The sequence below is a fragment of the Ascaphus truei genome, chromosome 21 (assembly GCF_040206685.1).
Source record: "Ascaphus truei isolate aAscTru1 chromosome 21, aAscTru1.hap1, whole genome shotgun sequence".
Lineage (NCBI taxonomy): Eukaryota > Metazoa > Chordata > Amphibia > Anura > Ascaphidae > Ascaphus > Ascaphus truei.
This window is the reverse complement of record NC_134503.1, coordinates 1491057-1562464: the sequence shown is the minus strand read 5'-3', so window position 1 is coordinate 1562464 and position 71408 is coordinate 1491057. Positions and strand designations below refer to the sequence as shown.

The 71408-nt window shown below is 50.1% G+C and overlaps 2 protein-coding genes and 1 long non-coding RNA gene across 8 annotated transcripts in view; all 3 read right to left on the bottom strand.

The window, feature by feature from the left end:
- Positions 1-1568: 1568 nt before the first annotated feature.
- On the bottom strand, positions 1569-9441 carry LOC142472386 (uncharacterized). 2 transcript variants are annotated; one of them, XR_012789668.1, is made up of 4 exons: positions 9164-9441; positions 3962-4006; positions 1800-1897; positions 1569-1702 (listed from the first exon to the last, which is right to left on the bottom strand). It is a non-coding gene; the product is annotated as an uncharacterized LOC142472386 (long non-coding RNA). The 2 variants fall into 2 exon arrangements; XR_012789667.1 differs by lacking the exon at positions 3962-4006.
- A 1570-nt stretch (positions 9442-11011) lies between these two features.
- Positions 11012-40494, bottom strand: NT5DC2 (5'-nucleotidase domain containing 2). Of its 2 annotated transcripts, none has more exons than XM_075578358.1 (14): positions 40187-40494; positions 32993-33177; positions 32400-32474; positions 31726-31781; positions 30900-30993; positions 29684-29812; positions 20501-20561; positions 19050-19152; positions 18529-18630; positions 16335-16416; positions 14356-14442; positions 14114-14254; positions 13723-13787; positions 11012-12969 (listed from the first exon to the last, which is right to left on the bottom strand). In XM_075578358.1, exons 1-14 carry the CDS (start codon positions 40452-40454, stop codon positions 12708-12710), a joined length of 1710 nt encoding a protein of 569 aa, XP_075434473.1. In that variant the 5' UTR covers positions 40455-40494; the 3' UTR covers positions 11012-12707. The 2 variants fall into 2 exon arrangements, with proteins under 2 accessions (XP_075434473.1, XP_075434475.1); XM_075578360.1 differs by lacking the exon at positions 40187-40494 and adding an exon at positions 39624-39807.
- A 17515-nt stretch (positions 40495-58009) lies between these two features.
- Positions 58010-71408, bottom strand: part of LOC142471906 (protein bicaudal D homolog 2-like) — a 28872-nt gene continuing 15473 nt past the window's right edge. For all 4 annotated transcript variants that reach the window (XM_075578353.1, XM_075578356.1, XM_075578354.1 and 1 more), the window contains exons 6-9: positions 65939-66889; positions 64135-64286; positions 62091-62317; positions 58010-60487 (exon numbers count right to left, since the gene is read on the bottom strand). In XM_075578353.1, the coding sequence (XP_075434468.1) occupies positions 60483-60487; positions 62091-62317; positions 64135-64286; positions 65939-66889 (1335 nt within the window). In that variant the 3' untranslated portion in view covers positions 58010-60482. The remainder of the gene's footprint in view (positions 60488-62090; positions 62318-64134; positions 64287-65938; positions 66890-71408) is intronic.

Sequence of the window (71408 nt, the reverse complement as noted above, 5' to 3'; positions counted from 1 at the left end):
AGATGGAGAAGGAGAGAGGGGAAGATGGGGAAGGAGAGAGGGGAAGATGGGGAAGGAGAGAGGGGGAGATGGGGAAGGAGAGGGGGAGATGGGGAAGGAGAAAGGGGGAGAAGTGGAAGGGGATAGAGTGAGAGCGGGGAAGGAGAGAGTGAGAGGGGGAGATGGGGAAGGAGAGAGAGTGAGAGGGGGGATGGGGAAGGAGAGAGAGTGAGAGGGGGAGATGGGGAAGGAGAGAGAGTGAGAGCGGGGAGATGGGGAAGGAGAGTGAGAGGGGGGAGATGGGGAAGGAGAGTGAGAGGGGGGAGATGGGGAAAGAGAGGGAGGGCTTGAGGTTGAATGAGAGAAACAGAGGGAAAGGTGAAGAAGAGAGAGGGCAGAAAGATAGGGGGAAGGGAGACAGAATGAGAGAAAGATAGTGAGTGAGGAGGAGAGAGAGCACAGTCAGGAAAGGGAGATACAGAATGGGTGAGAGGGGAGATAATGTGCAAGAGGGGGGCAGACAGAGAGGAGGGGAAGAGAGTGTGTAAGACAAGAGAGAAAGGGGGGAGAGCAGGGGTAGAAAGAGAGAGTGTATGAGAGGGAGGGGAGGGAGAAAGGATGAAATATTTTGAGTGGAAAGAGCGTATTGTAGTAAACCAAAACATCCCTTACTGCTGGTTAGAGCAGTACATTGTTAACGCTTGGAATGGATTGGTATTTAAGGGGTTAAATCCCTTTCTTCGGGTAGTTCCTATGGGAATATGTGCGTCAGTGTAACACGGGTTGTCTCGGCGCCCTGGAGACCCCAGAAATGGGTCCCGGAGCCTCCAGGGAGGGTTAGAAATAAGAGAGCCCAGTTTGGGCCAAGTCCGTTCTAAGTTCTGTTCAGAGTTATTACAAGTCCAGTTTCTAGTGACCCATATAGGGCTAAAATAGCTAGGGGGACCCCATGTCCTGTTTTTTTTAGAGCTCTGTCCCGACTTTTTGGGGTGCTGTCCCGACTTTTTGGGTGCTGTCCCAACTTTTTTTTTTTTTTTTTACCCCGTTGGCCGCGCATGATCGACCGCTCACTGTTCCTATAAGGCAGAGATTATACTACCTGCGCACCCACGCGAGACGGACCGCATCGCCTCGCGCACTCCTGCAGCCCCAGCAATCTGTGGACTTGGCTGCAGGCGATGGGGAGGCGTGGCGGGGGCATCACAAAATTGCTTTGCCTTCATTGGCTGAACCGGTCACATGACACGGACGTCACACGGCCGCGCTTGAAAAGACAAAAACTGTTGTTTCTTCAAAACGCGGCCGCGCCATCGCGCTCCGTTATGCGGCAATTTGTGCTTGCTGTGCGCGTGCTAGCATCATCATGCCGTCTATAAGCGCAGCCTAACAAGCCCACCCCACACGGCGTCCTGTGCCCGCTGAGGGGAGTGCCCCTGGTACTGGGGGCTGATTAGTTGCTGTAATGAATTTCTGGATAGAAGATCCGCGTTGTACGAGGAAGGTGTCCGTGTCCCCGGGAGAAGAGCAGCAGAGAGCGAAGCTCGGTTACAGTGTACATGTAACTGTACATACATGCACACGCGTACGTACTTCCTGTGTGTGAGCAGCAGCTCGCGGTGCAGCTCCTGGTGGGTGCGGGAAGATTTCACGGGGTTGTCGGGTTTACACGGGGGGATCAGTCTGGGGGGCGAGGAAGCTGAGACCACGTCACAAGACCACGAGGCTGGGGGAGAGGAGGTCTGGAGTCAGCTGTGCGTGTGCGTGTGCGTGTGCGTGACTTCATGCCTTACTCTCCCATGTCCCAGCACCCTCTCTGTCACCTTTCTTTAGTGTGGGCAGCATGGCACCCACTCCAAAGGGCAGCCGCAGAGAGGTCAGGACCTGACATTTTGCCCACATCCACAGCTCCTGTGATATCCTGAAAGGAAAGGGGGGGGGCAGAGAGGTAGGAGAGGGGGAGGATAGAGGTGGGGGGGGGGAGAGAGGTAGGAGAGAGAGAAAGTGAGGAGAGAAGGGAAGGGGGGGGGGACGGGAATGAGGAAAGAGGGGAAGGGGGAGACAGAGAGAGGGGAAGGGGGAGAAAGATAGTGAGGAGAGAGGGGAAGGGGGAGAAAGAGAGTGAGGAAAGGGGATGGGGAGAAAGAGAGAGTGAGGAGAGGGGAAGGGGAGGAGAGAGAGAGAGTAAGGGGGAGAAAGAGAGAGGGGAAGCGGGAGAAAGGGAGAGTTAGGAGAGAGGGGAAGGGGGAGAAAGAAAGTGAGGAAAGAGGGGAAGGGGGAGAAAGAGAGAGTGAGGAGAGAGGGGAAGAGGGAGAAAGAGTGAGGAACAGGGATGGGGGAGAAAGAGAGAGTGAGGAGAGAGGGGAAGAGGGAGAAAGCGTGAGGAACAGGGATGGGGAGAAAGAGAGAGTGAGGAGAGAGGGGAAGCGGAGAAAGAGAGAGGAAGGAGGAGAAAGAGAGAGAGGAAGCGGGAGAAAGAGAGAGGGGGCGGGAGAAAGAGAGTGAGGAGAGCGGGGAAGGGGGAGAGAGTGAGGAACAGGGATGGGGGTGAAAGAGAGAGTGAGGAGAGAGGGGGGGGGAGAAAGAGAGAGGGGAAGCGGGAGAGAGAGTGCGAAAATGGGATGGGGGAGAAAGAGTGTGGAGAGATAGGAAGGGGGAGAAAGAGAGAGTGAGGAAAGAGGGGAAAGGGGAGAAAGAGAGAGAGGGGGGACGGGGAGAAAGAGAGTTAGGAGAGAGGGGAAGGGGGAGAAAGAGAGAGTGAGGAGAGGGGAAGGGGGAGAGAGTGAGGAAAGAGGGGATGGGGGAGAAAGAGAGGGTGCGAGAGGGGAAGGGGAGAAATAGAGAGAGAGAGGAAGGGGAGAAAGAGAGAAGGGGAGAAAGAGAGAGGGGAAGCGGGAGAGAGAGTGAGGAAAGGGGGTGGGGGAGAAAGAGAGTGAGGAGAAATAGGAAGGGGGAGAGAGTGAGGATAGAGGGGAAGGGGGTGAAAGAGAGAGCGAGGAAGGGGGAGAAAGAGAGAGGGGAAGTGGGAGAGAGTGAGGAAAGGAGGTGGGAGAGAAAGAGAGTGAGGAGAGATAGGAAGGGGGAGAAAGAGAGAGTGAGAGAGGAAGGGGGAGAAAGTGAGGGGAGAGGGTAATGTGGAGAGAGGGGAAGGGGGAGAAAGAGAGAGTGAGGAGAGAGGGGAAGGGGGAGAAAGAGAGAGTGAGGAGAGAGGGGAAGGGGAGGGAGAGAGATTGAGATAAACCCACAATTAGCTTCAGCACTTTCCTGAATTCAAAACATTTTACATTTCTTAAACTTTGGGGGGGAAACTTTCAAATGTATTTAGAAATAAATAAATACATACAGTACAGTAGTTACTCATGTTACATAGTTACTCATATTACATAGTTACTCATGTTACATAGTTACTCATGTTACATAGTTACATAGTAGATGAGGTTGAAAAAAGACGTACGTCCATCAAGTTCAACCTATGCTAAATTTAGACAACAGATACTTTATCCTATATCTATACTTACTTATTGATCCAGAGGAAGCAAACAAAAAACCTCAGTGTTATATCATCCAATAAGGGGAAAAATAAATTCCTTCCTGACTCCAAGAATTGGCAATCGGATTAATCCCTGGATCAACATCCTTCCCATGTATACTTATTTGGTATATCCCTGTATACCTTTCCCATCTAAAAAGATGTCCACCCTCTTCCTGAAGAAATCTACTGTACAGTATCTGCCATCACAGTCTCCATGGGGAATATAATACTTATGTGAAGAACGAGGAGGGGGAGATTCCTTGTAAAATACAGCAATATTTCTTTAAACAGAAGCAGGGAGAAACCCTCATCCGATATGCAGGACACTTCTTCCCGGTGCTGGGGAAGATACTAGCTCCTTTTAAAATGAATGAAACTAAAATATTCCCCAGCGCTGGGAAGCTGCATCACAGCGTATTAAATAAGCACCGTACAGAGGGAGCTCAATGTTACCTGCACTGCACGGGCACAGGGGGGGTCATCCTCCAGTGCAGATCACTGCGCAAGAGACAAGCCGGAGAGAGAGGGGTTAACAAACAGGCTGAGATACGCCTGCGGTGAGGAGAGGGAACATGGGGGTGGGGGGAGGGGTACGGGGGGTCAAACAAAGATGGTTTCACAAAGGGGTGACCAATTCCAGTCCTCAAGGGCCACCAACAGGCCAGGTTTTCAGGACATCCCTGCTTCAGCACAAGTGGCTCAATCAGTGGCTCGGTCTTCGACAGCACCACCTGTGCTGAAGCAGGGATATCCTGAGAACCTGGCCTGTTGGTGGCCCTTGAGCACTGGAGTTGGCCGCCCCTGGTTTCAAAGCACCTGGCTGGGAAAAGGGGTAACCCTTTCAGGGCTCAGCGCGCAAAGCGCTGGCACACCCCTGTGGCCCTGAAGGGGTTAACGTGAGCACATGAGCTGCGGATCTGTGGGTGGAAAGCTCTTAATAATGGATTGTGAGTCTCTGCTCTCTGGTTTCACTGCTCCAGCAGAGCCCAACATTAACCCTTACCCTACAGGGGGCGGGGGGGGGGGTGCCGACACTTCCCATTGATGGGGTCACATGATTGTCATCATTGTGTCACAGGGGACAAGGTTTAAATATCCCCCAGGAATATCTGAAGGAAAAAGAGGCAGAGGGGGACGGGGCTTGGGGGGAAGAGGGAGGGGGGGGGGGGACACACACAATCCCAAAATAACTGTGTAACATTATCCTGACATATACCCACATCCTTCAGTGTCAGAGATGTTACAGGCTGCAGCACTGAAAGGGTTACAGTGAAATGTGTACATTGTAACACTGCTTGTCCTGACAGTCACTTTCTCACATCACCATGTGTCTTCCCTGCCTGTCCCTGTCTCTCCCTGCCTGTGCCTGTCTCTCCCTGCCTGTCCCTGTCTCTCCCTGCCTGTCCCAGTCTCTCCCTGCCTGTCCCTGTCTCTCCCTGCCTGTCCCAGTCTCTCCCTGCCTGTCCAGTCTCTCCCTGCCTGTCCCTGTCTCTCCCTGCCTGTCCCTGTCTCTCCCTGCCTGTCCCAGTCTCTCCCTGCCTGTCCAGTCTCTCCCTGCCTGTCCCAGTCTCTCCCTGCCTCTCCCAGTCTCTCCCTGCCTGTCCCAGTCTCTCCCTGCCTGTCCCAGTCTCTCCCTGCCTGTCCCTGTCTCTCCCTGCCTGTCCCAGTCTCTCCCTGCCTGTCCCAGTCTCTCCCTGCCTGTCCCAGTCTCTCCCTGCCTGTCCCTGTCTCTCCCTGCCTGTCCGTCTCTCCCTGCCTGTCCCAGTCTCTCCCTGCCTGTCCCCGTCTCTCCCTGCCTATCCCAGTCTCTTCCTGCCTGTCCCAGCATATCCATGTATCTCCCTGTCTGTCCGTGTCTCTCCCTGCCTGTCCCTGTCTCTCCCTGCCTGTCCCAGTCTCTCTCTGCCTGTCCCAGCATGTCACTGCCTGTCCCTGTCTCTCCCTACCTGTCCCTGTCTTTCCCTGCCTGTCCCAGTCTCTCCATGCCTGTCCCTGTCTCTCCCTACCTGTCCCTGTCTCTCCCTGCCTGTCCCTGTCTCTCCCAGCCTGTCCCTGTCTCTCCCAGCCTGTCCCTGTCTCTCCCTGCCTGTCCCTGTCTCTCCCTGCCTGTCCCTGTCTCTCCCTGCCTGTCCCTGTCTCTCCCTGCCTGTCCCTGTCTCTCCCTGCCTGTCCCAGTCTCTCCCTGCCTGTCCCAGTCTCTCCCAACCTGTCATTGTCCCTGTCCCGTATGCATCTACTGTATCACACAATAACTGTTTCCCGTCCCAACATCAGAGCAAACATTTAGTAACATTCTTACTAGTTAAACGTGGGGTATATTGTGGAATATTCATTGTTGTGACCTTCGTGATTCATAAGAATACAGAGTGTGAGCTCTTCGGGGCAGGGACTCCTTTTCCTAATGTTTACCTGTATGTTTGCGGCGCTTATTCCCACGGTGTGGAATATCTCCTTATTACTGCTGTGAGGAGCTCTGTACACAGTCAGTGCGATATACTGTACATACACGCAGGTAGAAAGGAAAGTACAATACATGATGTAACAGAAAAGGGTTTAAGAGAAACCAGGACACAGAATGTGACGGCAGATAAGAAGCCCCCCCCCAGCGCCCCTCTCCCCCCGTGTGTGCCCCCCTGCGCCCCTCTCCCCCTCCCCCACCTGCGCCCGCAGGATATGTCCCATCACTCTGCTAACCCCCTGAATGCCATTAAGTTGTGCAAGTTTCTCCGGCAGTGAAGGGGCCACACACAGGACACGCGTGGTCTGGGGTCTTACATGGTCTTGGCTTGGCTGCTCTGCTGTCCCGGGTTCTGTGACATCCCCAGGCGTGCTGGGACCCTCCAGGCAGGACACGGAGTTACCGTGGGAGCCGGAGAAGTGGCTGCGCGTGACAGCGGATTCTGACCGGCTCCGGTTTCCGACTTTCCCAGCGCACGTTAATTTTTAAACGGCTCCGATTGTCTGTAAGCAGCGGGACCCAGGACCAGCAGTCCCCTCGCTCTGCGCATTACACGCAGAAACTCTCTCCCCGGCAACAGTTCCCCCCAACCCAAAGCGTGTCACGTGGGAGATAAGGGGATCTGTATCATATCTCCCCCAGTGACAGGAGTTGTCATGACAATTTGGTTTATAAACCTCAACCCCTCACTGACCGCCCCACTGAACATGGGGGGGTCAAAAGCCACGATCACCCCCCCCCCCCCCAGGATATTCACAATGCACATTTTGAAGGCATTAACCCCTTTCCATGCCAGAAGGGTCTGCAACACCCACTCTACACACTAACCATGGGAACGTCAACTCAAGCTACCAACAGGTCAGGTTTTCAGGATGTCCCTGCTTCAGCACAGGTAGCTCAATCAGATCCACCTGTGCTGAAGCAGGGATATCATGAAAAGCTGACCTGTTGGTTGCTCTTGAAGGCTGTAGTTGGCATCCCCTGTACTAACCGTTTGCAGGCAGTAGAGATGTTGCAATAAGCGTAATTATGAGGAGGGGGGTGGGAACACAAACACTGAGGGCGGCTGCGGGTTTTGTGCACGCGTGTTCCTGCCGCACAAACACGGATCAATAGACTTCTTTATCTGCCTGCAGTTTTGACTTCTCACCACGAGGTGGCAGCAAAATATCATACTGCGCATCTGCAGAATTGTTACTGTTATTATTATTATTAATATAATATATTATTAATAATAATAGCATGTTCTTGTATAGCGCTGCTAGTTTTACGTAGCGCTTTACAGAGACATTTTGCAGGCACAGGTACCTGCCCCGTGGAGCTTACACTTTATGTTTTTGGTGCCTGAGGCACAGGGAGATAAAGTGACTTGCCCAAGGAGTTGACACCGGGAATTGAGCCAGGTTCCCCTGCTTCACACTCAGTGCCACAATGATAAAGAACTCTTATTAACACGTTCACGTCTGAGACAGGACCTGTGCCTCACCCCATAACCGCATCCACTGCAGCAAAGGATTCTGGGCAATGGAATGCAAATGAGCACACAGTGTGTCCCTTTCCCTGCCATAGGAAAATCAGTGCCGCCACCAGTGGGCAGAACAGTATGAAGCCCCCCACATGATGCTGTCCTGTGCAGAGCTGCCTCCTTACCTTGGCTTTGCCCGCAATACTGTATGCGTTGTTCCGGTGTATGTCTGTGCACATGCATTTCTTATTACTAATAAAAATCCCACATACAAGCACATTTATATCTGACAGGTATGCAACCCGTCCCTGCCTCTCCCCATTATCTTTTAGCACAGAGGAGCGCAAACTTTTTCTGCTGTGCCCCCCTGTCTTGCCTGCCTCGGTGCTTGCGCTCTCCCTTACTTTGCAGCTGCGGCAAATGACGCTGCGGGTCACGTGACCCGCTGAGTTGCCATGGCGATGCGTCACACGGCCATCTGAATCACGGTAAGTGGTGTTGCAGAGGCCTCACGCGATCCCCCGGCATTTAATTTAAATGCCTTGGGGAAGAGCCCTGGGCCTCTGCAACCACCGCACCCTCCAGAAAAATCTCCCGCCCCCCAGTTTGCACATCCGTTTTAGCATACAATGTTACTACCCAGAATCCCTGGCTGCGACATGCACAATGAACAGTGTCACCTTTTGCTTCATATCCATTTTAACATGGACCCCTATAAGCTTATGCCTGCCCTATTAATTTCCAGTATGCCCCAGTCAGTCAGACAAGCTTCGCATGACCTGCTGCTCGTTGGTGAGATACAGAGCAGGGTTTCTGCATTCTATAAAGCTACAATGCTAAAGTTATTTTAACCTTATTTATCCAATAACAATGCCCCATTCCTGCTGCTCTAGCAAGTTGCACTTGGTCTCAACAGGTAGTTCCTCTGCCGCTCTCAGACAAAGCTAACGGGAGCCACTCATTAAGGGACATATTTACTAAACAGCACTTATGGCAACAATATCTCCAGCCCGCAGCAGATTCCTGATCGTAAGGGGATGTGAGGCGTCTGTGCAAAACAAATGTCTCATACACACTAAAATAAGGGGGGGGAGGGTAACTTCAGCCCTCGAGGGCCCCTACTCACCATCACTGTGCTATCTTTATATTGGGGTCCAACAGCTGGGAAACACATGTATGGTATCCGAGGTGGCCATTCCCTACACTAATGCAGCCACCAGTTTTTGTAGAGCTGCTTATATCTAGGCTTGTTACTTCCATTTGGCTCAATCATCCATGTCACTCCTCCCCGAGGTTTACCCTCTTGGCGACTTCATCTGATCACCATTTTGGTTGCTATGTGACCCAGGTCTCCATCTATATGTTCCGGGCCGCAGTTGCTTTACCTGTTTGAGACGGTGTCTCCCCACCACCGTCCATTCGTTCCCTTGCTGTGGTATTATTTCAGCCAGTATTAGCAAGCGGCTTCGGTGGTAGTCACGCCTATACGCCGTGTATGCATTTTTAATCACTGTCTTTATTTTGTATAGTGATATGTTTCATGTAACCCCTCGATTAGTAAAGTTATTTAATTTTCCCACCTGCTGGGGGTGTGCAGCAAAGCGGATTTCTCTCTGCAGAGTACCTTAGTATTCTCCTTATTTTGTTTTTGTCTGTACCTCAGTCCACGTCTGCACCTTATTATTCACCCTGGTCTGTGAGCTGGCAGGTCAAGCTGATTGTCTTCTCCTACCTTTCTCTGATCCTCCTGATCCAGAGGAACTTTCCAGAAAACGTGGTATCGGAACTGTGATGGTAGGGGGAAATATGGCTACTGTTTATAAAAGGTTAAGTCTGCCATTACCCCTACCTGTCAGTAATACATTGGTATTGTATTATATGTTATGTATATATATGTATTTGCTTGGTTCCAGCACCTCAGGAATCAGGGGTTAATATGTTTGCAGTAGAATTGTTGCAAATGTTATGTTGCAGTTCTACTCACCAATCAGGGCCAGGCATGTAGGCAGCACCTTCCTACCCACCAATCAGGGCCGGGCATGTAGGCAGCACCTTCCTACCCACCAATCAGGGCCGGGCATGTAGGCAGCACCTTCCTACCCACCAATCAGGGCCTGGGCATGTAGGCAGCACCTTCCTACTCACCAATCAGGGCCGGGCATGTAGGCAGCTCCTTCCTACCCACCAATCAGGGCCTGGGCATGTAGGCAGCACCTTCCTACCCACCAATCAGGGCCTTGGCATGTAGGCAGCACCTTCCTACCCACCAATCAGGGCCTTGGCATGTAGGCAGCTCCTTCCTACCCACCAATCAGGGCCTGGGCATGTAGGCAGCACCTTCCTACCCACCAATCAGGGCCTGGGCATGTAGGCAGCACCTTCCTACTCACCAATCAGGGCCTGGGCATGTAGGCAGCACCTTCCTACCCACCAATCAGGGCCGGGCATGTAGGCAGCTCCTTCCTACCCACCAATCAGGGCCTGGGTATGTAGGCAGCACCTTCCTACCCACCAATCAGGGCTGGGCATGTAGGCAGCACCTTCCTACCCACCAATCAGGGCCTGGCATGTAGGCAGCACCTTCCTACCCACCAATCAGGGCTGGGCATGTAGGCAGCACCTTCCTACCCACCAATCAGGGCCTGGGCATGTAGGCAGCTCCTGGCCCTGAGTGTTGCAATATTATGGTTTAAGTGTATAAAAAGGTGGGAGGGAGAATCCTAGCAGACAGGGAGGGAGACCCCTAGCAGACAGGGAGGGAGACCCCTAGCAGACAGGGAGGGAGATCCCTAGCAGACAGACAGGGTGGGAGACCCCTAGCAGACACATAGGGAGGGAGACCCCTAGCAGACAGGGAGGGAGACCCCCAGCAGACAGGGAGAGAGACCCCTAGCAGACAGGGAGGGTGGCCCCTAGCAGACAGGGAGGGAGACCCCTAGCAGACAGGGTGGGAGACCCCTAGCAGACACATAGGGAGGGAGACCCCTAGCAGACAGGGAGGGAGACCCCCAGCAGACAGGGTGGGAGACCCCTAGCAGACACATAGGGAGGGAGACCCCTAGCAGACAGGGAGGGAGACCCCCAGCAGACAGGGAGAGAGACCCCTAGCAGACAGGGAGGGAGACCCCTAGCAGACAGATAGGGTGGGAGACCCCTAGCAGATAGGGTGGGAGACCCCTAGCAGACAGTTACAGAGGTGTTGCTGTGACAGAGAGAAACTGCAGTGTCCAATCCAGTGCTGGTCTCAGGCCTGAAAACCAGTCCTGTAGGCACTGGGCAAAGAGAGAGAACAGGGGAAACCTCTGCCAGTAGGTCCATGCGACTAGTTAGGCCGGGTATCCCCCAGTGTCCCCAGTTGGGTATGTGTGATGTTTGTGTCTTTTGTATAGTTGTGGATATGTTTTTCCAATAAATTAATTTTATAAACTCTCGTGTTCTGCCTGGCGATATTGATCCCTGGTATTAGTCCTGGTCTCCCGTGACAGGAACGATCTAAGCTTTAAACATGTTCTGCGTCACACCCCAGAGTATAGCAACAACAAAAAAAAGGTTTGTGGATTTCACAAAACACACAGAAAGGTCCTGTTTGTATCGGAAGTTTATTTGAAGTTTTCTGCTGTCCTGCATGGTGCAAAGAACCATGCAAACCCCACATGTATTAACACAGCAGTATGTTTCAAACACACGAGTAATACAGACTGTGGTATAAGTCACACAGAGTGCGCGCACAGACACCGTACATGTGCTGGGAGCTGAACACACGAGGAAGGTAAGATTCAGGGACAGAGGCAAAACTTCTGCTCCTCAGCAGCTTCCTAGTGAGGCGACCGGAAACAACGCTGCTTATTTAGCATATTTACTGCAAATACTGAGCATGTAATACAAAAAGCCAGAACATGATGCTAGGTAACAGTCTACATAACCCAACCCCTGCAGTGCATCATTTCCATTTCACTCACATGACCTTTTACCCACTACTGTGTGCAACTTGCAACACAATGGGAATGACTGCATTTTAGTCTTCGTACCCCCGAGGGCTGAAATCTGGCAGTAGAGGGGATAATGCGAACACTTCCGTTATATGACCTCTGGCCCCAATCAACGGGTACAAATCCCACCACATCCTGGGAATCCACACCCGCTTACCGCGTCACGTTCAGAACCCGCCACCAAAACGCATCAAGCTGCAGCCGCCCACGGAATAACGTAACCCCCTTCCCATACATCCCTAATAAAAACGTGACTGTCACGCGAATTGTTCCTTTAGGTTGTTACACACACAGTCTCTTGTCCTTTAGTAACAGTCCGAGCTGGTCCTGATCCACAAGCCGCGGGAAATGTTTATCCAGCACATGTCGCCGGATCACTTCTCCTGCAGGTAACATTGACCTGTCGCGGTGGGAGAGAACAGATGGGTGACACAGTGGACATCCCTTTGGGTTGAAGTTCTCACCCCAAAACTAATTACATAACTTGCACTTCCAAGAGCGAGACTTCGTTACATTGAGAACCTTAAAGGCTTAAAAAAAATTAAAATTAAAAAATCAGACTAAGCAACAGTTATCAGGACTGGAGGTATATACACACCAACATATACAGCATTATTCCTCAATTACCCACGCTGCTATGGTATGTCACTGCCCCGCATAATACTCGGTTAAAATCTATGTCTGTGTCATACACAGGGACGCTCCTCCCACGGTGACCATCACCCCCACTCATTATGGAAAGTCCCACAGGGGAAGGGGGGAGGCAGTGTCCCCTGTGGCAGAATGGGCGAGGTCCTCAGACATGTCACACAGACATTGCCATGTGAGGCGTGCATTCAGAACTGGGAATGGCATGTTACACGAGGAGGGGGGAGGTTAACGTGTGTATGTCCCTAATCAGAAGCGCCATCCCTCCGCAGGCGTGAGTGTGAGGAGCAACTCATGGCAGGAACATGTAGCACTGAAGCAGTTAATGGTAACCAAGGGCACAATCATTTGCCTAATCGGAGGATAACGAGTAAGATTAATGTAAGGCAGAGAGTCTTAAAATCAGGAGGATCGGACCTTCAGGAAACCTGGGTTTAGTAATCCCAGCGCAGAGCCGTATCACGGGCTCACACGCACGCGCTGGGTCAGTTTATTAATACGAGCCGCTGGTCCTGCACGGACTGGGCGCTCTCCTCCTGCAAACTGTGCTGTTAAAAAGGTCTCTGGTCCATCCACAATACATTCTCCTTACTGAGAGTAAAATCCAAGCCCTGGGGGGGTGCCGTCGCCCACGGACACTTATCGGATGTGAGCCATCTCCTCCAGGAAGGGGGTCTTCATGCAGCCAGTGCACAGCTGGTCCATCCACAGAGGCGCCTCGTGCTGCAGCGGGGTGCGGCGCGGGAAGAAGGTGTAACTCAGGTCGTAGTTTAGGAGGCAGCTGATGGACGCCATGTAAATGTCAGAGAACCGGCAGAGGCGCCGGGAGAAGTAGGTCGGGTTGTGGCAGGTCCGGAAGATGCTGCCAAACTGAGGGTTGAAGAGGTTCTTGGTCACAGCCCTGAAATGAGACCGGAGAAAGTCACCACACGGAATTAAGAATATACACCTTCCCCTCCCCCCTCTGGCTACACTTCATGCCGGGACATAGCAGCATTATCTGTGCTTTTAATGAACATGAGAACGCTTCCATTTACATTACACCACTGTTAGGTCACTGCGCCCTCCACTGTGGGCGCGCCAAACAAATATCCGGGTCAGATTAATGGATAAAATGATTGTGGAAGTGCAGAAATTGGGCTGTGAGAATTGGATTGTGGGATGGGGTTTCAGACACATTATGGCATGCAAAGTCTGACCTGGTGTGGAAAGGGTTAATCAGTTTTGAATAACTTGCAAAAGAATGCCTGGGAAGGATGGGGAAAGTGAGGGACTGCAATGTGTAAGGGTTACCGTTAGCAACATCAGGGTCACATGCAAACAACAAGATACGAGCTGTTGGTGTAGAAATAGTGGGTTAGGGTAGCAATAATTGTTACTGGGGTCTGGGTACCAATAATTGTTACTGGGGTCTGGGTACCAATAGTTCTGCGGTCATCACATTTTCTAAGATTGTAGCAATCCCTGTCCCACGATGGGGGCAAAGCTGGGTAAGAGTATAATGGCCTTAAGGGGTGAGCATGGGGGGAGAGACTTTATTGTAAAGATGCCCCTATGCCAGACAGGGAGCGGGTCACACTATTCAAGTGCAGAATACGATGGAGCCCGGGAACATGCTATGGTAACCGCCCGTGGGAACAGGGGGGTGCATTACCGGAGCTCATGCCGCTCCTTCATCCAGTCCTGAAGGACCTGCTGAGATTCGGGATCCCGATGACTCTGCAAAGGAACACACAGACATTCACATTTGGGGAAATATACCCGTGAGATTAGCAGGGTTCACACTGCACGGTTTCCCCGACACCGACATGTACAGAATAAAGGGACAAAGAACAATCACTCTCTCTAAAACCCCATTATACACTTCTCAAACAATGCCCTGAAGAGCCGCTCAGGTCCTGAAGATGTGAACTTAAGCAATGATGTGTTAGTAAGACGTGGCCTTATGGAGATATGCGGATCTGTTACGTGTGCGCACGTCCTGGGCATGTTTTATAACGGGGCGTGTAATCCCTGCTTGTCCGTGTGGTCCCCAGGATCCCCACCTGCATGCGCTCCAGGAGGCCGGTCAGAGCCTGCAGCCAGGTCAGGGATTGGGAGTACTGCTCCGTGTTGACAATCTTGGTTTCGGTCTCCAGTTCAGGGACGATGGCTCCTGTTCTCCAGCCATGGCGCAGCATTAGGTCCTGTGCAAAGGAAGAGGAGGGGTCAGCTGCTGGGTCAGCCAGGGTCACCGTTCCGGCAGAGGCGCCTGGAGCAGGTCTGGGAACCGAATCATGGCACTTACCGCCAGGTCACTGTACAGGTGATCACCAAAATACAGCACCTTCGAGCCTCGCCAGCCGGTCAGGCGAAGGAATTCAAGCAGGTTACCCTGAGAGGTCAAAGAAAAGGAGCAGCTGAAGCCTCAACATAAACCCATAGCGGGTCAGAACCGATCAGAACCCAATACCAAAATCTTTCTGGGGTGCCCCAAAATCCACAGGGGTCCTGTCTGGGGTGCACTGCTTACCCTGCAGGCGCTGTGAATAAGGATTAACCCCTTTTCTGCCAGAGTGACTTGCAGCGCATTGCAACGCAAGATTGCGTAGGCCACTCAGTCAGTAAAAGGGGTGTGTGGGAGGGGTGGTGGGCGTGCAGTGCGTGGGGGGGAAGAGCGTAAAGGTCCATGCGGGAGCAGGGACATCACGTGAGAGGAACGCAGGCAGACTGCAGTCTGTGTAGGGAGCACGCAGCAGGCAAGAGTGGGAATGCTTAGCTGGCTGGTCATCACACACACGCACACACGCACACAGTGTAAATAACAGGACATGTTAGTGAAGGATGGGACAGCCTCCCTGAGCTGCATGTGTGTATGTATACACAGATAATAGAGAGGAGTGCTGCACACCTCAAAAGAAAAAACGATACAATTACCGGTGCTCCAAAGTAAGAACGACAGCCTGCAGTCAGTCCTGGGGACATGGAAGAAGGAACAGAGGGCACAGCGGATTTTAGCAAAAGAAAACTCATTTATTGAGCCTACACACAACGTTTCGACCGTGAAGGTCTTTTTCAAGTGACAATGGCTAAAAATCCGTCGTGCCCTCTGTTCCTTCTTCCATGTATGTACACACACACACACACACACACACACAATAACATGACATGTTAGTGAAGGATGGGACAGCCTCCCTGAGCTGCGTGTGTGTGTGTGTGTATGTACACACACACACACACACACACACACACACACACACAATAACATGACATGACACGTTAGTGAAGGATGGGACAGCCTCCCTGAGCTGCATGTGTGTGTGTGTGTGTGTGTGTGTATGTACACACACACACACACACACACACACACAATAACATGACATGACACGTTAGTGAAGAATGGGACAGCCTCCCTGAGCTGCATGTGTACAAACACCAGACCGGTTTATCTGCACAAAACTTTGCTGGCCAACCGTTCCCCGGACACAAACCCAGCCAGATACCAACAAGATCCAGGCGCGAAACGATACCGCGTCTCCGTATTACGGACGTAGGAGTTTCCCAACGACTAAATTATTGGTCATATTTTGATCCCCAAATATATTATTCACACAACAAGACTGTCCCAAATCCTGTGCGTCTGAATCTGGGACATATGGATCCCAGCCCCGCCCGCAGCGCATGGATCCCAGCCCCGCCCGCAGCGCCAGGATCCCAGCCCCGCCCGCAGCGCCAGGATCCCAGCCCCGCCCGCAGCGCCTGGATCCCAGCCCCGCCCGCAGCGCCTGGATCCCAGCCCCGCCCGCAGCGCCGGGATCCCAGCCCCGCCCACCCCGAGGGAGGCAGCGCCGGGATCTCAGCCCCGCCCGCAGCGCCGGGATCCCAGCCACGCCGGCCGAGGGAGGCAGCGACCTGTGGAGTCCGTTGCGCGAGTGACCGAAAGACGTGATATCGCCAGACTGACTCAAATGGCAACGTGACGCGAAAAATCTAATTTCGGTGTCTCCTCCAAATCACGCAGCGCAGGTCGCACGCAGCGCAGGTCGCACGCAGCGCAGGTCACACGCAGCGCAGGTCACACGCAGCGCAGGTCACACGCAGCGCAGGTCACACGCAGCGCAGGTCACACGCAGCTTGGCCGGACCGGTTTACTGATCTGAATTTGTTTGTGCGCACTATGTCCGATGCCTGAATGTATAAACAGATTATACCCCCGCTCAGGAGACGCTGCTCGGAACCCGCGCTGTAAAACCCCCGCCCTCCGGGGACAAGCGCCGGCGCCAGTACCTGCTTGTACACATGGCCCTTCTCAAGCTGTGTGATTTTATCCCACTGCATGTCTCCGTTAGCATCCAACTGGCGGAACGGCCTGGGAAGGAGGAGCGAGGGGACAGTTACAAAACACGGAAATAACACTGCCGCAATCAAGTGAAAGCATCAAATACAACATCCTCCTGTGACAATATTACCACCGGGCTCCATCTACAGCAGCTTAATGCCATGGTCCAATTCATACCCTTTAAATATTTATTTTTCCAAAAAGCAAATATACTCACGCACGCACGCACGCACGCACAGAGACACAGAGACACAGAGACACAGAGACACAGAGACACAGAGACACAGAGACACAGAGACACAGAGACACAGAGACACAGAGACACAGAGACAAGCACGCAGAAACAGAGAGACAGACACGCACAGAGACAGAGACACACACTATGAAATCAAAGAAAGCGGTGTGTAGGTCAAAGTGTTAAACATGCAATGTCTTGTACATGGAGAGAAAACACCAATAAACCTATGTAGCATTTAGAGTGTTAACAAGCCTATCCGTGTCACCAACACTGCAGCTCAAAGTGTCAAGACTAGTATGTGCCGCAGCCCCCCCCCATACATTCCCATCACAATGCGAGCCCCCCCCATACATTCCCATCACAATGCGAGCCCCCCATACATTCCCATCACAATGCGAGCCCCCCCATACATTCCCATCACAATGCGAGCCCCCCCCATACATTCCCATCACAATGCGAGCCCCCCCATACATTCCCATCACAATGCGAGCCCCCCCATACATTCCCATCACAATGCGAGCCTGTATGTGCCGCAGCCCCCCCCCCCATACATTCCCATCACAATGCGAGCCCCCCATACATTCCCATCACAATGCGAGCCCCCCCATACATTCCCATCACAATGCGAGCCCCCCATACATTCCCATCACAATGCGAGCCCCCCCATACATTCCCATCACAATGCGAGCCCCCCCCATACATTCCCATCACAATGCGAGCCCCCCCATACATTCCCATCACAATGCGAGCCCCCCCATACATTCCCATCACAATGCGAGCCCCCCCATACATTCCCATCACAATGCGAGCCTGTATGTGCCGCAGCCCCCCCCCCCATACATTCCCATCACAATGCGACCCTGTATGTACAGAACCAGCCTGAGCGCGCAGTGCTGGAAACAACCCAACACGCAGCAGGGACCTGTTGAGCAGTGTTACATGTAACTACCCAGACAGGACCTGACCGCAGGGTTACGGACAGCAGGTTATGCCACAGATAGGAGACAAACATCTGGCTGAGCAGCAGTGTAACCAGACAATGGAAGCGCAGCGGGAGCCCCGAGGGGCGGGAGGTGCACAGATACACACCCGCGGTCACTGTGCAAACACATGGGACACACTGTACGGATACCGCCCAGAGATCAGGGCAAGCTGGCAGCGCCGACACGGCACCTAATGACACCCTGATCGCCAAGCTTTGCAATCGCTGCAGCATCATATCCTAAGGGTCAGTTCTACAGAAGGGGGTCAGTTCTACAGAAGGGGGTCAGTTCTACAGAAGGGGGTCAGTTCTACAGAAGGGGGTCAGTTCTACAGAAGGGGGTCAGTTCTACAGAAGGGGGTCAGTTCTACAGAAGGGGGTCAGTTCTACAGAAGGGGGTCAGTTCTACAGAAGGGGGTCAGTTCTACAGAAGGGGGTCAGTTCTACAGAAGGGGGTCAGTTCTACAGAAGGGGGTCAGTTCTACAGAAGGGGGTCAGTTCTACAGAAGGGGGTCAGTTCTACAGAAGGGGGTCAGTTCTACAGAAGGGGGTCAGTTCTACAGAAGGGGGTCAGTTCTACAGAAGGGGGTCAGTTCTACAGAAGGGGGTCAGTTCTACAGAAGGGGGTCAGTTCTACAGAAGGGGGTCAGTTCTACAGAAGGGGGTCAGTTCTACAGAAGGGGGTCAGTTCTACAGAAGGGGGTCAGTTCTACAGAAGGGGGTCAAGCTCCAGCACGCCTCAGCTCACATAAATGGGCGTGCTGAAGCCTCCGTGGCCCCAGGGAGGGGGGCACGTTACACTACACAGTACTTGTGACTCATACCTTGCTAATTGCACACTTATCAGAGAAAGTACATTACGCCGGGCCCCGGCACTGTGCGGCCGGCCCTATCCCACCCGGTATGGAGGAGACCAACTCACTTGATGCCGTCATTGAAGAAATGGGGTTTATCGGCCTGAACGATCACCACATCGAAGAAGTCCCTCCAGTCCTTCCCCACCATGTACTTCATGCCCTTGTCCCTGCGGGGAGAGAGTAAGGGAGTCTGAGCTACAGCAGACATAGCTTGTAACGACTATATCTAAGCACCACCAGTGTATATAGCACTGTACCCACAAAGTAACACCCGACCTGAACAGGTTACCACCCAGGCGTCTGCTTTTGAGGCATAGGGTTATCCCCTGGGACTCCAATAATTACAAGTCACCAGTCCCCTCCTAAAGTAACCCCCTTATCTTGGTCCAGACCCAACATACTGCTCCCCCAAGCCGTGTGTGAAGCTGTGACTTCTCTCTGGGGGCAGAGGCCATTGAAAGGGAACTCTGATTAACCCCCGAGCGGCTGGCACAGTGAAGGTCCAGGCCTCGGACACTGCTCGGGATGGATAGTTGCACTGATCTCCGCTCAGGTCTTAGGATTTCCAAGTATCCTTCAAACTTACACAAAACTGAAGGGGCTGTTGGTGATGAGGAAGAGCTTCTTCCCTTGGCTGACCAGGCGGTGCAGGACAGCATATGTCTCGTCCCCACGCAGGATGTATTTCTCTTTAAAAAGAAACACAGGTTTGTGACACTGGGCCGCATGCACGAGGGTCCATCAGCGGTCTCCACTTTCACAGCCCCCATAACAATCCCCCCCCGCCCCCCTGCTTCTGTGCATCACAGTATCCCAGTAACAGGTGTGGCTCTCGGGATGAACCAGACTCGTTTCGGATAGATGCATTTTTCCTGCCTGATACCTGGAAGTTTGCAATACCAACACGAGCGATCTCTGTATTCCTATTCATGGTGCTGGCCAGACCACGTTTACACCGGTCAGTGCAGGACAGCTGGTCTTTCAATGTGGGAAACAGAATATGGGCTTAAAGAAACCTGCCCCCCTGTGCTCGGGAAGTTGGGCATTTACACGATTATTATTTGGGCAAAGCTGTGACCAATGGTGAGGACCAGACGGATCCCGTCGATACGTCCGTTATAAATAAAAGGAATAAGTGCTGCGATGTCAGTCGTTTTATTTCACTTTGATGTTTCAAATCGTTACATTTTACTAGCGGTAAAGGCGTTGCATTGATACATGGCGATATCATCCTTCATCCGAGGAGAAGGAGCGGCTCAGTGAGTAACGACATCGACCTGCACCGAGTTCAATTCCCGGTGTCGACTCCTTGTGACCTTGGGCAAGTCACTTTATCTCCCTGTGCCTCAGGCACCAAAACGGATTGTAAGCTCCACGGTCAGGGACTAAAGCGCAACGTAAAACTAGCAGCGCTATACAAGAACATGCAATTATTATTATTATTATTATTATTCATGCAGACGTGCGGATTAACCATAAAAGCTACGTTAATAAGATTTTTCATTTCCAGCCCAGCAATGTTTAATGCACTGCTTCTGTAGGAGGCAGAGTCCCTGAGAAATGGTGGTTTAGTTACCCTGCATTGATAACAGCAATAAGCTCCTCTCAGCGGGCAGGTCATTAAACCCAGGACACGTCTCTCAGCATTCCTGGGAAGAAACATTATCTGTGGGGACCATCCCAGCTGACGACAAGTCTAGCCCCAGGGCCGACCCCTATACAGCACCGACCCCTGTACAGCACCAACCCTGCAGATCTAGCAGTCATGTTCAGGAGCCTCTGAAAGGGGTTATTGTTCAGAGGATTCGAAAACAAATCCTTCTGCACGAGTTTCCCCATCCCCCAAAGCAGCAGCAGCGTCAGGCGTCACAGGCACTGCAGGAGATGCTGGCAGCAGATTAATCTGAAGCGGAGCCAGCACAAAGCATGCACTGCCCGCTCTGCCAGACAAATCTGCCACGTCCACGGGTTTCATAAAGCACTCATTAAAATGTCCAACAAGTCGTCATATTTCCTAGGGAAAACAACACAACTCACCAAGATCTTGCATGATCCATTTGTACATAAAACCCTTTACATGCACGTCCCGGATGGCATCCTGTATGGGGGGGGGGTGAGAAGAGAGAGAAATGGGGGAGAGAAAGAGAGAGGGAGAGGGGTTAAAAAAGCAGTCACTAAACGTTTGAGGAAAACGCTGAAGATTTGATTTGGGGTACCCTCCTGTGCTGTGTGTTCCTTAGGAACCATACAAAAACTAGACTCAGATTACAAGAAACATAACAATTAGCTAAACTAAAAAGCCCATCATAAGCCGTATGTCAAAACGTCAGCAGAACAACAGCGCAGAATTCATGAACAACCCAATTTATCTGCACCCTTTGCACAGAACGCAGCTCACATCGCCCGCACTGCTGTGCTTAGCCTGCAGCGCGGCGTCCTTACACAATAAGCGACATTTCATGGGGTACTTGGGACAGCAAGGTAACAGTGGCCTAGCTGTCACACCCCGGCTTAGATTCACATCTTAAAAATATGCTGTGCAGAAATGCCTCGGTGTAGGGAACGGCTTTAGGCCGGCGGCCAGTGAGCAGCCAGCGTTTCAGTAACACCGCCGCGGCCGCCGCCATGGGAATTGTAATATCTTGGAATGAATGCGTGACAGGAACGCCCCACAGAACAATATGTACAGTGCACAAGTCAATATTACACCCCTCCCCCAAACCCGCACCCGTCACAAGGACACAAATACTCAATCAACACATTGCTTATTATTCCAGTGTGTACCCCCCGTGTCTCTCTCGCCTGTATGCTTATTATTCCAGTGTGTACCCCCCGTGTCTCTCTCGCCTGTATGCTTATTATTCCAGTGTGCTCCCCCCCCCGCCCACTCTCGCCTGTATGCTTATTATTCCAGTGTGCTCCCCCGCCCACTCTCGCCTGTATGCTTATTATTCCAGCGTGTTCCCCCCCCCGCCCACTCTCGCCTGTATGCTTATTATTCCAGTGTGCTCCCCCCCCCGCCCACTCTCGCCTGTATGCTTATTATTCCAGTGTGTTCCCCCCCCCGCCCACTCTCGCCTGTATGCTTATTATTCCAGCGTGTTCCCCCCCCGCCCACTCTCGCCTGTATGCTTATTATTCCACTGTGTTCCCCCCCCCCGCCCACTCTCGCCTGTATGCTTATTATTCCAGCGTGTTCCCCCCCCGCCCACTCTCGCCTGTATGCTTATTATTCCACTGTGTTCCCCCCCCCCGCCCACTCTCGCCTGTATGCTTATTATTCCAGCGTGTTCCCCCCCCGCCCACTCTCGCCTGTATGCTTATTATTCCAGTGTGCTCCCCCCCCCGCCCACTCTCGCCTGTATGCTTATTATTCCACTGTGTTCCCCCCCCCCGCCCACTCTCGCCTGTATGCTTATTATTCCACTGTGTTCCCCCCCCCCGCCCACTCTCGCCTGTATGCTTATTATTCCAGCGTGTTCCCCCCCCGCCCACTCTCGCCTGTATGCTTATTATTCCAGTGTGCTCCCCCCCAGTCTCTCGCCTGTATGCTTATTATTCCAGTGTGCTCCCCCCCAGTCTCTCGCCTGTATGCTTATTATTCCACTGTGTTCCCCCCCCCCGCCCACTCTCGCCTGTATGCTTATTATTCCACTGTGTTCCCCCCCCCCGCCCACTCTCGCCTGTATGCTTATTATTCCAGCGTGTTCCCCCCCCGCCCACTCTCGCCTGTATGCTTATTATTCCAGTGTGCTCCCCCCCAGTCTCTCGCCTGTATGCTTATTATTCCACTGTGTTCCCCCCCCCCGCCCACTCTCGCCTGTATGCTTATTATTCCAGTGTGTTCCCCCCCGCCCACTCTCGCCTGTATGCTTATTATTCCACTGTGTTCCCCCCCCCCGCCCACTCTCGCCTGTATGCTTATTATTCCACTGTGTTCCCCCCCCCCCGCCCACTCTCGCCTGTATGCTTATTATTCCAGCGTGTTCCCCCCCCGCCCACTCTCGCCTGTATGCTTATTATTCCAGTGTGCTCCCCCCCAGTCTCTCGCCTGTATGCTTATTATTCCAGCGTGTTCCCCCCCCGCCCACTCTCGCCTGTATGCTTATTATTCCAGTGTGTTCCCCCCCGCCCACTCTCGCCTGTATGCTTATTATTCCAGCGTGTTCCCCCCCCGCCCACTCTCGCCTGTATGCTTATTATTCCAGCGTGTTCCCCCCCCGCCCACTCTCGCCTGTATGCTTATTATTCCAGCGTGTTCCCCCCCCCGCCCACTCTCGCCTGTATGCTTATTATTCCAGTGTGTTCCCCCCCGCCCACTCTCGCCTGTATGCTTATTATTCCAGCGTGTTCCCCCCCCCGCCCACTCTCGCCTGTATGCTTATTATTCCAGCGTGTTCCCCCCCCCGCCCACTCTCGCCTGTATGCTTATTATTCCAGTGTGTTCCCCCCCGCCCACTCTCGCCTGTATGCTTATTATTCCAGCGTGTTCCCCCCCCGCCCACTCTCGCCTGTATGCTTATTATTCCAGTGTGTTCCCCCCCGCCCACTCTCGCCTGTATGCTTATTATTCCAGCGTGTTCCCCCCCCCGCCCACTCTCGCCTGTATGCTTATTATTCCAGCGTGTTCCCCCCCCCGCCCACTCTCGCCTGTATGCTTATTATTCCAGTGTGTTCCCCCCCGCCCACTCTCGCCTGTATGCTTATTATTCTAGTGTGTTCCCCCCCCCGCCCACTCTCGCCTGTATGCTTATTATTCCAGCGTGTTCCCCCCCCCGCCCACTCTCGCCTGTATGCTTATTATTCCAGTGTGTTCCCCCCCGCCCACTCTCGCCTGTATGCTTATTATTCCAGTGTGCTCCCCCCGTGTCTCTCTCTCGCCTGTTTGCTTATTATTCCAGTGTGCTCCCCCCAGTCTCTCGCCTGTATGCTTATTATTCCAGTGTGTACCCCCCAGTCTCTCTCGCCTGTATGCTTATTATTCCAGTGTGTACCCCCCGTGTCTCTCTCTCGCCTGTATGCTTATTATTCCAGTGTGCTCCCCCCGTGTCTCTCTCTGACCTGTATGCTTATTATTCCAGTGTGCTCCCCCCCAGTCTCTCGCCTGTATGCTTATTATTCCAGTGTGTACCCCCCAGTCTCTCTCGCCTGTATGCTTATTATTCCAGTGTGTACCCCCCGTGTCTCTCTCTCGCCTGTATGCTTATTATTCCAGTGTGCTCCCCCCGTGTCTCTCTCTGACCTGTATGCTTATTATTCCAGTGTGTACCCCCCGTGTCTCTCTCTCGTCTGTTTGCTTATTATTCCAGTGTGCTCCCCCCGTGTCTCTCTCTGACCTGTATGCTTATTATTCCAGTGTGCTCCCCCCGTGTCTCTCTCTCGCCTGTATGCTTATTATTCCAGTGTGTACCCCCCCGTGTCTCTCTCTCGCCTGTTTGCTTATTATTCCAGTGTGCTCCCCCCGTGTCTCTCTCTGACCTGTATGCTTATTATTCCAGTGTGTACCCCCCAGTCTCTCGCCTGTATGCTTATTATTCCAGTGTGTACCCCCCAGTCTCTCTCGCCTGTATGCTTATTATTCCAGTGTGCTCCCCCCAGTCTCTCTCGCCTGTATGCTTATTATTCCAGTGTGCTCCCCCCGTGTCTCTCTCTCGCCTGTATGCTTATTATTCCAGTGTGCTCCCCCCGTGTCTCTCTCTCGCCTGTTTGCTTATTATTCCAGTGTGTACCCCCCGTGTCTCTCTCTCGCCTGTTTGCTTATTATTCCAGTGTGTACCCCCCGTGTCTCTCTCTCGCCTGTTTGCTTACCAGTTGCTCTGGATTACTGAATTTTTAAATGAGTACACAGCAAAAAATAAACCCAAATAATGTGAGATAATCAGTACCCCTGAAATTATTGGGGGCAAACTAAACAGCTGCTTATTTCTGTATCCCTCCACATGTAACTCCTGATGAGGGTGGAGAGGGGGGAGGGAGGGCAAATCACCGTCTCTGAACAAGGTCGCAGAGTTAAATATAAAAATGAGAAATCACTCAGTCATGTAGCTGTGTTTACAGTTTGTTTCAGAAATGTTGAAATATTTTGTCCCGTTGCCCTTTACCCGCACTTTCCCCGGCGACAAAACACGGAATCAGGCACTTCTGGCTCATGCCAGGTGCTTCCTGTTTGCATAATGGAAGTATTCATAAAACAGTTTGTTTCATCTCTTATCTAGCAGGAACATCCTCAAAAAAAGAAATACTACCCGGGGCACAGACAATAACGGGGGCAGCCAATAACGGGGGCAGCCAATAACGGGCGCAGCCAATAACGGGCGCAGCCAATAACGGGGGCAGCCAATAACGGGCGCAGCCAATAACGGGGGCAGCCAATAACGGGGGCAGCCAATAACGGGGGCAGACAATAACGGGCGCAGACAATAACGGGCGCAGCCAATAACGGGGGCAGCCAATAACGGGCACAGCCAATAACGGGCACAGCCAATAACGGGCGCAGACAATAACGGGCGCAGACAATAACTGGCGCAGACAATAACGGGCGCAGCCAATAACGGGCGCAGCCAATAACGGGCGCAGCCAATAACGGGCGCAGACAATAACTGGCACAGCTATTTTAACAATAACGGGGGCAGACAATAACTGGCACAGCTATTTTAACAATAACGGGGGCAGCCAATAACGGGCACAGCCAATAACGGGCGCAGACAATAACGGGCGCAGACAATAACGGGCGCAGACAATAACTGGCACAGCTATTTTAACAATAACGGGGGCAGACAATAACGGGCGCAGACAATATCGGGGGCAGACAATAACTGGCACAGCTATTTTATTCCCAATATTTAAAAATCAACCAAGCTTATCACAACGGCGCCGCTATTAAAAAGTTCCTGTAATAAATATAGATATATTATAATAATAATTTTAATCGGAACATGGTTGATGATTTGACGTGTTAAAAAGGAAAGAAATTATTTCTACGCGGGATTTCTGAACGCGGCGCACACTCCGAGGATTTCTGAACGCGGCGCACACTCCGAGGATTTCTGAACGCGGCGCACACTCCGAGGATTTCTGAACGCGGCGCACACTCCGAGGATTTCTGAACGCGGCGCACACTCGAGGATTTCTGAACGCGGCGCACACTCGAGGATTTCTGAACGCGGCGCACACTCGAGGATTTCTGAACGCGGCGCACACTCGAGGATTTCTGAACGCGGCGCACACTCGAGGATTTCTGAACGCGGCGCACACTCGAGGATTTCTGAACGCGGCGCACACTCGAGGATTTCTGAACGCGGCGCACACTCGAGGATTTCTGAACGCGGCGCACACTCGAGGATTTCTGAACGCGGCGCACACTCGAGGATTTCTGAACGCGGCGCACACTCGAGGATTTCTGAACGCGGCGCACACTCGAGGATTTCTGAACGCGGCGCACACTCGAGGATTTCTGAACGCGGCGCACACTCGAGGATTTCTGAACGCGGCGCACACTTGAGGATTTCTGAACGCGGCGCACACTCGAGGATTTCTGAACGCGGCGCACACTCGAGGATTTCTGAACGCGGCGCACACTCGAGGATTTCTGAACGCGGCGCACACTCGAGGATTTCTGAACGCGGCGCACACTCGAGGATTTCTGAACGCGGCGCACACTCGAGGATTTCTGAACGCGGCGCACACTCGAGGATTTCTGAACGCGGCGCACACTCGAGGATTTCTGAACGCGGCGCACACTCGAGGATTTCTGAACGCGGCGCACACTCGAGGATTTCTGAACGCGGCGCACACTCCGAGGATTTCTGAACGCGGCGCACACTCCGAGGATTTCTGAACGCGGCGCACACTCCGAGGATTTCTGAACGCGGCGCACGCTCCGAGGATTTCTGAACGCGGCGCACGCTCCGAGGATTTCTGAACGCGGCGCACGCTCCGAGGATTTCTGAACGCGGCGCACGCTCCGAGGATTTCTGAACGCGGCGCACGCTCCGAGGATTTCTGAACGCGGCGCACGCTCCGAGGATTTCTGAACGCGGCGCACACTCCGAGGATTTCTGAACGCGGCGCACACTCCGAGGATTTCTTGCCTTCCTCATACATGTACCCCTCTGTAGGACTGCAGCCAACACAGTAACTGGGAGACCGGTCCTTTCTGCGTATGGTGTACAACTGCGGTCGCCAACTCCACTCAAGCGCCACCAACAGGTCAGGTTCAAAGGATATTGCTGCTTCAGCACAAGTGGCTCAGCCAATGACTGCAAAACCTGCCCATAACATACTCCGTTTCCCATGTGTAATATACAGAGTCCCTCACTTACACGGCTAGCTTACGGCCACACAAAACAAATTACACTCTCTGGCAAAAACTCATTACAATTGCAGGGTTTCAAAAGCCGCCCCCCCCCCCGCCCCCCGCGCCACCTTCCGCACGTCATTCTGTACCTGTGTCACCAGGTGTGAGCTCTGCAATCCTGTCATTGTGTCAGGGAGATTTATGTTATCTGCAACAAGTGTGCCGCCTCCCCACTGGGCAGAAGGGGTCCCCACACTGCACCCTAGAGCAAACCCCTACAGCAGGAGAACTGCACTCCAGTGCGCAAGGGCCACAAACAGGTCAGGTTTTCAGGATATCCCAGCTTCAGCACAGGCGGCTCAGCCGAAGACTGAGCTGATTGAGCCACCTGTGCTGAAGCAAGGACTGATTGAGCCACCTGTGCTGAAGCCGAGATATCCTGAAAACCTGACCTGTTTGAGGTGGGGGGGAGAGAGATTGAGCACTGGGGTTGAGCAGCGCTGCCTTACAGGGAGAGAAAGTCCTACACAAACAGACTCCTCGGGTGCTGCACCTTAGCGCACCTTGGCAGATCTGCCATTCTGCAACGCGTTGCTGACACCGCACTTTCAGCGCGATGCAAAGCAATGTCGTGCAGATCACCTTAGTGCAAAGAAAGGGTTAATCCCGCCACCGCACTCAGAAACCTACACTGTAAGGGCAGAGATAAGCAGCACGTGTCCAATCTTCCCAGCGGCTCTAAAACCCGCAGGGCCGATTTGTTCCTGGGCTTCATTTCATATTTAGGGTAACATTGTCTATCCCCCCACGCATGTGCAAACTTTGCTAGAGATTGATATATTATATTTTCCATATGCTGAACACACACACACACACACACACACACACACACTTCTCAGAAACAGCAGCGTGTGCGGCGGAGATAAAAAACATGTGCACGGCCCATTACATCACACACATTCTAGTACACAATGTCCCTGCCAGGCTGCAGGTACAAATACAGGGGGGGGTGAGGGGGGGTGAGGGGAAGCACAAACCCGCAGGATACATACAGGGGAGGTTCCTCATAACACAGAAGGGTGTCAGATTGCTCCCATCTGCTCTACATTAACCAGTCTAGCATGTGCGTGCATTTCTGTAGCGTGTGCGAGCGTTTCTGTAGCGTGTGCGCGCGCATGCTTTGTTTGTCCAACAAAAACACTTTTGCCCAAGTGAACTGATTAGAGCGGTCTGATGTGGGTAATTCATAATGTAAATCTGACACGATAACATGTGTAATGTATTCATTAAAGTGAGATTTGGGAGGGGTTTGATCTCCTCACTCCTTATCTTTATTGGCTGTCTGATAAGGACAGGGGGGGGGGGGGGGATCTGCCTGTGTGAGACTGCACCTTTAAGGGCACACTCCCCTACTGTGCCAGTAATGTGTGAATGAGACGCACAGTGAAGAGTCAACTAGATTAGACCCCTGCTTAGGGGTGTGTGTCTGACAGACCGCTGGGAGCTACCGTTTCTGCAGGCTGCCTATATACAAACTCAGCAGCAAAGGCCCCACAATGTCACATCTTACAGTATCTGTAAAAACATCTTAAAATAAACAAGGGGACAGCTCCAGCGACCGCTGGGCGGGGTCTGTGCAGGAGACGACCATGTCTGGGACATGGAAAGGGAACACTGGTTATATTTTAAGTAACATGGCCTATTAGGGAACAGGTGGGGACAGTTTAACCCTTACAGTGTTAGAGGGAGCTGCAAAAGAAATCTGTTAGGAGATTGGTTACAGAAAGTCCCGGATATCGCGGGGGAACTTCCCTCTAGCAGAATTCAGTCTTCAATCTATATAAAGACACATTATTACAAGTGTAGCCCCCTCTTGGAAGACTGCTAGTTTCCTTGAATGGTTACAGCCTTAAGGGGTTAACTGTGTGGACTCCCTCGGGTTACACCCCTCTCCAACCATGTGATGTATGATGTCATTGTAAGGGTGTATATAGCCACCCTTTATGTTCTAGAAGCAGGTTCTTCAGAGCGGACAGGTCCTCACTGTGTATAAGAACATGTATTACGATAAGTTCCATCACCCTATATTGTTTTCAGTTAGGAACGTACCCCTTTGTAATTTAGCACCTATTAAATGGAACGGGAAACCTACGTTTGCGGGAGATGCCAACTATCCTGCCCTCATTGGGCGGCCACTACCGCAGCCTGACCCCCCTGCCCTCATTGGGCGGCCACTACCGCAGCCTGACCCCCCTGCCCTCATTGGGCAGCCACTACCGCAGCCTGACCCCCCTGCCCTCATTGGGCGGCCCCTACCGCAGCCTGACCCCCCAGGCCCTCATTGGGCGGCCCCTATCGCAGCCTGTCCCCCCTGCCCTCATTGGGCTGCCTCTATCCTCATTGGGTGGCCTATACAGCATTCCTCGCATGATCCTAAACCGTCCGGTCCAGCAGGTTCTCATTGCATCCTCGTCTACCTGCAGCGGTCTTCACACGCTCCTTTCCAATGGGCCGAAGCTATACACTCCCCCTGTATAGGAATGGGAAGCTATACACTCCCCCTGTATAGGAATGGGAACTACCAGGGGACGAGCTCTCAAAAGTATTGTTTGTTACAAGTTTCTGTAAAAGTACAGCGTATGTCGATACCGGTGGAGTGTTCCATCCGTCCCAGCCTGCAGCTACCCAACACCTTGTGAAGGCCAAGACTGAGCAATGACATTGTATCACACTAATCCGATGTGACCTTCTTTAGAGCCGGGTAAGGCGGGTTATACAAGATATGTACACAATGTCTACAGAAGGGAAAGGGTCTTCGCCGGTCACTTGTGGTTGACTGGCTCAGATTGCTAAATCCGGATTTAGCAACACACAATCCTTGCTTGACACGTCTACAGAGCATTAAACAGACAGAAGGAACTCACAGTCACATCCCTGTACAGGTGAATAGGATCATAATCAATGCCGTTGGTAAGAAAGAAGTCATTGACCACAGCCAAGAGCGTCATCTCGGGCAGAGAGAAGATGTCCATGTATTGCTTCACCACGGGACCCTGGCAGGAGAGAAAGTATACTCAGGTCACAGGAACGGCACAAGAGTCGCCCCCGGCTTACTATTAGGACTATAGGGAAGCTACAACACTGATTAACAATGGATGCCTCTGCTACAGGAGGCCATGAAATGGGCAGCAAAACCAAACATCTCTGTGAAGCAGCGCATCAACTCTGAAAACCAACAGGCTGTGTACAAAAGCAATACAAAAACACTATATACGTTGGACTCTTTGGTACTGCCTATACTTTCAGGAGTAGAAACACTGTTGGATCCCATGTTAAAGGAAGCAGAATCCAACCACCCATTAGGTCCTGATTAGCTTCCACATGTACAGTCACACAGAGCAGAGGCCTTGCACCCCTCTCCTGCGAGTTGTACAGGTGTGACCTCTGACGCGGTTCCCAGAGACAACAGGATAACTCGGAATATCAGAGTTTCCGTAGGGTACAGTGGCCATACTGGAGCAGTATATGGAGATATATCCCAGCATTGCTCGCTAGAGGGTAAAGCTTTTATAATACAGCATGTTCATTTTCAAAACCATAGGGCGGGGGTTCTCATTTGCAGTCCTCAAGACCCCCCCACAGGTCAGGTTTGCAGGATATCCCCGCTTCAGCACAGGTGGCTCAAACAGTGGCTCGGTCTTCGACTGATGGGATAGGACAGGAGTGGCCAACACCAGTCCTCAAGGCCCACCAACAGGTCAGGTTTGCAGGACATCCCTGCTTCAGCACAGGGGGTGCAGTCTTCGACTGAGCCACTGATTGAGCCACCTGTGCTGAAGCAGGGATATCCTTAAAAGCTGAGCTGTTAGGGGTCTTGAGGACGGAAGTTGGGAACCCGCGCTATAGGGTGATGGATGCCTGACCATCTCCAGGTCCTTGTGTTCTAACGCGTGGACATCCTACAGTTCTGGCCGCCCCCTGTTGTAGTGACCATGAGTTTTCTGAAGCGAGCAGAGGAACCTCCATGTTCTGTTAGGAAGGGCCCTTACTCGGAGCGCTTGGGTAGAGAGCCTGGTCACTGGGATACCCTGGCCGTGCCCAGCCTGCCTCAGAAAAGCACACAGCACCGTGGGGCCTTACCTTGCCGTAGAAACCGCTGACCTGTTCCAGCGGGATGTGGTGTGTTCCATGGTACAGTTCCTTAACCTCCTCATCTGGGACCGGCTTCAGGCCCCTGACGAATGGGGAGGAAGGCAGATCAGATAGTACTTATTGCTGGTAAGATTAGGTGAACACACCACACCAAAGAGAAGACCTACGGGGCCTGATCAAGTCTCCCCCCACCCCCCTACCCCCCCCCCAAAATCATTCAAAGTGTTTGGGGAATACGGCATCACAAAAAGCCCAACAGCCAAACAGGAGCAGCTCTCTCACTACAATTAACTGTTTGGCCGCAGTCAAAACGCCGCCGGGACACTGCGCCGTGATGTCCGCACCCGCGCCTCACACTAAGCCAGCTCTGCTTAGACAGGCCGCTGTCCCGCGGGACATTTAAACACGCAGTTGTCAGATCAGGCGGTCGGGCGCGGCAGCCAAACGTCTTTTACTGTTCTGTACAATCTGAACGTTTCTGGGGCCGTTCGTTACAAGACCCCGCGCCCCCCCATCCCATCCCCCCCAAACAGAAACAGAATTTACTGGCAGGTCAGAACCACTGCCCACTTTGTCTGCCCATTAATGCAACATACTCTCCTACAACAGTCCCCCTTCCGCCCCGATGTGAAGCGCTCAGCGGGGCTTCTTCCTGCCCTTCCGCATTATTTACAGCACATGCAACAGCTTCATGCGAGTTTTGGATCCATCACTCATTTTTAATATTGTTTCCTGAAGGACATTTCTGGACAGAACAGTCCCAAGACAGGGCCATGGGTAAGAAGTGGAAGCTCTCCGAAACGGTCACACTCACCTGTACACAGTGCCCAGGTGAATGTAGTGATAGGCATCAATTTTCATTAGCAGGCCCTGTCCGATGTGAAGACAAAGACAACAGCTATTCAGTTAGCATGAGCAGTGCTTACATAGCCACATTAGCTGTACAATCACATGTGATTAATCCGTCACCATCACTCACATGAATTAATACAGTCAGTCTCCCTCTGTACGTCACAGAACACAGTATCTCCGGGCCAGGGACTGCAGTCCAAGGTTTATATTTAAGTTTGGAGCACTAGCCCAGATGACCACGTGCATCTTGCTGTAACTCCCCACTGTTTGTTCAGTTCTGGACAATACGTGTTACATCAATAGGATTAAAATAAGTTAATGTGATATGGGACTCAACAATTATTTTCTCTGGGGGGCAGGAAAAGCAGATTAGGAGATAATTATACACATAAGTTATCTAGAAGACTACAAAGCTTCTGCAGAATGTAAGTATCAGGGTGAGGGAGTGTAAGCGTTGCTCGGGCCGCTCCCCAGTATGTAAGTATCAGGGTGAGGGAGGGTAAGCGTTCGCTCCCCAGTATGCAATTATCAGGGTGAGGAAGTGTAAGCGTTGCTCGGAGCCTGTCTCCAAATCCCCCGCTCCAATCAAAGTCAAATGAGCGTCATATTGGCAAAGCAGAGCGGTGCTGTGATTACCTTATTGATGTCGTAGTGCAGGCCTCGGACTGCAAAGTTAGGCAGGTAGTCATATTTGCGGATCCCAGCTGGGTACTAGGATACAAGGAACAAGTCCGAATGGTTTCGCTTTACTACAGAAACACACTAGAAAGCTGTTGTAATAAGCCTGGAAGGCCCAGGAAATGAGCACTGGTATATCTAGAACTCAGGGCAGATATAAAACCAATACACAAACCTCTCATGGATATTTTATAATACAGAAAGGTTTACGGTCTGCAGCTGAATGACTCCCTCCCTCCTGTTCATATGGCTGTATCATTGTGGGGCCGCCTACCTGCTCCTTCCCGATGTCTTCCTGCAGTGTCCCTCATCATGGCACGTCAAATGGTGTGGAGTTGCCATGACAACATGACGCCGCATTGTCGTAACACCATTTGACGCTGCGGCGCCATTATGAGGGACCATACAGAAGACATCGCAAAGAAGAAAGTAAGAGTTACAGAGGCCCCGCACTCTTCCCCGGCAATCAGTTTAGGGTGAGGCCTCTAACCAAGGGGCTCAGTGCCGTGGGGGCACCATCCACCCCCCGTGCATGCTGCATACAAACTCACCTTGTACTGTTCCACCAGGAAGTCTCTGGCAGTGTTGAAGATCATGGAGTGCAGGGCACTGGAGTACAAGGCCAATGTGTAGTCATAATCAAAGCCGTAGATCTCAATGTCACTGAGAGCCACTTCGTTGTTGGCGTAGATGGTGGATGAGTTCAGGAGGTTACACACCCCAGGAGGCAGCAGGTCTGGAAGGAGAAGGGCAGTAAATAGAAGGGCCGGGGGTCATTGGGTTCACCAACTTTTCTACACTATTTAGAAGCAAAAAAAGAAATAAAGGACAAAAAAAAGGTGGAAATAATATCCACTCAAGGTATCAGAATTTCAAATATTTACCATGCATACATCTATATATAGCTATAACCGGGAGATCTGCACAGCAATACTTATATATAGAATGGTTTCTCTTTACTGTGTGGGGCATTACTGAAAAAATACGCTAAGTGTGCGTCTCAGCGAGTAAACACACAGACTCCGATAACCCCACACAGTGTGACGCAGAGGAACATGATTCCAGATCCTGGTGTCAGCTTCTTGTGACCTTGGGCAAGTCACTATCTCCTTGTGCCTCTGGCACCAAAACATACATTATGAAATACAAAGAAAACAGAAGTTGCACTGACCAGGTGTTAATAACCAGTACCTTCCCCACCAGGTACAATACACAGAAAAGTTTACATCAGACCAGCGTTCAAATGTAAATCTTGCTAGTTCAGGTTAAAAAAAAAAATTACAAAAAAAAAGTGAATTTACAAACATCCATATAATCAGGGCAAATACCTTCCCACAACGACTAATCGCAGAGTTTAAAAAGAAGAAGAAGAGGTACATAGTCACCCCACGGGTCTCAAAAGCAACACTCGTGTTTCAGGGCTTGCCCATTCCCCAAATCATTTATTACAGGTTTGAGCAGAGGATCTCCAGAGCCGCACCCCGTTACTGCCCGCTCCGGGGACCCCGTTACTGCCCGCTCCGGGGACCCCCTGCTTCCAGAGATACTCACCGCCGTAGTGGTGCCGATATCCCTGCAGGCGGAGCAACTGTGTGCCCAACAGTGACGGCGTTTAAATGTCCTGCGGGCCAATAGGACGCTGTGATGTCATCTGGTGCGGATTCCTGTTGGCCCGCGTGACCTGGACCTTTAAAAACTCTCCGGCAATACCGGCGCCCCTAAAGAGGTCGGTATCTGCGGAAGCGGGGGGTCCCCGGAGCGGAAATGGACAGGGGTCAGCTTCAGAGACTCCCCGCTTCAATACAGATCGATTTCTTTAACGTGTGCGTGTGCGTGTGCGCGTGCGCGTGTCAGTCAAAGTTGCACAATGTTAATAACTAATTTATTCTTACAACATGTCTTTTTTAATTTTAAAATTATATAATAAATTAACACACACACACACACACACACACACACACACAGCAGCACGGACCCGTACACACAAAGTGTGCGTCACGTGCACAAGTGTTCGCACGGGCGCGCCCGCCAACTATAAAACGGGTCTAAGAGTAGGTGCAAGTACCGCATTTAGAGACCAATTAACAAACTTGCCGGGTTCTCTCCAACTAATATCCCAGTGAGAGTATTTGGACTTCAGGAATTCTTTTGAACTGCTTCTTTAGACCCTACACCCCCCTCCTCCGACTTCCAAATCCTTTCAACACCAGATCACAAGGTGCTGGGGGATGGGGAACAAAAGTGAGACTGATCAGGACCATGTGGGGAGAAATACACCTTTACATGCCAAAGGAACACCAGCCAAATACTTAATGCTCCCTAATTACTTTCCCATATGGACTATTCCCTAATTCTCTTTTCTGGAACTGGAGGGGGATTCAAAACCAATAGGATGTAGGGTTCCATGCAGGTAAGGGGTTAACCAACTTTCCCTACCATAGAAATAAGTACCAACGTGTTTTCAGTGACCAGGCTAGAAAGGGGCTGGGATCATAGCTCCTTAAACCTTTCTTCTGCTCACATTTGCACTTCAGCCTCTGAACAAGTTTTAACATATAAAGTCAGCATTTGCCAACATCAGAAACATTCATGCTGGGTAACTGCAGCAGGCTTTAATCTCAGGTCATCTCGGGCCCAGGGACCAAGATACCCCAAGGACATGAAACGAAAGACTGTTCCCTGACTGTACACAGACCCGACCAATGCACCCAGAATTGGGTAATCACATGTGTGGCACATGTTGCACAGAGTTGGGTTTGTATTCTTCTTGGTCAGTATAAATACATTTACAGCGTGCTTCTCATACAGTTACAATTTCAACCTAAAAAACAAGAAAAACAAAAGCGCAAACGCACATAGTGAAGTAAATAAAATCAAATAATTATTTGTTTATACGGTAATAAATCTGCGTACATCAGATTAGTGTACGCAGATTTATTACCCTATAAACAAATAATTATTTGATTTTATTTACTTCACTATGTGCGTTTACGCTTTTGTTTTTCAGTTGTTTTAGGGGTTAATTACCCCTACACACACAGCTGCAGACGCCATTTCTTAACACAGAGGTTGTGTATTATACTTAACACAGAGGTGATTAAGGGGTTAAAACAGTAGAGGTTTTTTGTTGCGCACTTATATTTAGCTTTTTCCCAATTTCAACCTAAACTACTAGGTAGAGAGGAGCAGCTCAGCGAGTAAAGGCAGGAACTGTAAAAAATCACACAGAGTGTGAATCAGGGGACCCTGGCTCAATTCCCCGGTGTCGGCTCCTTGTGACCCTGAGCAAGTCAATTATCTCTGTGCCACGAGCACCAGAAACAGATTGTAGCCTCATCAGGGCCGGGACTGAATGTAAAAAATATGCTGCATACACGGACACCGCCACGTGAGCACACGGACATGCACACACGGACACCGCCACGTGAGCACACGGACACCGCCACGTGAGCACACGGACACCGCCACGTGAGCACACGGACACCGCCACGTGAGCACACGGACACCGCCACGTGAGCACACGGACACCGCCACGTGAGCACACGGACACCGCCACGTGAGCACACGGACATGCACACACGGACACCCCCACGTGAGCACACGGACATGCACACACGGACACCGCCACGTGTGCACACGGACATGCATATGGACACCGCCACGTGTGCACACGGACATGCGTATGACACCGCCACGTGAGCACACAGACATGCGTATGACACCGCCACGTGAGCACACGGACATGCTTATGACACCGCCACGTGTGCACACGGACATGCGTATGACACCGCCACGTGAGCACACGGACATGCGTATGACACCGCCACGTGAGCACACGGACATGCGTATGACACCGCCACGTGTGCACACGAACATGTGTATGACACCGCCACGTGAGCACACGGACATGTGTATGACACCGCCACGTGAGCACACGGACATGCGTATGACACCGCCACGTGAGCACACGGACATGCTTATGACACCACCACGTGAGCACACGGACATGCGTATGACACCGCCACGTGAGGACACGGACATACATATGACACCGCCACGTGAGCACACGGACATACATGACACCGCCAAGTGAGCACACGGACATACACAGAGCTTTTTAGCAGCTCAGCTAATATGCTGACACTACGCTGCAAAATAAGCTGCTGTCTTTCAAAAGGGGCCCATGGCCTGTAGCAGGGAACGGATAAACTATATCTCCACCCAAAGCAATAGCAGCAGAACAGAGTATAGTTTCTCCTCTTACTTGCTCATTCAGATTATCTACACGTAACTTTTCCCCGCCCCCTCTGGAAAACCGCAATGTGACTGGTTTTTGGGTAAACAAAAAAAGATTCTGGCAGCGAGAGAGATCCAGCTCCTTGTGTCAGTAAAAGTTTGACAGAATTGCCACATCACCATCCAGCCAGAGACAGCGTGTTCAGGGACGACAAGACAGCATACTGCAATCTCCCCGTGGCAGAAAGACACATACATGTAAATAAGCATTAAACCAGAACCCCATCTCCGAGGATAATCTGTGGGTTTCTAGCAACCAGCCCACAGATGCCAGCAACGCAGAGTTTCCAAATCAGCAGCCTCACTGCTGCTCACATGACGTGCGATGGTTTCGGATTTCAAAAATTGAAAATTAATCTAGGAAACGTGACAATGTTTGCAATTATCATTGCATTTATTTACCAATATCCAATTTTATTCAGCAGTTTTTTATATCTATACTGGCAAAAACAACAGGTTTTGCTACAATCTTGCCTGCATGTAGATATAAACAAACAAATTAAAACAGTCAATAGCAAGTATTTCAGAAACACAAGAACATTAAAACCTTACAATGCTGCATTAACGCTCACACACGTATTGTTAGCGGTCAGATTTTGGGATGATGCAGTTATCCATCCCACACCATTGTGGGTAAGAGCACATGGGAGGGGGCTGTCTTGCTTTTTGAGGTGATACTACAATCATACAGCTGTAAACATCATGAACTTTAAAATGATTAAATAATGAGTTTTCCCATCCTATGGATTCTAGATGTAGAAATAGCAGCAGGCAGTTGTGCAAGCTATAGGTCAGCCTCACAAAGACTTGCTTATGTATCCCAGGACCTCAACACCTCTCACAAATATTACTAATGATCAGATTTGCTGCATGTGATGAGCGCATGTACCTGTACCCCCACAGAGACAGGTGCGTTTGTACGTGCTGCCTGGCGGGTATAGCTGGAGCATCCATGCCGGGATTGTGTCTGAGCACGTCCCTTTGACAGATTGATACTTCTGACAGGCAGGCTCAGTAAGCATTGGAAAGCTCTGGTTGCAGGCAGGAGTGAAAAACAACTTAAAGATTTAAAGATTAAACTTCTAGCAGGACGAATGAAGAGATTCAGTAAAATTCCTGGCCCTGTAACAGGGGATATCAGTTTCAGCACATCACATCCAGCAGAGAAATACTGACAAGTCATCCAGATAAACATGATTTGGAGAAATAACCATCCAAACAGGTTAGAAAGCAAGCAATGCCGTTACTGCCTAGGGTCTGTTAGCAAGGAACAGGGCACACGGACTTGTATCAAATTACAGACATTTTATTGAGCCACTATGTCCATCGCTTGGGCTGTGAAAACAGCCTCAAGGATGGTTTCCTACAGAGGGACCATTACCCTTACAGTGCCTCTGAAATGAAACGGACAGCAATAAAATGCACTGCAAGAGTTACATCACCAAATAAAAACTGTGTGACACCTCTCCAACCAATTACAGAAAGCAAAAAAACAATAGGCAAACAGGTCTGCACCCCCACCTTGCTGTCACAAGTATACCGACATGCACAGCTGCATGCCCCAACAGTACCAAATATATACGCAATGATCTCCAGTAAGTAACAGACTCCACAGACCTACAATTACTTTGTTATCAATAATACAATTAAATCTTCACACTAGCGCTGAACCATCTCCGCAGGAGGCGGCAAAAGACTCCTACGCATGACAAATGCAATGCCACAGCTTTACTAAACGCCGCTCTGCAGCCCACCCACCTCTACTGAAGGGTCTGCGCATGGAATTAAATGTACAATTAGACCACCATCCTTATTTTGTTCTATACCATAACTAAATATTTCCGTACGACAGAAGATTTAATATAGATCTATTTTCCCCTCTAATTTTTTAATGCAAACAAACGCTACAAATATATCTTTTAGAGCAGATAATGGGCTGGCGTTCTCCTTCAGTAACCTACTGATGTATGGGGGCTATGTTGAACCTTGTGAATCAGTGCTAGCAAAACCAGCTACCAGACAAACTCAACCAATCCCAAAACTGAGAATATTAAAAGGGATCCATCAGCTAACTAGTCTACAGCATTCGATTACTTTTCTAGCCATAGGTTTTCTCCACTATACTCTGGGTGAGTATTATAACAAATGCTGCAGGGAAAAGAAAAGCCATTTCTGGCAATGACACTATTAGTGTTCTAATTGTGTTTTATTTACATTCTTAATCCTTTATTGATACACAATTTATAGGTCACACTATTATAATCTTATTTCACTAGCCTATATCAGAGTTGGTGCCTGTAGGAACTGGTTAGTGGGTGCATCAGGCCAGAACTTGCAGCGAAGGTATGTCCTGGTCTGCATGGGACGGTTCACATGATGTGCGGACAGATATAGCAGTATCTGTATGACATGCCAGTAGTGTATACTAGGCACAATGTGAAACTTCACAGCATTAGGAGCACGAAAACATCACACTCGTATGAAGGCAGCTCTCCGCTAACCAGGGAAAGCTGGACAATAGGAGTTAGGTACTCACAATTGTGTTGGTGAGTAGGTCTGTGCTTGAAGCTACAGGCACCAATAGTTAAATATTAGTATTTAGATTATGGAATTAGGGAAGGCTCTCCTTAATTGCCACTGTTAAATTCCCGGTTAATGCGCTTGTATGAAGATTACCTCCCTGCACTGTTTTGTGCACAATATAACTAATAATGTCATGTGAGTGAAGGACGTCAATACACGCAGAGGAATTACGCTCAGTCACATTAACAGATTTCTTGCGGCCCCAGGAAACTCGGGGTCCCCTCCAAACATTAGTTATTGGCCAGTTATTTCACGAAGAAGTCGCCTTAGAGACTAGGATTAAAGGGGCATGGAGTAACTCACCGGCCTGGATACGAGGGCTATTTCCATGGATATTCCATCTATATGCCAGTAAAGGAGATGGGTTTGTGGGAATTCCGGGTACAACCCCAGCAACCCAACGCCAGCCGCGTGGTAACCCAGGCCAAGTCACCAAGGCATAGTATGGCTTGGAGTGACGGGTGCAGAGCATCGTACCCCTGATCCGGTCTCACCTGCCATTGACCAGCACAGGGGGTTAACACCAGATCATGGGACAATACCCTGCACCAGTACTTGGTGCACCTGCCCCTAAACTGGCTATCAAACCAACAACCAGGAAAACAAAACCAGGACCGGATCATTATCACACAGCTGAGCTGAAGTTGCCTGCTAGATTTGGGGGGGGGGGGTGAGAACTAGTGAAGGTTAGGGCACCCCAAAAATAAGTATTCGTGGGAGGGGGGGGGCGGAACTAGTGAAGGTTAGGGCCCCCAAAGGTATTCATGGGGGGAGGGGGGTACATGCACGGTTAACCCTCATTGCAGGAGGTAGGTGAGTGAGACCGCGCAGCTCTGACACCGGTAGGTACCGGCGGGGGTCGGTACCTTGCACCAGCTTCTTCATGTCCCCGTAGCGAGACCACAAGAAGTTCTTGTTGTCGACTTTAGGGGCGGTGGTGGAGGAGAAGAGGCGGGCCCGAGGCGGGGGGGTACCGGCGGTGTGTGGGGGTATCTGGGAGCAGGAGGCCTGGGGGTTTGCGGGACCCGGTGAGGGGCTTGGAGCGGAGGCAGAGCGGCAGCCATCCCGTCCGGTGCTGTAAGCGGCGGCTCCTCTCCCAGCGCCACGCAGCGCCCGGCTGACAGCTGCAGCCATCACCACAAGCACCGACCCGGTAACTGCTGCACGCGCACACCGGCGCCACAACAAGCCTGCGGGGCCACGCCCCCCCGGGAGTGCTCATTGGCTGAGGCGCACGGCAAGTGGGCGGTGCTAAATCCCTGCAGCCAATGGGATGGGGAGGGGCGTGGCCCGACTGCTTGGCGTTTTCCATGCTGGCAAAAGCAATGATCCAGGCCGTGCAGCTGCACCCAGAGCTAGAGCTAAATCAGGCCGTGCAGCTGCACCCAGAGCTAAGAGCTAACCCAGGCCGTGCAGCTGCACCCAGAGCTAAGAGATAACACAGGCTGTGCAGCTGCAATCAGAGCTAAGGCTGCGGTCCCGGTAACAGCCTGTGCGCACGGCGTGGCGTGCACTGTGTGTGTAAGCACCGCCCCTCAATGGGGCTCGGCCCAGTACGCACCGTGACGCTGAAGGTGCAGCCGCGCCGTGCTGCAGGGTTTTTCCCAACTCAATCAAATTGAGTTTACTCCTAGCGACGGAGGCGTGGCCACGCCCCCACCGGCGGTTCACCCAATGAGGGCGAACCAGCCGCATGACGTAATGGCCACGCCCTGCAAATCCCAGACCACGCCCCCTCCCGTCGCAAGATTCTCCTCGCAGACCGCAGATCACCGCGATGTGCACGCACCGCCCCCCCCCGCCGGGCGCGCGTGTCACAGACATTACCGGGACCGCAGTCTAAGTGCTAACACAGGCCATGCAGCGGCATGCCCAACCCAGAGCTAACCCAGGCCGTGCAGCTGCACCAGAGCTAACCCAGGCCGTGCAGCGGCACACAGAGCAAAACTCAGGCCTTGCAGCGGCACGCCGAACTAACCCAGGCTGTGCAGAGGAACACAGAGCAAAACTCAGGCCTTGCAGCAGCACACAGAGCTAACCCAGGCCGTTAAGCGGCACGCCAAGCTAGCCAAGTCTGTGCAACGGAACTCAGAGCAAAACTCAGGCCTTGCAGTGGCACACGGAGGCAACCCAGGCTGTGCAACGGCACGCGGAGTTAACTCAGTCTGACTCTGCTCTGGAAGCTGACCTCTCCTATGGTGGCCTTTCCTTCTCCCACACTCCGCGCCCTGATGGCAGGGGTGGAGGCGTGGGGCTCCTGCTCTCCTCTCTCTGCCGTTACCGAACCCTTCCTATTCCCCCCTCTCTTGCTTTTCCCTCCTTTGAGGCTCACACTGTCCAGATCTTCTCTCCTCTCCCTGTTCATGTGGCAGTCATCTATCGCCCACCTACCTCTACTCATCCCCCTTCTGCCTTTCTCTCTCACTTTGAATCCTGGCTCTCTTTCTTTCTCTCCTCAGACTCCCCTGTTCTTCTCCTTGGGGACTTCAATTGCCACATTGATGACCCCTCTCTCCCTTGGGCTTCCCGCTTTCTTTCTCTAACCTCTTCTTTTGGCCTTCAACAGTGGACTGCAGCCAGCACCCACAAGGATGGCCACTACTTAGACCTGGTTTTCACTAAGAACTTCTCTCTCTCTGATTTCTCCATTTCCCCTTTTCCTCTCTCTGACCATCATCTCATCTCATTCTCTTTATCTCGCTTCTCCCCTTCTCCACCTCCATCTACCCCCCGGTTCTGCAGAAACCTGCGCTCTATTCACTTACCTGACTTTGAGTCCACTTTACACTCCTCCCTCTCCTCTCTCAGCTCTGCTACAGACCCTGACAACCTGGTCAGAAAGTACAACTCTGTCTTGTCCTCGTCTCTTGATCTACATGCCCCGCTTTCTCTCTGCCGCCCTCGCCCTTCTAACCCTAGACCCTGGCTAAATTCCCACACACGCATGCTGCGTTCCTCCACTCGTTCCTCTGAACGCCTCTGGAGGAAGTCTCACACTCTCGCAGACTTCCTTCACTACAAATTTATGCTATCCTGTTTCAACTCTGCCCTCTCGCAAGCTAAACAAGCCTACTTTTCTTCACTAATCAACATGCACAAGTCTAACCCACGACGACTGTTCTCTGTCTTTGATACTCTACTCAAACCACCCTCAGCTGCCTCTCCTTCCTCCATCTCCGCTCAGGACTTTGCTGACTATTTTAAGGAAAAGGTGGAATCCATACGGCAGAACATCCCCTCTGTTTCTTCCCCCCATCCTACACCTCTTCCTAACTCTCCTCCTGCCTTCCTTGAGTCTTTTTCCACTGTCTCAGAGGAGGATGTGTCGCTGTTGATCTCCTCTTCTTCCTCTACCACTTGCCCTCTTGACCCCATTCCCTCCCATCTCCTAAAACCTCTAGCTCCTACTATAATCCCTACGCTTACACACATTTTTAACTCCTCCCTCTGCTCTGGAACCTTTCCATCCTCCTTCAAACATGCAACAGTCATACCATTACTCAAAAACAGCAAGCTTGACCCTACCTGTCTTTCTAACTATCGACCTGTCTCCCTCCTGCCTTTTGCCTCTAAACTACTTGAACGTCTTGTATTCTCTCGCTTGCTCCATTTTCTCAACACCTATTCTCTCCTAGACCCTCTACAATCAGGCTTCCGCACTGCTCACTCCACCGAAACAGCCCTCACTAAAATAACTGACGACCTCCATGCTGCCAAAGACAGAGGTCATTACACTCTGCTCATATTACTCGACCTCTCTGCAGCATTTGACACCGTGGACCACCCTCTTCGCCTCCACATTCTCCATACTGTAGGTATTCGGAACAAAGCTCTATCCTGGATCTCATCCTACCTCTCCCATCGTACTTTTAGTGTCTCTTCTGCTAACACCTCCTCCTCTATTGATCTCTCTGTGGGGGTACCCCAGGGCTCTGTCCTGGGACCTCTTTTCTTTTCTCTGTACACACTCTCTCTAGGTGACCTAATAACATCTTTTGGGTTTAATTATCACCTCTATGCCGACGACACACAAATATACTTTTCAACACTTGACCTTACACCTGCTGTACAAACCAAAGTTTCTGAATGTCTCTCTGCTATATCATCCTGGATGGCCCTCCGACGCCTTAAACTCAACATGGCTAAAACAGAGCTCCTCATACTTCCTCCCAAACCTGGCCCTACTACCTCCTTCCACATTACTGTTGGAACTACAATCATTCACCCAGTAGTCCAAGCACGCTGCCTAGGGGTCACATTCGACTCCTCTCTCACATTCGCCCCTCACATTCAAAACATTTCTAAAACTTGTCGCTTTTTCCTCCGCAATATAACTAAGATACGCCCTTTCCTCTGTTTTTCGACTGCTAAAACTCTGACTCAGGCCCTCATTCTCTCCCGTCTTGATTACTGTAACCTCCTGCTGTCCGGCCTTCCTGCCTCTCACCTGTCTCCCCTACAATCTATCCTAAATGCTGCTGCCAGAATCACTCTACTCTTTCCTAGATCTGTCTCAGCATCTCCCCTCATGAAATCCCTCTCCTGGCTTCCGATCAAATCCCGCATCTCACACTCCATTCTTCTCCTCACTTTTAAAGCTTTACATTCTTCTGCCCCTCCTTACATCTCATCCCTAATTTCTCGGTATGCACCATCCAGACTCTTGCGTTCTGCTCAAGGATGTCTTCTTTCTACCCCCTTTGTATCTAAAGCCCTCTCCCGCCTTAAACCTTTTTCACTGACTGCCCCACACCTCTGGAATGCCCTTCCCCTCAGTACCCGACTAGCACCCTCTCTATCCACCTTTAAGACCCACCTTAAGACACACTTGCTTAAAGAAGCATATGAATAGCACTGTGGATATTCTGAACACATGACACATAAAGCTTGGCCCCCTGCAGACGCACTTACCAGAACTCCCTCCTACTGTCTCTGTACGTTCTCCCTACCTACCAATTAGACTGTAAGCTCCTCGGGGCAGGGACTCCTCTTCCGAAATGTTACTTTTATGTCTAAAGCACTTATTCCCATGATCTGTTATTTATATTATCTGTTATTTATTTGATTACCACATGTATTACTACTGTGAAGCGCTATGTACACTAATGGCGCTATATAAATAAAGACATACAATACAATACAACCCAGGCTGTGCAGCGGCACGCAGAGTTAACCCAGGCTGTGCAGCGGCACGCAGAGTTAACCCAGGCTGTGCAGCGGCACACAAAGCAAAACCCGGGCCGTTCAGCAGCACACCGAGCTAACTCTGGCCTTTGGGATGAGCGCAAGTGCCTCTGTAAGTGCCGTGCCCCCTCAGGTTTGCGCACCTCTGCCCTAGAGCAGCGGTGCACAAATTGGGAGGCGCCCCCCCGAGGGGGGGTGCGAGATTGTCTGTGGGGGGCGCAGGGTTTACAGAAGCCACGCATGCTTCCTAAAGGCACTTAAATGAAGGCCTCTGTAAACCTCACTTACCTTGCTTCTGGAGACGCGTCGTCATGGCAAAGTAGCGTCAAATGACGCCACGAGGTCATATGACACCGGAGCCAAGGTAAGAGGGGGGGGTGCGGGGAGAGGGGAGCAGCCGGCAGTGGGGCGCAGGGAAAAAAAGATTGCGCTCCCCTGCCCTAGAGTGCACTTTTCAAGAGCTGAGCTGTTGCTCATGGAACCCGTGGGGGGGAGGAGCCGCCAGCGTGGAGGAAGGAGTCACCAGCGTGGAGGGAGGAGTCACCAGCGTGGAGGGAGGAGTCGACAGCGTGGAGGGAGGAGTCGACAGCGTGGAGGGAAGAGTCGCCAGCACAGGGTTCTAGGGAAGACAGTTGGGATTTGAAGGTGGAAGTGACAGTTGAAGAGTTAGTCACAGGACTCAGAGAGAGGTGTATAAATTGACATGGATGTTAGGAGATGTAAGGTAGATAAATTGTTTATAAAGTGCTCCATTTCCCTCCTGCCTCTCGTTGGAAATGATGGTGAAAGTATCCTGCCTGTTATTTGGTGAATAATTAGATTTGTGGAACCATGGAAGGGGGACCTTACAAATGCAATGTCTCTGTAAACAATGCGTATTTACAGTAAACAGTTTACTATGACACCAAATCATCTGCATTTATAAGCTGCCTTGAAAAATGTCAGAACTATGAGCCAGGAGCAGGGTGTAAAAAGCAAGGCAAATTACTGTCTGATTTAATGCACCAGTATGGTGCAACTCCCACCTGCCCCCCCCCCCCCCCCCAAGTAATACAATAAATAATATATCTGTGTATATAAACACATATAGGCATACTCGGGTCTCAGAAAATGGTCATAACAGTTTTCTATATTCCACTTCAATGTTTTCTGCGTTACACAGATTTGCTATGAATTGGTATTATTCAGAAAACCATCATATTTTCCATTGTCCAACCATCTCTGCTGTATATTGTTTATTATTACAGACTATCTGTAAGTAAATCCCTCCCCTCCCCCCTAAACCGTAATCTATTTGTTTAAAGACCAGCTATTTTATTGGCAGAATAATTTGGGGGATACATGCAGCCAACGTCACGGGCTCCTGCAGGTGAAATAGCGCAATAGCCCCAGGACCCTGTCTCACATGCCGCTGATTCACAACCATGGCCCCTTCTCCCGCTGCGTGTATCCCGCTGCAGCGCGCCGCGGCTTACAATAACGCTGGCTACATCTGTATGTATAAAGCGTTGCTATACGTGATTCTGTTGTAAAACAGGCACACAAGTTAGTGCACCGCTGGTATAATACATTGTGGGATATTGGAAGTGGCGCTTGTTGGATGTTGACAGTGGAGCTTATGCCAAATGCATGCGTCAAAATAGTCTGTAAAAAATGTTTTTTTTCCGTAAAAAAAAAACCAAAAGAAACAAATCTTCCTTAGTTATCCATGTGCATCCAAATAGTCACTTTGTTGCACAAGACTTGCAAAATTCACAGCAGCGGTCATGTGAAAAAGATACAGCACAAAGTAAGCAAATGAAATAGTATTATAAACTCTGTAAATGAGTACTACAGTATTAGCTGGTTCCTTTTTTATTTGGACTAACAGTTGGCATTAGACAAGCGTTCAAGAGTTCTCTCTCTCACTCGACCTGAGGAATAGAGAACTAATTTACTCTGCACTAACACAACTGAACTAGTGATAGACTATTTCTATTTAATTCGTATTATAAACTGAACATTTGTTCCAGACCTTCCTCGGGGAAGGCTGAAACATTGGTTACAAATATTGAGATAATCCAATTTAATTTGTATTTAGCCTTCCCGTGCACTTTGTGCGGAAGTAGTGCTCAGTTTTCTTTCCCCATCATTCCCGTGCGCTTTACTGCATTTATTGATCTATTATCTGGTTATGGTACGTGCACGCTCCACCATAGGTGATTTTGTAATCTGTATGGAATGCTGCCTGTATACATTTATACTAATACATGTACCAGATGTAAGAACAAGAATAACAAATACCCACATGCAGCTCATGATTTTAGGCAGACTATATTTTTACAGCGATGCACTCTTTCACTCTGTTGTGAAACTACAATATTTTATAAATAGCCCCCCTGTAACGCCTTTTTAGATTCAGTTGCTGTCACTACTCGCTGGTCGACTGTTTCATGGACCTTCTATCCTGTCAGTTATTAAAGTGTTCCTATAACTTTCCAAATCAATGTCTCTCCAATCTCACAGCAGGACCTGCATTCACTACTGCTCTCCGGACATGGCTTTCTACATGGAAGTGAAGGAGGAAGGGGCTCCGGTACATTGGAGCACACACCCATCCCACCCACAAGCCATGGGGGAAAGCATTAAAATATGTTTATCACACACTCTTGTCTAGACCTTCTTTCAACACTTCATTATTCGCCACGTATATACTTGAAGCACTCAAGAAAAGTACATGTTTTAACGATTTATTCTTATGCCTGTCACTTCCCTAAGGACAAATTAATATATAGTAATACAGTTCAAAAGAAATAAGATTTTTCTAAGAAGTCAACAAAGGAATAATTGTCCAGGAATGAGGAACTGTCTGGATGAACAATTTAAAAGATCCAGGGATTGTTTTTGATCTGCCATTGCTCTCCTTTCAATTACATTTCATTCTTGAATCTAATTATAATCATAACATCAAAGGCACAGAGAGTTGCATCAAATCCATAATAATAACTTTATATAGGGCTTTTCGCTCAATGGGACTCGAAGCGCTTCACTTACAAAAAGTAGAACATTTAAGGTTACAAAAGAGAATAAACACAAGGAAAGATCCAATACAGGATGAGATGGTACTGTAGTTTTAAATGCCGGAGAGCTTGTGGTTAATGAAATATCTGGATAAACAGGTAGACCTTGAGCCTGTTTTTACAGATTTGGAGAGAGGGGGCCTCTTGAATTATACAAGGAAGACTGTTCCAAAAAGTGGGAGCAGCGTGACGGTTCTGGGAACTCAATCCAGCTGCAGATGGAAGCGAGCCAATGGGAGAGTAGGGAGCTAGAAGCCATTTCCAATAGCTGGGACCCTGGGCATATAGCGCTTTGCGTATTAACAAGCCAATTTTGAAATAAATTAGCTATTTTACAGGCAGCCAGTGCAGAGAATGGAGAACAGATGCCATGTGGAAGAACAGGTCTGGTTAGTTATCAACCTGTCCGTGGCATTCTGCACCAGCGGCAGGTGGCGCAGCTCTTTAAATACAAGGTAGAGTGCATTGCAGTTGACCAGGTGGGAGGACACAAAGGCATGGACAAGCGTAGTAAGATCCTCAGGGGGGAGGTTTATTTTTTAATAAATCAGTTCTGCACTATGAGAAAATACTTTTAGCATTAAAAACAAATGAAAAACTATTTTAAAAGACATTTTTAATGCATTATAATGTAGCCGCCATTTACAAAGTCACACCCCCTTCCCCTTCTGAAACAGCATCACCTGTGTGAGACCTGCCCTATCTATCAGTCAACCAATTGAATCTAGTGCCTGTCTGGTCACATGATCTTCCTCACAGAACTTTGCCTGACAGTGCAGCAGAAGAGGAGCCAAGATGCATTTAGTGAACCCCGAGCCGAATCTTCACCCATCGATCGGCAACTTAGCTAATTACTGGTCAGTGTGTAGATTGTATTTATGCACATATTGATTTTTTTAATTAAACGACAGCTTGAACTGCAGCTTTAAGATCCCACGGTCCAAGGTATCAAATGCTACAGGGAGGTCAAGGAACAAAGATCAAACAGTCACCTGTCTCTCCCACCAGATCATTAAGCACACAGACCAGACCTGAATGTCAAGAATCATCAACTCATGTAAACATCAGGTTATGCCTTGTGCAGAGCAGAACACGGTTATAGGCCAAATGTTTACATTTCTTTACTTTTGGCTTAATGTTTTTATTCTACCAGGCAGCCAAGCTCAATCAACGCCCAGCATTTCACCGGAGCAGAACTTTGGCCTGTGGTTGTTCCTAAAGATGACTTACAATATATTTTCTCCAAATATGGGCCAGGTTGGCTGTGTTTGTACAAGACTCCCTCCCTTCAGCAGACTAAACATTCTTACAAAAGGTGTCTGCTTACCCAGAAACAAAAAAAAAAGGCATTCCCTTCAGCCAGGACCCCAGCCCCCCCCCCGCCCTCCCCAGAAGTCTGACACATTTCTCTAAACAATTCTTATTTACAGCAAACACTTTACCAGAACACCAAATAGTTCAGATTATTAGGGGGACACTGAAAAAAAATCAAAAAAACATTTCAGAAATCGTTACACAATTCACAAGCAAAAAAATTAATTTAAAAAAGCAAGCTTTAGTTTAAAGAGAGAAGGGACATCAGGTGTATTGTAAAGTTAGACTAACTGGTCCAACATTTGCTCAGTGTTATGTAATATGGATATCGCCAATAGTCCGCAAAAATCAGTGTCCGTGGGGCTCTGCTCAGATTTCATATTAAATGAGCTATGCTGACAAGGAGCAATGCTACACAACTACTAAAACAGTCTGACAGAGCAGTGCTGGCTCCCAATAACTTGCACATTATATTTCATACTTATGTAACCCCGGTCTCTTTTCAGCCCCAGAGACCCCCCATGTAGCGCCCCGAGGCTCTGCGGCACACCCGGCTAGCAGGGGCCGCCATGACAGGTTGCGCAAGTGTGCGCGTTGGTCGCGCAGGCGCAGTAAGGGTAGCGCACGCGGTCCCAATGCTAAAGAGGTCCTGCGTGGACTACAATTCCCAGCAGCCTCTGGGGATTGCCCTTTCACCCACATCACGTGCAGCCAGCCAGCAAATAGGGTTTTGCCGCTTCTCCTGTGGAGGAAGGCTACAATGTTGCGGGGACCACGTTTGGCAGTTGGAGCTGGGAGCAGGAAGGGGGAGGAAGGGTATAGGGAGCAAGTGGCTTCTACACCAGGTAAGGTAGTTCCCCAGATCCCAGGCAGGCCCCAATCCCCACCAGGGTAGTGGGTAGGTACTGAGGGAGGGCCCCTAGGTAGGGACCCTGCCCTTAGGTGTGAGTGTGCAGTCTTATCAGTGTCACGGCTGGCAGTGCTGTGAGCGCTGACAAGTAGGCACAGTGTGTGTGTGCAGTGTAGCTGCAGGTTCCGTGTGAGTGCAGTGCGGTTGCTGCCGGTACGGAGTGAGTGCAGTGGGTTGCTGCAGGTTCCGTGTGAGTGCAGTGGGTTGCTGCAGGTTCCGTGTGAGTGCAGTGGGTTGCTGCAGGTACCGTGTGAGTGCAGTGGGTTGCTGCAGGTACCGTGTGAGTGCAGTGGGTTGCTGCAGGTACCGAGTGAGTGCAGTGGGTTTGCTGCAGGTTCAGTGTGAGTGCAGTGCGTTTACTGCAGGTGTTAGGCTGAGTTAGTGAGAGGGGATCTGGGAGGTGAAGGGAGAGGTAGTGTGGGTGCAGGGGGGTCAGTGACCCACATGCATAGGATAGGCTACCCCGTAGGCCCCTAGGAGTTTCCCCTAAAGCCATCCAAGGTCGCTGTGCTGTAGGGACGGCCTATAGTACAGCAAGTGTCACGTTAGTTCACGGAGTCAGATAGGGACTCCATTGACGCTGCGTACCCGTGCAGAAGGTTGGGCGCTGCTCTTCGTTGCGGCTGCAGAGGCCATCTTGGTGGGGTCTTCCCGGATGGTGGATCCTGGATGTCGGGCCGGAACTCGACGGATCCTTTGTGAAGCAGTTGCAGATCCGAGCACTGGAGTGCTCGGCAGGTACCATATCATCAAGTGCACCAACACCGGTCAGCAGGCGCTGATCCCGCCTTAGGCTAAACTCTTTGTAGGGACACTGAGCGAGTGGTTACAAGACTGAGCCTATACCATATAGTATCATACATGGACACGGTGTGTGGGGCACGCGGTGAGGGGACGGACACGTTACTCCTGATGAGAGTGGCTGGGCCACTAAGGTTACCTGTTGCATTATAGAGTGATAAGGTTACTCTGCATTATCGTTAATACAGTAAAGTTGGTTGCATTACATGTGTGTGTATGTATTTCTTGCCCAGGGGAATCTCACATCACGGGGATCCTGGGTAAGTGGAGGCGCTGCGCTAAGTAAGTGTATGAGTGTTACCCCAGGCTCCCAACTAGCGGAGGCTCAGATCTCCTGGAGCCGCAGGTGTTGTACAGCGACCAGTAGTTCTTTTGGGAGGGTTCAGAAAAAGGGCTACACTTAGAAGAGCTATAGAGGCGCATGCGCGAAGGTGAAGTGGATGGCAGCATAAGCCTTGAGCTCCATCCCTCACCCCCAATAAAGCACGAATAAATCGCACAGAACGGACCGTTAGCACTCCTAACCACCCTGACACAAGCATTAAAACTGCAGGGATGGCACCGATGCAGGCAAAGAAGAAAAAGCAGGGAGACCTCCGCAAATATCTGGGCCGATCGAGCTCACGGAGCGCGGCGGCAACAATGGCGCCGGATTCGAACGCGGGCTCAGAATCGGAGCGTGATGAAGACACCACTGAAGGGCCAGAGCAATTACCAGTCCGCCGCTGCGATTTTGAGCGGTTATATAGGGACATGAAAGCCCTTATACATCTCGAAATGCAGGACTTAAAAAAGGAGGTGCAGGGGCTCGGTGAACGAACCGGAGCACTGGAAGAGAAGGTGGCGGCCAACTCGAAACTCCTCAAAAAAATCAGACAAGCGTACCACACATATCCAGACGCAAATGAATGAACTGGCGGATGGGCAAGAAGACGCAGAGAACAGGGACCGCCGCAACAATGTCAGAGTGCGCGGTATCCCTGAGGCCATCACTGATGTGGAGGAATTCATCTCCCGCTGGCTAGCGGAGCTGCTCCCTGACTGCCCGGCCAACGAGCGGATAATGGACCGCTGTCACCGAGCCCTAAGAAGCAGACCTGCGGCAACAGAGCAGCCCCGAGATGTAATTGCCCGGCTGCACCACTTTCGCACCAGGGATGCCATCTTTCAGAAAACCAAAGTGGCAGGAGCATGCCGATTTGAAGATATAAACCTGCAGCTTTTCCAGGACCTCTCCCCGCTCACCTTAGCCAGGAGAAGGAAGCTACAGCCCATTACTAAAACATTGAGGGATCGGGCCATCCGATATAGATGGACCTTCCCGTTTGGCCTACTGGTCATCCGAAACGGGAGGGCCATCCGATATAGATGGACCTTCCCGTTTGGCCTACTGGTCATCCGAAACGGGAGGGCCATCTCTATGAAGGAGATAGAAGAGGGGGAAGAGTTTCCCCATAAACTGGGAGTAAAGGAGAACTCCCCCACGAGCCCTCGTAAAGAGAAATCCGGGGAGGCAGACTATCAGGTGGTAGGGGCAATACGGGAAAGTCGGGACACTACAGCCTGAGGGACTGACTGTATGCCTTTCTCTCCTATGGATATGCCTTATGTTTGAAGGCCAGTTAATACAGTTCAAGGGGCAGTTGGAGTTAACCCCTAATTTGTCTCCCCCTGATGTCTCCCCCCAAATGATGAATGGAGATCCTGTTGATTAAATTGATGCCCCCAGATGCAGAGCTATCCTGTTGAGCGGCCTCGCAAACCTCAAGGTAACACCTAAAACAAAACAAACAAAAAGCAGAAACCCTTACCTGTACACATCATGGCGGCTCCTGGTGGAACGCACGGTGACCATCATGGCGGAGGTGCAAGATCTGGGCCTCGTGGCGGCATCGTGGAAGTGCAGGATGCTCGGGCGGGAGAGCTGGGGGAGTGACTACCTCTTTCGCGGGCTCCAGGTAAGAAAATGGCGTCACCGGATGTGGAAGGGGCGCCATCTTGGAGGAGGTAGCAAAGAACCCAAATGCAATGTCATCACTTGGCGCCAACCACTGTCCGATCCCGCGAGAAGAGAGGCAGGGACAGAAAAACCCGGCAGCATGAACTGCGGAGCTCAGGGCCAGCCGGGAAGACTAACAAAAGAGGCCTCCGGACGACACCAAACAGAAAGGAACGATAAAGTGACAGCACCCCGCAACAAGCCGCAGAAGGAGAACAAGCACCGCCGAACACGAGGAAAACGGAGCAACGAGATAGAGTCGTCCCACCACCGACACAGCTACAGACAGCAGCTGAACCAATAAACATTGTCTTTACAAAAACACTGCGATACAAACAATCATTTCCCCCATGCCTGGTCTCCTAAATAAAGAACCACTAGACTAGGGATGTGGGGCTCCCCAAAGGGAAGGGATAGAGGGTAAAGACATAAAATATAACATCCCGCAACAGGCAACTGGGTATAAGGGGAGGGGAGTGAAAAGGGAAGGGGTGGGAAAGACATGACAATTCAATAACTTTAAAAAAAAAAAAAAAGGGGGAGAGACACTAGAAACATGGGGGAAGTTGCAGTAACAAAGTTGGACTGCCAGAGGTTATGTTCTGTTAGGATGTGGTTAAGATTAAATTCTACAATTGGGGGGGGGGGGCGGAGGGTGCCCTCCAGTTTCGCCATGGGCATGAGCCTCCACATGGGCATGGGGGGAAACCCCTTCCAGAGGCCCATGAAAGTCCCCACTGGGCCAGCAAGGGGGACCGGTAGAGGGGGGTGGTGGTCCATCCCGGACTACGCTCGAGCTGTACGTCCAGGAGGGGCAGAGAAGGCGATTGGGGGGGACTGGTCTCGCCCATACGCCGGACGTGTTGACACACTACTTACATGTCTTGTTATATGTGTTTATTTGTTCCCCCAGTGTGCATTCCCTTGTTTTTCCCGGCTGCAGTCAGAAACCACAGGAAGAATCGGACGGTGCCCGACAACATGGCCCCAGGCACAGGTGAAAGCTTACAGACAAGCAAAGGTTTGGAAATACACAAATGTGTAAGGGGATTACTATTCTCTCGCATAACGTGAAAGGCTTTAATAGCCTAGGGAAGCGCAAACTAGCCATGGCGGACTATAAAAAAAACAGACCCCGACATAATTTTGCTACAAGAGACACACTTCTCCAAATCCAGTTCCCCGGAGTATATAGACTATAGATTTAAGACTTGGTTCTCAGCCTCAGCCTCAGCCAGTAAAAAAAAAAGAGGGGTAGCCATACTACTTCACAACCGTTTGCCTCTTGCGGTTAAGACCATCAAAAAAGACAGCAACGGCCGATACTTGATTATCATCGGTGAAATACGAGGTCAACCGATCACATTGGCAAACGTATACGCCCCGAGCGACGATGCAAACACGTTCCTAGAGAAGTTCTTCTCCGTCCTCCAGAGGATTGCGCAGGGCTGCGTGGTCCTTGGGGGCGACTTTAACCAGACACTTGATCCGATAATGGATAGATGCACCCCGAGCGGTCACACTAAATCGAAAATCAGACAAACCTTGAACAGGGGGCTGAGAACCAATAATCTTCTAGATATATGGCGTGAGCAACATCGACACGACAAAGGGTTTACATTCTACTCCCACCCACACGACAGATACAGTAGGATAGACTACCTCTTTGTCTAGCAGAATGGTTTCTCAGATCTCTCACTCGGGCATCCACGATATTTCGTGGTCAGATCACGCGCCGATAGAGCTGCGGTGCTCGGATTTCATACTTGACAGACCAGGAGCGAACTGGAAACTTAATGAAGTGTTACTAAAAATCCCCGAAATTTCACAAAAAGTGGGGGATAAAAATCAGGGAATACTTTCAGGAGAATCTGGGAAGCGTAGCTTCACAAGCTACCCTATGGGAAGCCCATAAGGCAACTCTGAGAGGAGAGCTCATAGGGATCGCGAGTAGGCGAAAGAGGGAAAAGGACAAAAAAATTAATCAGTTACAAGCAGAATTGGCAGCCCTATCGACCCTCCATAAAGTTAACAAGAATGCAATGACCCTTAAGGAGTTGCTAGACACCAAAACTAAACTTAACATATTGCTAGCCTCCCGTGCTGAGAAAGAGCTGACATGGTGCAAGCGGAAATTTTTCTAAAAAGCGAACAAGCCAGATACCCTACTTGCCAACAAACTTCGAGACAGAAACCAAGTCTCCCAAATTCAGACAATTCGAACAGCGCAGGGGGATCTTACCTCTGACCCTAAAAAAAATCGTAAATGAATTTAAAGCATATTATGAAACCCTATATGATGGAGCAAAGGTGACCCATACGCCAACCACAAAAGCCCGACTAAAGACGTTCTTAACAGAGGCTCAGTTACCAAAAGTGACCAGAGAGGAGAGGGATGCACTACAGGCAGACTTCACTATAGAGGAAATCCTAGAGGTAATGAAGTCATTGAAAGCAGCCAAGGTCCCTGGCCCGGATGGCTTTTCCAACCTCTATTACAAGAAATTCCGCAATTTATTAGCTCCTCACCTCCTAAAACTGTGCAATTCCTTCCTGGCCGGTGCCCCCATCCCAGGCTCGATGCTCCAGGCGTCGATCTCTGTGATCCACAAACAGGGAAAGGACCCAGCGGACTGTAAAAGCTATAGACCCATCTCATTGATAAACTCAGACACAAAAATCTTTTCCAAACTACTGGCTAACCACCTTAACCAGGTGTTACCGAAGTTGGTCCATCCCGATCAATTAGGGTTCATCTGTGGGCGACAGGCGTCAGATAACACCAGACGGATTATAGATTTGATTGATTTGGCACAAAAAAAACATATCCCGTTTATGGTGCTCAGTCTAGACGCAGAAAAAGCGTTCGACAGAATTGACTGGCCCTACTTGAGAGAGACGCTGGGGGAATTCGGCCTGGGTGGGAGAATGTTGGAGGCAATTTTCGCTCTATATCAGGGACCGGTGGCGAAGGTCAGGCACCAGCGCTTCCCTTCGGGAGAATTCCTGATCAGGAGCGGCACCAGACAAGGCTGTCCTCTTTCGCCCCTCCTCTTTGCGCTATGCATTGAGCCCCTAGCGGCGCACATTCGTCTCAGCCCGAACATAGCAGGAATCCAAATTAGTGAACAGCGACATAAAGTGGCCCTGTACGCTTATGACGTGATACTAACACTATCACAGCCCCTCACCTCTCTGCCGAATGTCTTTCAATTACTAGGGGAATTTAACGCGATATCAGGGTTCAAAATTAACCAGGCAAAATCAGAAGCCCTGAACATCAACCTACCTAAAGTCACCGAGAAATTTATCACGGTGAACTTTGATTTTAAATGGCAAACCTCCTCTATTAAATATCTAGGGATAAATATCACAAAGCAATTCGGCACCCTATATAAAGCAAATTATCCCAGACTGATACGGACACTGAAGGAAGATCTCCGAAAGTGGGCAGGGTACAGTATATCCTGGATCGGCAAGATCCAGTCTCTAAAAATGAATCTCCTCCCTAGAATTCTGTACCTATTTCAGACCCTATCGGTCCCTATAAACAGGGAAGATATCCTTCGGCTACAGTCCGCAATGGTGAAGTTCGTCTGGGGTAATAAAACCCCCCGCATTAAAACTAGCACAATGATTCGGCCCACAACAAGAGGAGGGTTAGTGGTACCTTGCCTGTTATCGTATTTCAGAGCGGCCCAATTAACTCAAATTATCCAGTGGCACACCCACCCTAGTCTGAGGCGGTGGGTGGAACTGGAGGCGGCCTGCTGTGCCCCGGTGGCACTTCAGGACCTAATATGGCTCCAAAAAAGGTGCATAAAACCATTAGTAACCCGCTCTCCGCGATAGACAGCTCATTGGCAGTATGGGACAAGAGCAAATATAAGTTCGCCCTAACAAGGCAACACTCCTTGATGACCCCAATTTTGGGAAACCCTGATTTCGCTCCAGGCCTGCAAAAGAAAGATTTCGCAATCCGGAAACAGAAAGGCTACACACGTCTTCTCCACCTGGAGGGTAGAATATCAATCAAACCTTTTGAGCAAATTAAATCTGAACAAACAGTACCAAATTCAGAATTTTTTTAGATACCTCCAATTAAGGGATTTCTATGATAAATTTCCAATCCGCGCTAAGCGGACTAATTTCGAACAGCTCTGTTCTAGAGGAACAGGTGCCAAGAGACTCTTCTCTGAGATGTACAGGGAGGTGGTCTGCTCGACTCTAGACGACGACGTGGCACTTAGTTACAGGACCAGATGGGAGAGAGACCTAGGGGAAACTTTAGACGACGAGGACTGGGACTATATTATCTTAGCAGCATCTAAGAGCTCAATATGCAGAACATTAAAGGAGAACGCGTATAAGGTCCTGATGAGGTGGTACTTGACCCCGATACGATTATCTAGGTTTGTCACGGGTTACCCCCCATTGTGTCCTAAACAATGTGGGGAACAGGCAGACTTGCTGCACATGCTGTGGGGTTGCTCCAAGATACTTCCAATCTGGGAAGACATCAGGAATTGGCTCCAGAGAATTCTCGATCGCACGATCCCTTTCGACCCCTGGTTGTTTCTGCTGGCCAGACGCACCCCGGGGCTAAACAGATCAGAGCACAAATTAATTGCACATTTTGCAACTGCTCTGAGATGCGAAATCGCAGCATTGTGGAAACAGCCCGAGATACCCAATATCCCACAAATCAGGAATAGCATTTGGTATGTGTGCCGGATGGAACAGTTAACGAGTCTGGTTAACGACACCGGCACAAATTTCCTAAAAGTTTGGGCGCCTTGGTTAGCCCTGACCGACATCCCAGGGATCAATGCCTCCAATATATTGCTTTAATAGTCATGGACGCGTTCTCCTCGGATGTGTGCAGACGTATAGGGGATAATTAAACGAAACGGGAGGGATGGACAAACAGAGTGGGTCGCAGGGTGACTAGTCAGTGTATGTAGTAACCGTCAGCAGACGATCGAGAACAGTAAGCTGAGACCGACCCCAGGGCCTAGCAAAGCCGGGATCCTCCGAGAGTCTCCAGAGGACTCGAAATTACCTGCGACAGCCACCCCCCCCCCTCTCCCCTGTTGTATCCTTGTCAGATGTCTGGTTGGTCTGTCAGTCTCCCCAGTATGTCCGTTATGAGTACCTACAATAAACGCATTGACATGAGTACCCTTATATACGACATTGGGTTGGTAGATACTGTTATGATTGTACCATGCACTCAATAAAAACTTCTTTGGTTAAAAAAAAAAAAAATTAAAAAAGGAAGCGCTATACAACATTTCAGGTTCATAAACAAGACAATAAATCTAATTGAGTTTGTTGAGGAAAATAAATGTTGAGTGAAACTAAAAAAACATGAGAAATTATATTTTAATCAGAATGCAGTTTCCACAAATGAGTAAAAATGTTGAATTTTAAATAAAGCTTTTATTTATAACACAGGGATATACTTTCTTCAGTGTTAGACAAAAGCAAAGCGACGGACATTTAGAATGCGGCCCTGTCCTTCTGCCTGCAGATGGCATTTCATTTATCCCATGGAAAGCAAACTCTTGAAACACAAAATGGCTCTCAATACCGTCAGGATGCTGAACAGAAAAACTCGTTTCAAATTTTTACCTTTACAAAATATAAATATATATAATTTTTCTTTGCAGTCTGTAATATTGCTAGCATTACATTACTATCTTGTAGGGTGTAGGTGTGCTCATAAAAGGCATTCTGGAATTACCCCCAACCTGCTTTCAGCTTATATTGCTTTGGTCTCACAAGGGAAAATTGAGTTTTCACTTAAGCGTATTAAAATGTCAACACCTATACAAATAAAAGTTGATAAAGTAGGATTTAATTGTTTTGCAATTCCCAAGAATGCAAAAAAATAAATATAAAAAGGAGGTTTAAAAAGGTAACAGAAATACTATCCTATTTAGCATTAAAAAAAAAAAAAAAAAAAGCTTACAAGTTACGTGACCTTACACCTGCCTCATTCCTGAGTGTCACATTGTCAGAGCAAACTCTTCCCTTTAAACAATGTTTACATTTCCTATTTAATTTGCTGACATACAATAACCAGATGTTCCCCCACTCCCCTCTGGAGGAATGAGACAGTGCTCATGTGGTGTGCCTGTAATAGTTTAGACCAGGGGTGCATAAACTTTTCCCCCTGTAGGCTGCCCCCTTACCTTGACTCTGGTGTCAAATGACCCCACGTTGCCATGGTAACGTGGGGGTCAATGGCGCTGTGTAGCTGGAAGCCAAGGTAAGTTACAGAGGCCTCACATGGTACCCCGGCATTTAATTTAAATGCCTTGGGGGAAGAGCGCGGGACCTCTGTAACCACCGCTCCCCCGGTTAAGACTACAACAAACACAAACATGTTTTGAACACAGCTGCGTGAAAGAATACAAATACAACAGAATGGGATTTTAATCAAAGGAAAACGGTGCAAAATTATCTCCTAATTCTCCTATCCCCAATTCTTCCCTATGAAAAACACTGATAATCCAAGGCGGCGATATTTTTCTATAAAAGCATTGAAGCAGAGGTCTCCGGAGCTGAACCCCATTAATTTCAGCTCCGGGGAACCCCTGCTTCCGGAGATATTAACATCCAAAGTAGGTGCCGATAGCCGCTCTGGCTCAGCAAGCAGGGCTTTATAGTTTGAGCTCCTGCATCACATGGACCAACAGGAAGCCACACCGATGACATCACAGCTTCCTATTGGCCTGCAGGGCCCGATATCGTTAAACGGCGTACGTATTGTGAACCCTGGTAGCTGAGGAGAGCTGCTACTGGCACCTAATTTGGAGGCAAGTATCTCCAGAAGCAGGGGTCCCCGGAGTCAACATTAACGGGGTTCAGCTGCGCAGACCTCCTGCTTCTCCCCTATATAAAACATTAACGGGGTTCAGCTCCGCAGACCTCCTGCTTCTCCCCTATATAAAACATTAACGGGGTTCAGCTCCGCAGACCTCCTGCTTCTCCCCTATATAAAACATTAACGGGGTTCAGCTCCGCAGACCTCCTGCTTCACCCCTATATAAAACATTAACGGGGTTCAGCTCCGCAGACCTCCTGCTTCTCCCCTATATAAAACATTAACGGGGTTCAGCTCCGCAGACCTCCTGCTTCTCCCCTATATAAAACATTAACGGGGTTCAGCTCCGCAGACCTGCTTCACCCCTATATAAAACACTTATTTTTTTTAACAGAATTCGCTGTCTTTGGTTGCTTTTTTAAAGGTCACTTGTACACAACTTTAAATTGTGCGTTGTAGTAAAATATAAAATCATTGAGTAAAATCTAAGCGAGGCGTCCTGGTGAATGCTTCAATTAATAAAATGCGGGGATTTTTTTTTTTTTTTTTTTGTAATTCAAGACATTTTACAAAAACTAGTAATTTACACTTTTTTTTTAACAGTTTGTTCAAAATTCCTTTCTAATAAAAGAAAAAACATTATTTAAAGCAACAAATTAAAATTGCCTCTCGGAAACAGAAAAGCTAATGCTGGAAACGTGTACCCCCGAATGCATCCCATCCGTTTCAACGTTTTCAGACAAAGTATAGGACCTTATTTTTGCATCACTTACAAAAATTAACTTGTCCATACAACCAGCGTGAAAAGTATTGTTGTTGCAATATATAGTAAAAATATACTTGTTCCTTCTCATTAGAACAGATATGGAAACTGTAAAACCTGGCGATATTGGAAAAAGGTTTCCCCAGGCGGCGAACGCGGGTATTCGCAGTATTGCTGTGCGACGCGCGACCCCCCCCCCCCCCCCCGAGGGCTGCAGTAAGAACGTGTTGGGGTTGGCAGCGTGTGGAGAAGTGTTTGCAAGACATGATTTCAGGGACAGAATGTGCTCATCCCAACACTTCAATCTGAAAAAAAGACAAAAAAAAGAGTGAAATCAGAAGCCTGGAATTATTGTCGTGTTGTGGAGAAGAAACTGCATTATCATCCAATGCAAAGTAATAGGAGGTGCGTATAACATACATAGTCTTATTCAAAATTATATCCATCTCCATCTATACATCATGGCACTTGAAATAGGAAAAACATTTGTGTGACTCCAATTTCAGATTCCCAAAGGTATAATTAAATATGCAGCAGTGGTGTTCTTTCTATACAAGAGGTGTAACGTGTTTCAGCTCCGGCCACGGACCTCCGCATCTAACGCTGCAACACATACTGTATACAGAGGACAAGAGTTTAAAGATTAGCGGTGCAAGTTGGAAACTAGGAGAGAGACAGCCATGTTAAAAGGAGCAATCCAAGACAGCGATTCCCCCCTCCCCCCTTTAATATATAATTGCAGCAGGGGGACCCTGTTAATATCAGCTCTGGGGACCCCCTGATCCCAGAGATACTTCCCTCTGAAGTAGGTGCCGGTAGCTGCTCTGGCTCAGCGAGCATGGCTTTCACGCTCCTGCATCACATGGCCAATAGGAAGCCGCACCGATAACATCGCGGCTTCCTATTGGCTTGCGGGCTGGAAGAATATCTGAAGAGCGGACATATTGTGAACCCTGGCAGCAGAGGAGAGTGGCTACCGGCACCTACTTCGAAGGCAAGTATCTCCGGGCATGCGGGAATCCCCGGAGCTCACATTAACGGGGTTCAGCTCCGGGGACCTCCGGCTTCAAATCCAATATAAATAAATTCGCAAATCCTCCACCTTGGATTGCCCGTTTAAACCGTCTGGCAAGTGCTCATCCAGCACCAGCTGAGTCATGGCAGCGAAAGTCAATAATAGAAGTAGTATCAGCGTGAGGGAATACCAGGGAAATAATAATAATAATAATAATAATAATAAGGCGTTGGAAGCTACCAGCCCAGCGGTGGGATGTTAAGATCAGGAGCTGATAGGAATGCAGGAAATGTAATCCTGTCTTTTGATTTGAAGTGGACAGAGACGCACGCTGAAGTCTCAAGGTAAAGAGCGATATTAGTTACAGTCTGACATTTTGCTGCAGCGTTCTGCCGGCGGGGACACTTCACGGCGATGCGCCAAACCACTGCATGTTTAAATGTCCCGCACGGAACCGCTACACTGCCAAGACAGGCCGCTCCGACGTGCCATCTTTAAATGTCCCGTGGGAGCAGCCTGTGTAGGCCGTGTAGCGGTTCCATGAGTGACATTTAAACATGCAGTGGTCGGAGTGTCAGACCTGGCTTAGCGGGTCTGGTGCACGGCGGACCAGACATCGCGACAAAGTGTCCCAGTGGTATTTTGGTTACCGTAAAGCTGCAGCTGCGAAACGACACACACACACACACACACACACACACACACACACACACACACACACACACACACACACACACACACACACACACACACACACACACACACACACACACACACACACACACACACACACACACACACACACACACACACACACACACACACACACACACACACACACACACACACACACACACACACACACACACACACACACGTATTACATTACATACCAAATAAACTTTTTGTTTTTGGCGTATGAGATTTTGCCTTAGTAGCAGATCTTGGTTGACTGGTTGTGGAGGGGTCACGTGCCCCTTCCAGACACTCCACGCGCTGAGTTAGTGCCAACTTCTGCTTTATAGCCATGCGAAGCAACGTATTCAAGGTTTTCTTCTCGTCTTCAGCTGCAGCTAGCTGACGTTGCATCGCCTCCAACTGGGACACATACTGGTCACATCTAGCGAGACAGAAGAACCAGAAAACTAGAGGATTGGTAATGCATGCACATGCTCTTACAGAGCCGAGAAACCACGAAGTACCAGGACACTGTTACAAACTCGGAAATACGGCTTTGAGTCACAAACAATGGCGACCCAAAAGGCCATTTACTTGGGATGTAGTCAGAGGTTGCTGGGTCATAATTGCAATTTAGCAACAACAACAATCATCAAATTCTTGCTGCCAACAAGCAGCTTCCTACGCATCTTGGTGAAAACCAGCAAAGGTTTCTAAACCTTGAATAGCACGTTACATTTGTGTCAGAACTCCAGTATGTGTCAGATTAGTACAATGCTTCAAAGCAGGACGGATTATTCCAAGACTCTGAAGTCACCATGTTGCAGGGGTTTCCCCAAAGTCCAGGTCCTAGGGATATTGCTACATGAGTTCAAAAATCGGTGGCCACATGATTTCGACTGAACCATCTGTGCTCAAGCCTGCACAAGCTGGTCTGTAAGTGGGGTTTGAGGACTGAAGTTCAGGGCCGCTCCATCGTATAATACAGGATTCTGCCTAGGTCTTCTCTGCAACTAGCTCGAAGCCCACACTGTTCAGTTTTACTTCCCAACAGATATTACTTTTACATTATAAAAAAGGTGCAATCTGTGAGTAATTGTAGACAGACATTTCTTTTTTTTCCCCATGACTATACCAGGGGTGCGCAAACTTGAGCTGCGCCCTCCTGCCCGGGAGCTGCAGCGTTTGTGCCCCTCCCAATGACTCGTTGTCAAATGACGTCGCGGGCCATGCGACATTACGTCACCATCACGCCATTTGACGCGCGTTGCCATGGCAATGTGTGACGGCACAATGCTGCGTTGCCATGGCAATGTGTCACCGAAGGCCTGCAGAAAGCAGGTGAGTTACAGTGGCCTCACGCCTCCGCTGAAAGAGCGCGGAGCCTCTGTAACCGCCCACGCCCCCCTTACAAATTCTCCCGCCTCCCCTGGGGGCGCACCGCTGGACAATACTACAGAAATAGGCTTGAATTTGCGCAGAGTTAAATATGCCATCTTCTCTTATGGAAGTCATTTAAATGCTCACGGATTACATTTGCATTATTTTTAGGAATACATTTTTAATTTATTAATGACATTCATTACTATGACTACATTTTAAAGATTAAGCAATTTTTGTTTTGCTTGAAATACACTGGTTTACAGGTTCAGAACTAACCACCAGTGGGCATCCTGTCTTCTACCTGTGGACCAGGTCCTCACGCGGCAAGGGGAACCCACTCAGGCGGTGATTGCTGAAGTTTGGGCCCGGTTAGCCCACCCAGGTGGTACTCCCTTGGCTGCCGGGGAAGGCTCCACACCACAGATAGGGCGTGTGGAGAGGAGGCCCTTCAGAAATGCTGGAACACTGTTCCAGCTGGGAAAATAAAAATACCAGAACAGCGTTCGGGCGCATGGAGGATGGGCCCCGGTGCAGCTGAACCGGCTGCACACATGGTAGCTCCCCACCGCTGGTTGACGCATTTGATGTCGCTATGAATATCATGGTCTGGCATTACAGGGGCTGCATAATAGCTGTGTTATACTGTTTGCCCGTGGTCTAGGAGAAATCACGTTCTGCGCAGCTGTGAAATGGAAGGGCCATTCCTCTCCTGTTCCGTGTCCCACCATCGCTCCCCGAGGAGCAGTCACGTGATTGCAAAGTTACAGGAGGGCCTGTGGCATTTTGGTGCTGTGGCCCCTCCGGCACGCCGTGTGTTAAATGGTTTCCTTCCTAGTTACCCTTGCATATGGGAAAATATTGCATTCCCTTCCTTACCTGTTTGCAAACACTGCCCGCAAAGAGGAAAATGTGGCAGCATCCTCCTTCAAGGCCTTCAACTCGTGCCTCAGCTTCAGCATCGTTTCCGAAACAGCAGTCTTCTCATTTTCATATTTGCTCTTCAGGTTGGCCAAGGCTACCTCAGCTGTCTGAACACAGATAAGCCAAGGGACACATTAACAAGGCTTAAACGTGGGTAGCAGAAATATGCAGAGCTCGGCACTACAGTATGGCACAACTTGCCATTCATAACATGGATACTTGCGCCCTTAAACACACTGAAGCGGTCTTGTGTGAAGCGCTAATGCCCAATTTCTAACCAACTATTTTACTTTAATGTGTATCCTACACTTAAAGATTACAATATATAAAAAGTAATAAATATCTATATACATATTATATATAGGTGAGGCTGCCTGAGAGAAAAAAAATAAATAAAAAAAAAATGCGGATCGATGCAGAACAGAATACCAACAAATATATTTCGGCGTCACTGATACGGTCCAGATGTGCCTGGTAAGCCCTGGTCATTTTAACAGGTCTGACTTCCCTCTTCTTGTCAGGGATTTGCCGCATATTGAATAGGGGGCCGATTAGTTGGTTACATTGTTTAACTTCACTGTTAATATTGCTATTCCAGATCCCAGATTTAGTGACAGTTCTGTTGCAGTCAAGACCTGAATATTGTCCATCATTTACTGCGCCGTCATATACCTACATCTGTATAATACGGACATGGGTTAACAGACCGTACATGCAAATCACCTGTGCTAATCTCCACACGCTAAAAAAAGCGTCTAGAGGAGCGTATATACACACGCATTTTTTGAAGGTGTAGAAAATACATTAATAAAAAACACGTTCTATGTTAGTGATACATGGGTCGGTCTGTGAAGGTCCAACATAAGAACCTTAGAGAAAGGAGCCGAAGCAAACAACTAAAGGCAATTACCAGCTGATTATATCATCAACTTCATAACCAAAACCTATACTACATTTTTTTTTTTCAACCAATTGTACTTGCCCCTCAACATCTGTAGTGTTCATATGTATACTAAGGCCTAACCTAGGAGTGCGTCTAGCATTTAAATATAGATAAAAACAATTCTTAAGTGGCTCCCGGTTTGCTAGATTACATTTTGTCCGCATTGTAAAAAGGATCTAGAATAATCTAGGATTAGGAGATCCCGCTTTCATGTATTTAAATAGAGGGATTGAAGCAGGGGGTCTCCAGGGCTGAATTGTGTTAATTTCAGCTCCAGAGACCCCCTGCTTCCCGGGATATTTCTGTAGGGGGTGCCGGCGTCTCTCCGCAGTCAGCAGCTCTGACGTGCCAACATAATAGCTGCGTTTAAATGTCCCGCGGGCCAATAGGAAGCTGTGACATCATCCCTTGCGGCTTCCTATTGGCGCGAGTGATCAGGACATTTAACCATGGAGATACCGGCACCCCCTACTGAGATATCTTGGGAAGCAGAGGGTTCCCAGAGCTGAAATTAACACAGTTCAGCTCCAGAGTACCCCTGCTTCAATCCTAGAACAAGATCAAATAATAGATAAAAAGCAGGAATGCCGAGAGAGGAAGACTGCGGCATATCGAACTTCGCATCAGTCAAATGCAAAAATAAACCACACAAACGATAAGAGGACTAACTTAATTTATTAATTTAGCAGAAATATAAAAAGCGACATTTACAAACTCATGATACAAAAACATAACATGTATAAAATATATAATTGCGGAACATTCTTAAAAAATAAATAAGGTAAGACCGGGAGCCCTGATCATTACAAAATGTACCTGCTTATTAGCCTTCAGAACAGTCCTCAGTGTGGCTATTTGTTCCCTCTTAGTGCTCACTAAAGATTTCAGTTTCATGATTTCCTCCACCAGAACCTCCTTATCCTTCTCCAGGTCCGAAGCGATGGATTGTATGGACGTGTGGTGCCAGGACACGGCCACAGCTCCCTGCAGATTCTTAATTTGGTCCTTAACAATGGCTACAAGATGGGTGATGTTCAGGGGTTCCCTTGCAGAGTCACCACAATCTGACCCAACAGAAGAGCCAGGGCTGCTCAGTGGGGAACGATCACCGCTCTGGTTCTCGGTTATCTCCACGTCTGGGTTAACCAAAAACTTGCCAAAGAAGTCTGAAGACTTCCTTTTTCGGAAATGCAGCTTGGAGCCCTTTCCATCTCTGTAGTAATCGAGCATCACCCGGCTGGGGGTCAGATTATTGCGCATGCAGACGTGGTGATAGAGATGCGTTAGCTCCTCCGTGAGAGACAGTAGTTCATCCTGAGCCAAATTTAGCTTGCTTTGAAAATCGCAGGACAACCTCCGTGCGGCCCTCAGCTCTCCCTGCAGCCCAGACAAGAGGCCTTTGTCAGTCTGTTCTGATCTGATGTAGAGTTTGAGCTTCTCAGCGACCACGCGAGTGTTCACCTCCCATTCTCCTTGCTCTGCCCGGTATTTGTCTTCTAAGTTCTGATATTGTTGCCGGATTTCTTTCAGCTCCTGTCTGAGCCTGGATACTTCCGTATCTTCCAGTCCACAGCTACATTTCAAAATGGTGTCTGTACGGTGTGAGAACCCCCTGCTGTCAGCGCTCTGCAGCTTTTGCAAGGCTTTCACTTGTTGAACCAGTTTGTCATTCTGCTCCTGTTTCTTACACAGCTCTTCCTTGGCAACATCCACATTTCCCTGCAACTCCTGCATGTTGTTCACCATGGAAGCCTTTTCATGATCGACCTGTGATACATAAAAGAAAGTGTGATATAGCCAGCTCTTGTACACATTACAAGTGTTTCACCATCACTTTGCAAATACAATGGACTCTTCGGGACAGAGCTAAATGACAAGAAGCTTAAAAGGAATATGGATATATTGTATATTCTTAACCATCGGTGTCAAAAGGGCTTGCAGAAGATTACACTGTCAAGCAGCAGATTAAAAATAAACATGCTCATTTTAGTGAAGGTCTGTGAGAAACTTTGGTAATTCAGAACTCCCCCATACCAACCTCAAAAAAAAAAAAATAATAAAGTGGTGCAAGGGCATTTTTCCAAGTACAAAAATAAAATAAGTATGACAGCACATTTTTATATTTTTTTATCAAGCAGTTGAAAGATTACAGAATAGGTAGCAATTAGATACAGAATTTGTAGTTTTGTATGCAGTTTGTAACAGGGGGTAGCATATAATTAAATAGGGTTTTCTGGGAGGAAAAGGTGTACAGAATCTAAACTATTTTTTTTTATATGTGAAATTACATTTTTTCTTTTGGCCAACGTTTCTTTATCGGAGGAGTTTTATGTAGGGCACTGATTTGATCCGCCAAACAATTAATGGCAGATTCCAGGCGGTATTATTGGGGGTTCCCAAGCCCACAGGGGGACTGCGCACCTAGTAAGGCCCCAAACTGCACCTCAAACTGCACGGCATTGTGGGGCATGACTTCGGACGCTAACGCAGTGAGCGACTGCTTTAGCACAGATGCCGTCTGCACAGGTACAAATTTGGGGCCGTATTAAAGCTTACGTGCCCAGCAAGCGCAGGACATTTTACTGCCTAGGATCAGTCAAAACGTGTTAGTAGTTTGACGAGTAGGCAACAAAATATAATAATATTTCTTGGATGACTGCTTTACTTTTATTGAAACCCCAAGTTAGCTTACACTCAAAATGTTCCTGTTCTGGAGGACTTCCGGTGACGTCACAGCCGATGGTCTGCTAGAGGAAGAGCTCCCGGCACCCTCACCAATCTACACACTAGAATAAGCTGACTCTACATCCCAACCCCCCCGAAAACTGATCCCACAGCAGGAATAAGCACCGGAGAGATGGCAGGGAAGCCGCAGAAAAAAAAACCAATGCCCCGTCACCAAGTTCTTCCCTCCGGCGCAACGCCATGCTGAAATCAGCTCCGAGGAGCAAGATGGCGTCGGGGGAGAACCAGAGCACGAGGTGCGCAGCGGCAGACACAGCCCGATTGACTCGGACCCCCCCGTCCTAAATAAAGACTTTTTCGATGCCCTAATTACCAAAATGAGGAAGGGAGTCCAGGAGGACACAGAAAAGGCCCTCCAAACCATCCGGGCAGAGGTGGAAGCGCTGACGGAGCGGACGAAGATCTGGAGGTGAAGATGGAGGGAATCTCAAATGAACAGGCTGAGACCCACGAGGAAGTACTGAGATGCGGAGAGGCGATCCGACATATACAAGATAAACTGGAAGATATGGAGAACAGGGAGCGGAGGCAGAACATCCGCCTCAAAAATATACCTGAATCCATCACCCACGAAGAACTTCAACCATACCTCCGCAGACTCTTCCTGCAGCTCGTTCCTGACCTCTCAGAGCATGACCTGCACACAGATCGTGCCCACAGAGCCCTGGCCCAGAAATCAACAGACCCAAACCGACACAGAGATGTGGTGCTGAGAATGCACGCATACTCTGCTAAAGACCGCATCATGACAGCGGCTAGGGAATTGAGGTCTGTGACTATGGATGGAGTGCAAATTCAACTCTACAACGATCTCTCCCAATTAACAATAAATAAAAGAAATGCACTGCGTCCACTCACCTCCTACCTCAGAGACCAGGGGGTGAAATACCGCTGGGGATTCCCCTTCAAACTAGTGGTGCTGCGCAATGGCCGCCACTACACAGCAACAACCCCTGAAGACGCCAAGAACTTCCTGAAGGCGTTAGGAATCCCGCTCCCACCGCAGAAGAACACCCGCCCCAGTACTGAGGAGACGCCAGAGATGACCCCTCAAGAAACTCCCCGCACATCGGAAAGACTAGCGAGCCAACGCCTCCGGTGAACCCCGACGAGCCAGCCAGCTGTGAGACCCAAGGAAACTACACGCGGCCTCTACAGTCTTCCCACGAAGTTCCAGAGGCCTTAAAGACCACAACATACACCCAACACAAGAACCCACAATAAACAAAACATACCCCTGAACCCGAGCCCCCCTGGCCTACATCCCACGAAATTCCCCCCCCCTTCCCTTCCCCCCCGATTCCCCCCCCCCCCTCCTGTCCTCCCCCCCCAACCCCCCCTCCCCTTCCCACTATCTCCCTATGTTCCCCCCCTCCCCTCCTCCCCCCCCCCCACACACGCTAAACGCCTACTTACCTTCACCGCTACCACCTGAGACCGAGAGGAACCGAGATCCCACTCGGGGCGTCTCGGGCAGCAACGGGAGGAATCGGCAACCAAGCTGCTCCTCTCCGGGCGCGGTCCCACTGTGGGCCACTCACGTGCTCCAGAGCTGCACCAGCGGAGACACAGACACCCGAGCCGCGGACCTGCTGCTACACCCCCCCACAAGCACCTCCGGTTGGCGCTCCCGATGATCAAGAGATGCCCGAGATCCCCAACCTAAAGAGCCCTCACACCAGGACATCAGGCCCGGACTCCCCACACTTGGACTCAGCACACCGCGAACCGCTCCCGGTGGCAACCACCACCCCCCCCTCCCTTCCCGCAAGTGGCAGGTTGTATGAACAAAAAACCTCCCTCCCTCTCCCCTCTCCTATCCTAATGGTAAAATTGCTGTACCCCGATACCCCCCAAAGTAAGCCCCATGTCTCCAGACTACCGCGCTCCCCCCGAACTATCCCCCCATCTCTCCCCCTTGCTCTCAAACCGTAAAATACGTATGCCCAAAGCCTTAAATCAACTGAGCACCCATACCGAGGCTCATTCCCAGAATCATAGGGCCCTCCAACTGATCCCGCAAGTGTACGCCCCCCCCCCTCTGAATCCCCCTCCTCCCCCCTCCATCCCATACACCCCCCCCCCCGCCACCCCCCCTACCCCCCCCCCCCCGGATCTGAGCCGGAGTGGTACTGGATACTGCAGCCCACCTTACAACAACTGTCCCACTACTAAAGTCTCAGCTATTCTCCTCCAAACAACCCTCCAGACCAAAACTAAGCCCCCTTCAAAGCCTAGCCCCAAGCACTCGAGTAGACCAGATGTCTCCCCCCCCCTCCCCCCCCCCCCCATTTTTTCCTCTCCCTACCCCCCCCCCCCCACTAGTCAAAGTAAAGACCAAGTTAAAATTGCCCCCCAAAAGATCTCCCCGCCCCCCTCCCTGCCGCGGACAGCTTTCCCCCCCCCCCGACCTGCCCCCCCCCTGACCTGCCCCCCCCCCCCCACAGAAACAGAGATCCGGAATATGTTTACCCAATGTGTATAGCTATATGCCAATGTATGAATAACTAACGATGTTCTAATTTAAAGTGGTGCTATGTAAGAGATCTCCCGTCCTAAGAATGTGACAATGTGTAAAATGTTTAAACTCCTTGCTGAACTCTGCTATAATATCCGCTCCCACTCCCCCCCCCAATGTGCCCCCCCCTCCCCCCCCCCCAGAGGAGAAATGCGCCATGTTACGCCAAAACGCAGTGCTATATACCAATGTTTAAATGCATCCCAATGAGCAGCTGCTAACAGCAAAACACAGGAGAAACCTAGCCTCGAGATGAGAGCTCCCCCCCCTACCCCCCCCCCCCGAGCACAAGGTTCCAACCCCCTGCTAACTAGGTGTATTCTAGATGCTACCACCCCCCCCCCTTCCTCCCCGTCCCCCCCCCCACCCTCTTTTTTTTTTTTTTTTTTTCTTGATAAATCTAACAATATCAGGACACAAGGGAAGCCTCAACCATAGACCGAGATTCCCCCCGAGAGCAATGATTACCCTATGTGCTATCTAGGTGTACCCCGCATGCCCCCCCCCCCCATCCCCCCCCCTCCTCTCCACACCCCCCCTTTTTTCCTCACCCCCCCAACCCCCCCCACCCCCCCCCTCTCCATCCCCCCCCCTCTTCCCCCCCCCATCCTCCCCCTCCACCCCCCCCCCCACCCTTCCCCCCCCCCATCCCCCCCCCCCTCCTCTCCACACCCCCCCTTTTTTCCTCACCCCCCCAACCCCCCCCACCCCCCCCCTCCACCCCCTCTCCACTCCCCCTCCCCCCCCACCCCCCCACCCACCCCCCCCCAACACCCATAAAGAACACCCAGACAAGGACTTAACATAAGGGAAGAAAACAATGTGTACTAAGGATGTACAAGATCTTCTATGGCCCAAACCAAAGGAGAGTTAGGCCTCCACCAGCCAGAGGTGCCCCTCCTTACCAGGGACTCCCCCCCCCCCCCCTCCCATAAGCAATGGGATGGGGGTGCTGGACCCTTCTCTCTGGCTACGGTCCGTGAGTGGCGCCCCGAAAGTTCTCCCAAGGGTGCTTCATACACC

Bases quoted from the DNA above. Each gene is read 5' to 3' on its own strand.
- NT5DC2 (XM_075578358.1), bottom strand. From the start codon at position 40,454: ATGGCTGCAGCTGTCAGCCGGGCGCTGCGTGGCGCTGGGAGAGGAGCC. The intron at 18,631-19,049 runs GTAAGTTTGAAG...CTCTCCCCGCAG, and splicing joins AACAGCCCCTTCAGTTTTGT to GGACAAGGGCATGAAGTACA. The intron at 16,417-18,528 runs GTGAGTTGGTCT...CCTCCTTCCCAG, and splicing joins TTCTTCAATGACGGCATCAA to GCCGTTCCGCCAGTTGGATG.